The sequence below is a fragment of the Ammospiza nelsoni genome, chromosome 4 (assembly GCF_027579445.1).
Source record: "Ammospiza nelsoni isolate bAmmNel1 chromosome 4, bAmmNel1.pri, whole genome shotgun sequence".
Lineage (NCBI taxonomy): Eukaryota > Metazoa > Chordata > Aves > Passeriformes > Passerellidae > Ammospiza > Ammospiza nelsoni.
In genome coordinates, this window is record NC_080636.1 from 11,634,740 (window position 1) to 11,706,828 (window position 72,089).

The following is a 72,089-nucleotide window of genomic DNA, read 5'->3' on the forward strand; positions in this document are numbered from 1 at the left end:
GAAGAAAAAGACTTCATCATATGGGGAAAGATTAAGTAAGGCCATTTGTTAAAAATTGCATCCAGCTGGGTTAAGGTATGACTGTTAATGTTTAGGGTTTGTTACAGACTGGTTCCAGGACATGATGGATTTTTAGTGGGCTTAATTTTTATGGCTATTATTTTGCAATTTAGGCTGGAACTAATTTTGAAAATAAGGATTAGTATTTACCACTTTAGATGTTAGTGGCCCATGAGGCACACATTGTTAGATCATCTGTCTCACTGCTCATTAGCTTTTTTGTAATCTTAGCTTGTTGAAACTGAAAGCTCTATATAGATAGCAGGAACTAAGCATATAAATTTCCTAATAATTTAGCACATGCTCAGAGTGAGCAGGTAGCACTGGTAGTTCCAGCATGGCTAATCTTAGGCGTGAACATGAATGTTTTACATATTGTAAAACATTGCATTATGTTATTACATTGCTATATATAAAATAATATTTACATATTGTATTAAAGACAGAACTTTTAAAAAAATAGTCTTAAGGAGCTAATGTAATAGGGAATAAGAAGGAGATCATTGTATTAAACACAAATTCAATGAAAAATGTGACAAATTTGTAAAGAAAATACAAGAAAGAATCAGACCTTTGCAAAAGAAGTGCCAGCTGAAAAACTTGCATTGGTTTTTCTTTTCATATTCTAGCACAAGATTAAACAGTATGCTTGAAATTGTGATCTTCTCTGGCTTTAAACAGTTCTTTGGGAAATAGCTACTACTTCCTAAAAACAACTTATATTTAGGAATCTTCTCACAAGATTTAAGACTTGGCATAGATTTTAAGGAATTTAAAATATAAACTGCCTTCACATGCAACATTTTAGCCTTTAGTTTCAGATGTTTCCAAATGCGGAAGGCATTAAACAATGCCACTTTAACCATGAAGACCTGGAAGTTATGAGAACAATGTGTGAACTCTGTGTAACTCATATAAATTAGACATATAATTTAATTTACTTGGGGGTGATGGTTTGCTTTTACACTATTTCTTTGATTTCTATTCAAAGAACATAATGAATACCTGCTCTTGCAGGGTTTCTGTGAGGGGATTAAAGGTGATCATAAGGTCTTAACAGTTGACTGAGGGGCTCAGAATAGCAGCTGGTTGTCTACAATATGTTTCCTTCTACAGAATGGGGCTTGTTTTAAAAAGTGATTTTTTACTCTAGTTAATGTTCTAGTAATACAAAGGCTGCAATCTTTATCTTCCTCTCATTATCTTTCTTCTTCTTTATGAAACTTTACTGAAATTATTCAGACCTTTCTGACCTGCAGATTCAGTCACAGTGGTGTGTTCTATATGGGATAATGTGTAATAACCACTCACAAAATTCAGAAGTGTGTCTGTATGGCTGATAAAGTTTGCTGTCACTGCAATAGTGCTGTTGCCATGCTGTCTTCCTACAGCTCACTTCCCAGAGCAATTCAGTCCTGATTTATATATACTTGAAGTGTTGCAAAGTTTAGCTTCTGTAATTATAGAGAAGCTGCCTCTTTTCTTCACTGCAAAAATTGAGATCAGTTGATGTATTCATCTTCATATTTTTAATTTGAATGATGTGGAAGTCTGACTTTTTAAACATGCTCAGATTATGGGTTCTTGTCTCAAGGATTCTTTCCCTGATGATATGACAGAACATGAGGATAATATCCATTTATTCACATGGGCTTGGTGGGGGAGGATAGAATGAGAGCTTGTCACATTTGCATTTAAGACTCCTGGATGATTTTCTAGGGGTATTACCCATTTTTATATACATACATGAGATTTTGTGATTGCAATACTAATTATAATAAGAATTTAATTTTAATGTTTAAATTTTTTGCAGGATTTTTTAAAATATAATGTTTTGTATATCTATTAAAAATTAGGAGTTACATGTGTTTTTAGAAAGAAAATTATTAAAAAAAAAAAAGTGGCAGCACAAGTGTGTCCATGGCATTGGGAGCATACTTAGGCTCTAATTTAGGGTCCTCTACTAGCCATATCACAAAAGAAATACATACTACACAGGTTTTAGAGCTCTAATACACAACTTTCAGAAGATTTAACCTTTCTTAGCTGTCTGTCTTAACACTCTGCTCAGTGTTATGGCTTCCATTGCAACAGAGGTTTGTGGTTTCCTTCACCATCCCCTGTTAGAGCTTAAGCCAGTGAAGAAGGTGAGTTTTGCCTAAGAAGCTGGACTGGATAGATCTCATGCGCTTTACAGACTCTGTAATCTCTAGAAAGGGGTGAAGCAATTGGCCTCAGGCAATAATAACCTAAACTGCAACACTGTGACTCTAGACTTCTCTGTCAGAAACCTCACACGAGGCAGGTTCCAGGGTCTCTGAATCACAGCTGGTCTGAGACCCATGCTTATCCTTTAAGAGAGAAGGCAATGCACAATCAGGAAAAAAATAGACATGATGTTATTCCCCTAAGCCATTGTTTCAGTTTTAAGTGTTAATGCTCCTTTCAACCCCAACAGCATAATAAATATGCCCATGCCAAATGTAAAGAAATATTCACTGAAAGTTGACTAACAGGGTTTTGATACCAGTGATTTTAAAACTAGGGTAGGATGTAGCATTACAGTCCCTGGGTGGGCAAGGATAGGTTGGAATCAAATCCACACAGGAACCCTCAGCCAATGTCATTCAGCCCAAAATGCAGATTATCACTGGCCAGAGAGCTACATGGTGCTAAGACCTCACTGAATGACATGTGTAAGCCAGGGAAATTGGAGCTCCTCTAAAGGAGCTGTGGGATAAACTCAAGGCTGTTTGTCACAAGGACCATCTGAGTGTGTGTCATCTCTGCCTCCAACCTGCACCTCCCATCATGCTGCAGCAAGAAACTGAGGGTAGAAGACTGGATAGTTAGATGCAAGCTCATACAAATGGGCTCTGTTTCAGTAACCCAAGATTTTTACTTCTATTGATGGACATAAAAGACCTTGGGGGGGAAACAAAAACCTCTTTCTTAACAAATGCATTTGAAAAGGCAGAAAATATGCTTAAATGTGCCCTATTTTACATATTGCTTTCATCCTTTAGGCTTTTGACGTAATGCTTATCACTTTGCCATTATGTCAATTTGTGCTTACCAGTCTTTTTTTCTCTTGTCTCATCTTATATTTAGGCAGTGATCCTGCAAACACTTACCTACATGCTTAGTTTTGCTACTCCTTCCTTGTTAATCCCTTTGAAGTTAAAAGGATTATTTGCATTAGCAAAATAAGGCATGTGTGTGCTTTCAGGAGGAAGTTCTTATGTTGTAAACCCTTTGGGGTGGGACCAGATCAGTTATTATGCAGTCAGATAGCTCAAAGCACAGTTGCATGGAGGATGAGTTGAGAAGTTTGGGAAGCTAACAATTGTTAACAGAGTGAACTGGTTTGTGGGATATGCCTGGGGCATAGCACATAAGTAGTTGTTCACCCCATCTAGCACACAATCTTCTTCCCCTCTTTTCTGCATTTGTTGCTGAGCTGTAGCCTCAGATTCATACCAGCTGAGACATCTGCTTTTTTCTTACCTCCTAAAGAAGAAAATTCCCTGATATTGACCATAGGGTAAGCTAGAGCAAGACCATAAGTATATTTATGCTGGTGTGCACAGGGAGAAGAAATAAAGACCTGAAACAGAGCTGCAGAGTTCTCCATGCTCCTATTGTTGCACCCTTGCAGCCTTCTCAGAACCTCCCAGCACTAGCTCCTCATCCCAACTAATGCATGTAATGCTTTTATATTCTTCCCACTTTCCAGGGAGACCTAGCCACTATTTTTTCCCCTCTTAAATGTGTCCTATTCAAGTACTCTATTTCAATGTACACTTGCTTTTGTTTAAGATAGACATAATTTAAAACTCACTTGGAAAGATATGCAGAAAGTCTTCCCTTACCTGCATTCAGCCAATGCAGCTCTGTGTAGACTACCACAGCATAATAAGTAAGTTTGATATTTAGGATAGAGAGAATTACTCTGTATTGTTTATCCTCTGGAAAACTCTGACATAGATATTCCAATGTTTTTTGTAGTATAACTTTAAAAATTACTTCCAGATTCACAGGAAAAGTTCAAACTCCAGTTTCCAGAAATATTTATTTTGGTTGATAACTCTAAGAAGAAAAATCTTATTTTTATTACACTAACATCTAGAACTCCAGTAGAGCTGTGTGTGCCATTTTGTTATGTTATCTAAAACTAGGGAGAGAAATGTTCTTCTATTAAAGAAAATAACCTACAGATTTGTCTACATTAAATATTTTAATACCTATATTGAAGTAATTCCAACAAATCTTTGGAACTGGAAACTACGGACAAAGCCCCACTTGCTGAGCTGGCTGTACTTGTGGAGCAGGTTACTGCTGCTAGGTGATGTCTCCTGACTATTTTCATGTTTGTGAGTGCACCCTTGCTCCAAGAGCCATGCAGCCGGAGCTTGTGCTCATTGCAGTAGCTGAGCAAAGGGTGTAACCTCGAGCAGGACTGGAGGGATAGGGAGCGAGCACTGTGTGAGGTGCTGGAGCGTGACCAGAGAAGGGCAGAGGGCTTGTGAAAGGTCTGGAAGCCATGTCTTGTGAGGAACGGCCCCGGGAGCTGGGGCTCTTCTGCCCTGAGGAGCCTCAGGGGGAGCCTCATGGCTTCCTACAGGAGGCTGCAGCCAGGGGGGATCTGGTCTCTCCTGCTGGGCCTGCAGCGAGCCGGCCGGAGGTTTTCGACTCAAGCTGAGACGAGGGAGATTCAGATTAGATATTAGAAAAAATCTTTCAGTGTGGGGGTGCTCAGGCACTGGAATAAGCGGCCCAGGGAGGTGGTGGAGTCACCATCCCCGGAGGTGTTCGAGGTGTGTGGATCTGGCACCGGGTGATGTGACTGAGTGGTTACGGTGGTAGTGCTGGGCGGACGCTTGCACTGGATGATCTCAGGGCCCTTTCCCAGCCCGGTGACGCCGTGATCCCCCGACCCTGTGATCCCCCGACCCTGTCCCCCCCCATCTCGTGCCGCGGCGGGAGCGCGCGCGCGCGGCGGGCGGGGCTCGCGCCCAGGAGAGGCTTTGGCCAACGGGCCCGCGCGCCAGCGCCTCGCGCGCTCCCGGCGCTTCCTTCCGGCCGCCATTTTGTCGGCCGTGCCTCGCCGTGCCGCCGCTCGGGGAGGGAGCGCAGCGCGCCCGCCGCACCCGGACGGACCTTGCGCCAGCCAGACCGACCGACCGCCATCGCCATGTCCAAGCGCCACCGCCTCGATCTGGGCGACGATTACAGCTCCAGCAAGAAACGCACCACCGACGGGTGAGGGGCGGCGCGGGCGTCGCGGCCCGCGGCGGGGCGGGTGGGGGGGGATCGCGGCGGCTCCCGCTCCATCCGCGCCCCATCTCTGGCTCCGGCCGCCCTTCCGGGGCTGGAGCTCGCTGGGGCGCGGGGCGACCGCCGTGCGAGGCAGGGAGAGGCCGAGAAGGCCCCGAGGTGTCGCGGCTCCCCGGAGCGCTGGGCCTGGCCCGGCGGGCGGGCCCTCGGGGGGGCGGATGGCGGCGGAGCGGGCGGGAGGGAGGGAGGGAGGGAGAGCCTCGTGCGGCGGCGCCGGGAGGGGGCAGGCAGGGAGGGAGGGAGGGAGGAAGGCGCCGGCCCGGCCGCCGGGGCACGGGGCTGGGCTGGGCTGGGCGCCCGTGGCGGGGGGGGGGAGGCGCGCTGCTGGGCCCGCGGCCCCACGCCACGCTTTGTTTGCGGCGCTTCGCTTTCGTATTTGTGTTCGCCCTTCCCACTCCTTGTCCCCTCTTCCTTTGTATTTGTTTACCTGTTCTTTAGCTTGAAAGGTCTGGCAAACGCGGGCCTAGAGGTGAGCGCGAGGTTGGTGCATCCCGTGCTGTTAGTGCCTGCGCTGGTGGGAGCGTTGTTCCTTTGTTAACGGCTTTCACCCGGTCACCCTCGGTGGTGTGCTTGGCTTGAAGTAAGAGTCGATGGTGAGCTGGGTTTTGAGGTAGAGGGCAAGGGAGTGTTTATTTTTTTCTTAGTCTTACGAAGGTTGAAGTTTTAGGACTGTGGTGCTCACGCTTCAGCTTATTTTTTGTTGAGGTTAATGTAATTACAGGAAGACAGACAATGCACTGATGCTGTCCTTAAATTCAGCGTTACTTTAGAGCTTTCTTTACGCATAATCTTTTCTTCTCTAGTGGCGCAGGAGGGGGAGGAAAGGCAGGCAGCTGTTAAGAGTAAATTTTTGAAGTTTCAAGGAGTACAAAGAAATGCAGTGTTTATTTGGCCTTCTTTATGGAGCGCAGGAGACTTCCGTGAATTAAACAATTGCTTAAGTCCATCAGCGTTGTTTTGGACTATTTATCTAGGAGAAATCCTTCAGTTCTCAAAGGTTAGGATAACTCTAAGTCTAATATAGCAGTTAATATTGACTGACAAACAGCCTTTGCAAAACTTGCCTTTTTAAGGTAAGCTTGTACAGCTTCAGTTTTTAGCCCCTAGAGTTTGATTCATTTTTCTTAGCTAAACAAAACAAGCGTTTATTATTCAACTCTTACTTCCTGTCTGTAGGATCATCATAATCACGTTTTAAAAAATATATCGAGCTATTTGTGTTAGTTAAAGCCTTTTTGTAGGATGTCCCAGAGATTGAAATAATTCTTCTGAGTGTACAGAAATGCTGTACATACACGGTTTTTCTGTACATAGAGGCTTTTGTAAAATTATCAAGTGGTTGTGTCAAAACGGGGCGTTATTTAAATGTGGTACAACTATTCCAGCTGGTTGTAAAGATAATCACAGGTCAGTATTTCCTTGTTTGTGTGTTGGTGGGTTTTATAGTTCTGGTGTGGCTTTGTCGTTGTTTTTACTTATCATGAAAGTTATTCTGCACTCTTAGTCCTACCATATTGTACGTACTGCAGTGAGTTCCCACCGGTGTTAAACTAGAAGACATTGACCTTTATGGCACCTAAAAACTGTGCAAGTGTTGGTTTTGTGCCCCTTCTTTGTTCTCTCCTCTGCTGGTAAAAGCATTAAGTGGTCTAGAACTGAGAAAAACTCACTATAAACATAATTACTGAGCATGGCTTTTTCTTAGATGACCTCCTGTCTTAATTCATGTAGCACAAGTCGTGCTAATGTTACGTGGTTGGTTTATTTTTGAGTAGTTTGGTTTTGCAGCTTATGCAAGGCCGCAAGGAGGATGTGTGGAGTCTTGTTAAAAGCGTGTGTGTACCTGCCTTGTGTGTGCTGAGAGAGCCCTTCTGCAGTTCAGGTGCTTCTGGAGCTGGATTAAACTGGATCAGCTCCTTGCATGGTTCCCACTTCACATTCAGAACTTGCATCCAAGCTGAACTACCTGACAAAATATGAAACTTACTTCAAGTGAACCCAGATTTCTCAGTTCCTCTTTAGTGGAGGCCTGTGTTAGTAGCTCTACATGGCAGCAGTGCCACATGAGCTCTACTTGGCCAACATGTTTGTAATTGTTGGTGTAACCTTAAACATCTGCATGACATCTGCTTTCTTCCAGACTTGAAGTATTGTCTATGAAGTAAAAAACATTTTGGAAAAGTAGAAATTGTATGGAAGATTTTTGGTTACAGTTTCTGTGAATTCCATACATACCATTTTAAAATATGTTAGTTTCTTTTCAAATATATTTGAGTTGTGTAACATCAGAGTTAGTGATCTAGTGGGATGTATAATTCAGACTAATTGAATTTGGTTGACTTGTGTATAGAACAGAAATTCCTTTAGCTGTATTGCCTTTTTTGCATCAAATATTGCTGCGTTTAGTAGTGGGGAAGAATGCTAATGATCTCCTACATGGGCTTAAACTTTCACTGTGATGATCAGTGTTTACCTTGAGTCCTTTTTTTTCTTATATGATTTCTAATCAAAAAAGCATGCTTGTTTAGTGATTGCTGTAGTGCTTCTTTTGTTCATCTGTGCATGTTCATATTCGCTGTTCATATGTGTGTGAATGTAAGGAAGTGAAAGCAAATAGCAGACCAGACTTGCCCTTAGAAGCAGAGCAAAAAATCCCAGCCCCCTTCTGATCATGAAGGCTGTTACAGGTTTCAGGTGTAAGACAAATGTGATTAAATTATTATTTTAGTGTAAATTTTCGTGTTTGAGTTCTGTTTTCTCTGTGCAATAATGAAAAAGCAGCTAAAATGTGGCAGTTTATAAGTAAAGAACTGCCAAGCCACATTTTTTGAAAGTTAAGGATATTAATATGGCAGCATAACTATCATTGTTCTTTTTCCTTGCTGACCAAGGGAGTGTGTCTGCTAAGCTTCAGTAATAATGGAAGACTGGTAAACAGTTCAGGGACAGACAGTGCTGCTGGATAATTGTGTTAGAGAGTGAGTTTGAGGGCATGTTGTATGTTGTGTTGTTTCTGTGGTAGGATCTGGTTGCCCCACTTCTCTTCTGCTTTTTGAAAAAAGAAATAGACTCTCAACTCCCTTAACACATAAATAGTTTTACTTCTGAAGTGTACATAGAGCTTGGTAGGTTTTCCTTCTGTTTGTACAGTATAAAAGCTGTAAGAGCTCAGAGGAGAAACTGAGAAATGGAGGATTAATGGCACTTTCCATGATGGACTGTGTTTGTAGTCCACTTAATTCACTTTTGACCGTGAGGTATTTTTGTTTTAAGCCCATGCTAGTAGCTACCAACACAGAAAATAAGTGCTACAAGGGAGTGTTTAGGAGGCCAGATCAGAGATCCTGGTCTAAGTTAAAATGAATGCAGGTGGGAAGGTTGGCTCTTCACAAGGCTGGTGAAATGCTTGTGCTGACACCTGGGAAGGGTGGGCAGCAGTGGGGATCTGTTCATTTTAGCTCTAGGGCTGCCTCGGGGGGCTGAAGCATGTGGGTAGCTACACTGGATGGTGTGTCATGCAGGAGCTGCTGACATGATACCGTTTAGGTAAATGGTTGTGGAATAGATTTTGTTGGTGTGGTTTATTTGCACTTTAACTGGATACCAGTGAAGGATACGTTTCCTTCAGAAACACACATATACAAAAGAATACTGTAAAAATCCCAACCTGCACATTAGTAGTGTGACTTATTCTGCCTGTAGTGAAGTGTGTTGTTGAATTTTACCCTGGCTTTACCATTCTTGAATTACTTTTACACCTTTATTTCTTTTTCCTGCCGGTGATGTTGCTGTCTGCCCATGCACTTGTATGTCCTGGTACCTGTAGCTGTGTAGAAGGTGAACAGCTCCTCAGCCAAGCCCAGGGCTTTGTTGCTGTCTGATGAATGCTGTTGGGCTCGTAGACCTTTCTGAGCAGCATAATGGAGCCTAGTTCCTAGGGGTAACTTCCTTGTGGAGAATATGAACCTGTTGGCTTCTGCAGTACCTGCCTGGCATTTTACAGCTTGTACAATATTTGACTGTGTTAGAAGTGATATTAAAGCTAGAGTACTGAGAAAAAAAAAAGGCTGCATACATTACATTCATTTATACAAGAAGAGTAGTGGTGGTTGTTTCCAAAGCACAGCACATTTAAATTAAAATTTATAGAATCAGTGCTAATATAATTATGATTACTGCATCTTCTCTATAGCTCAGAATTTAGTATTATTTCAGTAGTTACATTTGAGTGCCAAATGCATGTTCAAAACAAAAAAGCTGTGGAGAGGAGTGTTGGCAAGAGTTTTCTTTGGACATAGTCTCTAGATCTGCCTGAGTGTTGGTGAAGAAGGAGGGCGAGGTTTTGTTTTTTGATTAACATATCCTAGACATGTTTTTGTGTGCACTTACTATAAAGCTGGTGTTAACTTAGTTTGTTTTGCCTTTTTGATGGGATTTCAGTTAATGTACAAAAAGAGACAAAGCTGAGGATGCCTTCCCTTTTGCAGGCAAAGATGCCACTAATCTTTTTAACTTGATGTAGTTTAAAATGAAATTGATTGTTTTTGTGAAGCAGGGCTTGTTTCAAAGTCCTGATTAGGAATTTTTAATAAAAAGCTGTAGTTTTTGGGTCAAACTGAGGATTCTTTTGTAAGTGTGTTTGTAGGAAGAGGGGGATTATGTGCAGGAACAAGTACATGGACTTGCAGAATCAGAAACTCTCAAAAAGACTTAGGTCAGAGTTTGAGAATATTGTTTTTGTTTTGCACATGCAGTGAATTTTTCTACTTAATATTTGGAACAAATGAAAATACATAAGGGCTGTTCAGGTGTGTGGTAGGAGGTGATACTGGAGGAGATACTGTGCAGCTTGATAGTGTTGGGTTAACAATTGAACTCCATGGTCTTAAGGGTCATTTCCAACCTAGATTATTCTGATTCTGTGAACTGTAGTAGCTGGGTTTAAGTCTTAAGTTCCAGACTCAACAACCAAAGTTGATGAAGTCAGAATTTTGTGTAAGACTTGAAACAAAAATAAAGCTGCAGAGTAATTGTGGAACAATGAAATCAAACTTTGCTTCCATTATTGCAGTTATTGCTTATTATCTTTAGTTAGTTTTTTGGATGGGTATAATTCCTTTGGTGGATAGGCAAAAACACTAGTATCTTATTTTTCTGCAGCAGCAAGTAATGATGGGGAGAGGTGAGATAACTACACTGCACAGCTGATTCTTTATAATCATGAGATGAAGGGAGTTAAAACATTCATCTCTCCCTGTGATAGCTTTATTCAGTCTTGCGTGTAGTGAGAGGAGCTGTTGCTGTGTTTGGGTACAATAAGTGTAGCCGTGTCTAATGTTGAGGATGCATCCTGTGTACTGCTGTTACTGCTTGGTGCTTGTCCTCCCAGGTGGCTGCCTACAAGACTTTGAAGATTGGGGTTGGGCACTTTTAGCATTGCTTTGTATTAAAATTCCTCCTCTGCATTGAAATACTCAAGTGTCTCATTTTCTCCTGTGCTCTTGCCCCGTTTTAGGAAAGATCGGGACCGGGACAGGGACCGGGATGACCGTTCCAAGGATCGGGACAGGGACCGCGACAGAGACCGAGATCGTGACAGGGAGAGGGACAAGGAGAAAGATCTGCGACCTGCATCCAACTCCACCTACTATGCATCTGCTGGGTTACCAGCCATAAAGCCAGCAATGATTCCACACAGTATTAACCCTTTCACAAATCTGCCACATACCCCACGATATTATGATATCCTGAAAAAAAGGCTACAGCTTCCTGTCTGGGAATATAAGGAAAGATTTACGGATATTTTGGTTAGGCACCAGTCATTTGTGCTGGTTGGAGAGACTGGGTCTGGTAAAACAACACAGGTGAGTTCATATCTATATGATACTGCATTTTTTTAAAGGTCATGGTTGTGTGTGAGAAATAATTTCTGTAAGAATATCTCACAAACTGTGAGCAAAACTAATGTGACGAATGTTACATTTGCTTAATGAGTGCAAAAGGTGAGGAGAATTTTGCAGCTTCTTCCACTTCAAAAATCCAGTACTGTTTCCAGGCCCCTGCTTCCACTGAGCTTTATAATTGGTAGGTTTCTGTTAGAGGAAGATAGAGCTTTAATGGTGAGACAGAAGTGTACTAATCCACAAACTGAAGTGGTGGTTCCAAATAATTTATTTAGCTGTCTGTGTAGATGGCAGCTACAAAGTATGAACTTGTTCATGTTTTATGAAACCTACTGCTACAGATAAAAGGAATTGAAGTGTCAGATACAGTTCTGACATCTGATTAGCTTTTAGTGGTGCTCAAACTTGAAAGGTGGAGTCTTGTGTTTCTTTGGTGCTGAAACCTCTCAGAGGTTGTAAAGCTTTTTAGTGCTGCAGTTGAAAATCACTTTTTTTCTTTTTTTTTTTTTTTAGTAGACTGATGGTTTTAAAAGTCTTCCTCAGCACCAAAAGCAGTGATAACAGATGTGCAGAGCCTCCTTAAGCCTTAAGAAAAATTTTGAGGACCAGTGAACAGGGAATATCTAATATACAAGGAACACCTGGGTATTTATAGCAGGGCAAACTTGTTCAAAACTGTCCTCTAGTTGTGTTGAAAGTCTGTGTTGAAAACTAACGGAAAAGAGTTTTTTGTTCTGCAATCTGATAAAATCCTTTCACCTAGGCAGAAAATAAAACCAGAATAATATTTTAGACTTAAAAATGGATTATAGCTAGCTTTAAGTCGTAAACTTTTGGTCATACAATTTTGGATGTTGAGAAAATGTGAAGGACATAGTATATTTGATATCTTTTATAGCTGTGCCTAAACTATCTAAAGTTACAGGACCTTGCTGCACATTCTAGGAACCTGTGTTATGTTAGCAGGTAGTATTATGATATTATCTATATTTTTTTAACTGTATAAGCCAGGACCAGGTCTGTATAGAATTCTTCAGAAAAGTTTGATTATGTAGTGATTTAGAAGATGCAGTAGCCCAAATATTATGTTAAAAATGGTGCTTACATTTATGAAAACAATATTACTTGTTGTGATCTGAAAATTTAAAGATCTAAAGGTTGTATCAATGTCATTCCTCAGGCATGAAGCTTTTCCTGCATTATCTTACTACTTCAACCTTAGTTTCTGAAAGGGTTTAAGTAATGTTACACATCTTTCCTAAAAATGGGATTTAAGCTACCAGAAGCATGTAAGCTGTCTTGGAAGCTTCCCTGCTTCCTCTGAATTTGCTCTGTGAAGTTGCAGATACATTTTTAAACAATTGACAATGTCTCTAGGGACATACCACTAAAAATTGTCCTGCTGCCACTTAATGAAAACTTCATTTTGCATATGGTAGTGTCACATCATTTTTGTGGTCAATTGCTGTCTTAAAACCTGTTGGGGGATGATTGTTTTTCTTAAATTCATCAATCTGAGCAAGATTAATACTTTTCTGCTGTTAAGAAATCCTTTAATGCTCGAACTGCAGGTGTACATAAGCTGTTAATGTCACCCTTATACAAATAAAAGCAAGCAATATTTGAAAAATATTATTTCCAAAATTAATATCTTCTTTCATTGTGATAATAGAAGGCTATACAGTAGTAAATATGTTTTTGATATTGAGCTGCTGCCTTTCAAGTCCCTTCCCTGATTATCTGCACCTCTCCTATTTAGACAGATTGAGAGAGTTGGGATTGTTCAGCCTGGAGAAGAGAAGGCTCCAGGGAGGCCTCATTGTGGCCTTTCAGTACCTGAAGAGGACTTAGAAAAACATGGAGAGTGACTTTTTACATGGGCAGATAGGGGTAGGTCAAGGAGAAATGACTTTTAAACTGAGAGAGGGGAGATTTACATTAGGTGTTATTAATTGTTCAGTGTCAGAGTGGTAGAATGGCAGAACAGGTTCCTGGAGAAGTTGGGGAGTGCCTCATCCCTGCAGGTGTTTAAGGCCAGGTTGGATGGGGCTTGTAGCAGGCTGGTCTGGTGGATGGCATCCTTGGCCATTGCAGGATGGTTGAAACCAGATGATCTTTAAGATTCCTTCCACCTGAAACCATTTTGTGATTCTATGATTATGTGCATGTTTTCCCATTAGTTGTGTAGAACACCCAGGCTTGGAAATTCTTGGCTCAGACAATGGAAAAATTGAGACACTTTTCTCACTTGTTTTACATATACTTAAACCCCAAAGCACTGAAGAAGTATATTGGAAGCCAAGGCATTAATTTTCAGTTCTTTAGTGTTTGCAGTACTTTGATTGGTAATTTAAACTTAACCTTTGAAGTTAAGTGGTTTTTCTAAATGCACTGCAAGCAGGTGCAGTGGTGGAATGGGTGTGCCAGATTTCTCTTAGGAAGGGGTAATTCCTTCCTGTAATTGCAGCATTCACTCTTAAATCTGGGATCATATGTGCTTCTGGTATAATTTCACTCTGGTAAAGACAATGGTAAGTGGCATCTCCTTTGTGTACTGGGGTAACATAAGTGATGCCACTTCTTTAGCAGGGCTTTTTGACAAAGTCCAGAAAAAGGGTGATGTGGAATATAGCTTAATCCTTGTCCTTTAGTGTGCAGGAGAACTGGTACAGGTTCTCAAATAATGAAAATTCAGGGAATTCTACCCTGTAACTTTTAACTGAGGAAGTTTTCAAGCTGTTGGAGAGGCTCAAAAAAGCCAGAAAGGGCAGTGCTCTTCTGTCTCTTGCTATGCATTCCTTAGAATGATGAGGTTCCTTTGGCTTTGAAGTAGTTTTTAACTAAGGGTTTTTAACAACCCTTAGTCCATTTATCCTCGATCTTAGAGGCCACTGTGTGTAGTCACTACCTCCTCATGTTTATGGAAGTCATACTTGAAAATCTTACTTGAGAAAGTCCTTGAGGTGAAATGGTGCTAAAGCCATTCCTCCTGCTTTTGATACTAATAAAATGACCTTTTTATGCAGAAAGTCTGGGATTTTGATGATGGTATAGGGTGGGTTTTTTTCTGTCAGTGAGATTAACTTCAGCCTGGGTTTCATAATAACCAAATGAGAGTATATTCCCAGACATGAGTGAAGTAAAAAATGCGGTATGGCATAGTCCTTTTTCCCAGTAATTGTGTGTCTTTGAAAGCTGGACAGGAAAAGTCTTTGGGTGCTTGTCTGTATCAGCTTAGCACAGGGAAGTCTGTGGAGCCCTTTTCTTTCATTTGACACCACTGCTGAAGGTTTTGTTGCTTACTGGAAAATCAATTTTAAATCGGTTTTATTTCATGCTGCAGTGGCCTGGCAGACCTGTTGGTTCAAAATTTATTTCAGGACTTGCTCTGTTTTAAGTCAAAAAGCTTCACCTAATATACTTACATATACTAATACACTTAGTTGAGCTGTTACTAGTGACTTGGGAAGCTGGGGAGGCAAGTATACGTTACAAGATAGGTTTCATGTTGCTGCTGTTAGTGTTCAAGAACTGCTATTAGTTCTAGTTTTGAATAGGATTTTCAGAAATTTGAGTTCTTCACAGCAGTCTAGTAGGCTCCTGTCATATTTTGATTCTGTTTGCTTTTTTCCTGTATTTATAGTGGAAGTATATTCTTCCCTGAAAAATGCTTAAGGCTACACTGATCTGCTTCTGGTTATGTCTTACTGTTTACTTATGTACATTTTGCTATGAGAATGTAATAATGAAGAACTGACATTCTCCTGGTTTAAATTATACTGCTTTCTCTCTTATTCCTCATTGGAATTCCATGTATAAAGGGTATGTTTTCTTTTCCTCTTTGTGCTTTTAAGAATCCTTGGAAAGTAATTACTAAGATCAGGTGGGTTTTTTGGTCTGTAGGCTTGGAACTAGTTTGGCCTGGAGATGTCTCCTCACAAAGTGTCACACTGAGAACATGTGGAGAATAATCTCCCTCAAACTGTTACTGACTATAGGAATTCTGAATAAATCTTATTTTGGATGATTCTTACTGTTTCCAGATTCCTAATAGGAGCAGAAAACTACAGACTGGCAAATAAAAGGAGTGCTAACACAGGAAGGAAAGCATAGGGGTTTTATATCTGGTTGATGAAATTTCCAAAGAACAGTATTAAACTTAATAAACATAATTGTCTGTTCATTTTATTTGTTGCACTTACTGGCTAAGACAATTCTTTATTACTAAAATAATTATTTTTACTTAAACATATTAATAAGCATTACTTTTGCAAGACACAAAATACATTTTACTTACGTAGAACTTTAATTGTGCTACTGATCTCAAATCTTGTGTGTGTTAGGGCTAATTTTGGTTGCTCTGGAGCATGTTGGCTGCTGCCAAGTACCTGTAAAAGGTATTGATCTAACATGGGTAAAATGTACCTTAAACCTATGCGTTTCCTTGATAACTTCACAGATAGATATGTACATACAACAAGAGTATGCCTTATTTAGTGGCACTGAATCCAACTAACTAGCCTATTTCTGGTCCAGTCTCTCCTGCTTTGCCTGGTTTTGCGTGTGCAGTTGACATCTCTGTGGAATTGTAACTGACTTAGAGTTCAGTATGAAGATGGCAGGTTGTGTGTGACCATGTGAAGTGTGTTGATCCCTGAATTTGTTGGTGCAGATCCCTCAGTGGTGCGTTGACTACATGCGCTCGTTGCCGGGCCCCAAGAGGGGAGTGGCGTGTACGCAGCCGCGGCGGGTGGCTGCCATGAGCGTGGCACAGCGCGTGGCCGACGAGATGGACGTCATGCTGGGCCAGGAGGTTGGCTACTCCATTCGCTTTGAGGATTGCAGCAGTGCTAAAACCATCCTGAAGTAAGTGTGACAGCTGTCAGGTAAAGGTGTAACAGCATTCTTGGAGGTAGGGGAACAACAGGGTAGTGAAGGATGAGAGCAAAGTTATGAAAGGACTAATAAGGGAGTGATTCTGTGGATTGGTGCTTTTGTCTGAGTGGGGAAGAGACATGGGAGCTGTAGCATGAGCTGAGAGAAATGAGAGGTGTGAGGCATGAAAAGAGTTGGAAATTACTCATTCCTCCTAAAGAAAGCGCTGCACCCTATAGTAATTAATTTTAAATTATCCATAAAAAAGGAGGTGATCTGAATAAATGTTTTATTCTTAAGGTGCTATTCATAATAAAGCCCTTCAACATGGCAGTTTCTCTTTGTTGTACATTCTGATGGTTTATGTGTGGTGTCTTCTACTCTACTTCTGGTGAAGTTCAGTAACTTATTTCCATAAAGAGAACTTTCCGAAGGTTCACAACTGCCCTATACCTGGCTCTGAGACACACAGGAGTGTTTTACTTGTCAGCTGCTATAGATTCCTGTGCTACCAGGAAACAGGTGCATTTAATACATCATTTGTGGATTACATTCAGAATGCTCTGGTAAAAACATCACAGTGTGGTTCAAGGATCAATGCTTTTCTATCAAGAGGCGACTTCTCTTTGGTCGTACAAGTAGGTAAAGGACTGGGCATAAAGATAATATGGAAAAAAATGTAACAGTACCAGAAAAGCAAGAAGTGAGCAGATGATCTGCAGACAGAAAAGGAGAACAATTGCAGAAACAGTACATCTTGGATTTTAGATGGTGTTTTCCCCTTTATTTGCCTGTTTCTTGAGCTCAGGTGTGGATGTCTGCCAGTAATACTCTACAAACTATTGTAAATGTTACTAAACCTTGTTTCCCTTTCCCCCCCCCCCCCCCCTTTTCTTTGAAGCTTTCCCCCCATAATCCCAGATTCCACTTATACTCTATTTCTATTTGAAAACTTAAAATGGGCATGTTACAGTGCTGGAAGTAGTTTGCTGGTGTTAGTACATTTAAAAAGTTGATTAAAAGCTTAGTTCAAGCAATATGGAAGAGGATTCTGCATCCAGCCTAACAAGCAGAGTGTGAGTTGGAGTGGTTTCTGTTTGTTCAGGTACATGACTGATGGAATGTTGCTTCGGGAAGCAATGAACGATCCTTTGCTGGAGCGCTATGGTGTTATAATCCTTGATGAGGCCCATGAGAGAACACTGGCTACGGATATCTTGATGGGAGTTTTGAAGGAAGTTGTAAGACAAAGATCTGATCTGAAGGTCAGTAATGATGAAGTCCAACAGCATCTCTGTTCTAGTTGCAGTCATACTGGATAAAGTATTTGTGTGCTTACCATTAGCTGATTTTTATTACTGTTTTTTGATCTGTGATAATGTATATTAGAAGGCTAACCCTAGGAAATTCTGAACCTGTTTTGTATTGAGGAAGCTCCTAGAAACAATACAATTGTAGCTTAACCTTATGTATTTGACTTGAAATTTTTTTGAATCTTTATAACAAGGGTGCTGTATTCAGGTAATAAAAGCATTCGTATGTCACAGTCAGCAATTTACTTTCTTAAAATTACACATTGCATGTGTAACATGTCACAAGTTCTAAATGTTGAGTAACTTTTTGTCCTCCAACTCTACAGGTTATAGTTATGAGTGCTACTTTAGATGCTGGCAAGTTTCAGATCTATTTTGATAACTGTCCTCTGCTAACTATCCCGGGTCGCACCCATCCTGTGGAGATATTCTATACTCCAGAACCTGAAAGGGACTACCTTGAGGCTGCCATTCGAACAGTGATACAAATCCACATGTGTGAAGAAGAAGAAGGAGATCTCTTACTCTTTCTTACTGGACAAGAGGTATTTTCTTCTGTTCATTGTTTCATACAGAAACTGCTTCAAGTGACTTGTGTAGACTAAAACAGTTTCCTTTTCTAGTTTATTGTTTGAATAACCTGAGGTTTACCTGCCATACACTTTAGGTCCTTTGACATTGTACATATCTGTAATGTAAATGGTATGCAAGGCATTTCTAAAATCAAAATGCTCATCATCTCAAGTACTTCAAAAACAGAAACCCAGAGAATGAACCCTAGCTTTGTCCTGATGGGAACTCCAAAGATTGGGGTGCCTGAGAGCGTCCTTGGTTTTTATTGAAAAGATAATTCTGCTCACATGTATTGTACAACGTATCTGAAGAATAACCATTTGGTTCTGCTGCTTAGCTTTTAGTAGTAGCTTTAATAAGAGTGTTCAGATTTTGGTTTTTTATCAATAACTTGCAGTGTTAGCCTGGAGACTTTATGTACCTTAAGTTCAGGGAGTTAGGTCTCAGAAATAGACTCCATGCCCTGCAAAGGAGTGTTGTATACAAGCACTTAAGCTAAACTGCATCAGGAAATGGGGATTTTCTGGAAATTTTAAATACTTTACTTGAAATAACCTGGGGTGGTTTTTTTTCTTAGTCCTGGTCTTTCTTTGAAGCTCTTTTTAGTGTCCATATTGGTGAACTGAGATGGAGAAGAGGTTAAAAAACCTGTAGGCATTTTGAAAGGTTGCTGGCCTCAGTCAACCTAAATGTGTTTTTAGTAGGGGAAGTGCAGCTAGCAAAAACATTTTTCAACTCATTCTTCTTTCAGTTAGTACTCTTGAAGAAATACTTTTCAAGGGATGTGGATCATCTCAATGTCTTTCTTACAAACAAACACAACCTTAACTATGCCAAGGGGGGATGTGGTACAAGTAACTTGTGATGCTAAAGGTACCCTGGTTTCTTGAGTAGACTTTCCAACCATAAAGATGTGTTGCCTCTTGCATGAGTTGTAAGACATTTGATTAAAGTGTCTTCTGGCAGGTCAGCTCCCTTAAAAAACCAAAGCAATGACTGTCACTATGAAAGCAAATACTCTTGACTTTTACATTTGTCCTTCTTTGATAGGAGTATTGCTGTAAGTTAAAGTACAGGTAGGAAGAATTACTTTCAGTGATAGTGGCTTAGAAACCTACCTGCTTGGTTTTAGTTTGAAGTTGAGTTCAGACTAGCTGGGTACTTAAATGTGTGAATTAGTGAAACAGCTGTTGCAGAAGGGTGAAAATTGGTGGCAAGAGAAAGGAGCACTGCTGTCCTGCTGTTTCAGCAGATTTTATTTTTCTAGCAAGATGCTGGGTCAGGCTGGTCTTCAGCCTTTCACAGACCACAAATGCGTGGCCTTCTGGTTTATGAATTTTGTGCTTGCTACATCATGTGCTATGTATTACTCTAAATAACTGTTAAAACCATCACTGCAGGGCATGGGATAAGTGTCCTCCTTTGGCAAATGGCTCTAGACTCCAGACCTGCCAGTGCTACAGATGTACTCTGTTCTTTTGTGTGAACAGGTTATTTGATTTTCACGGGGTTCATTTGCAGGACATAATGTATTATAAGCAAATTCTGAATAAAATGCTGCACACCGGACATGCTTGTAAGTGTACATAATTGAGCATAAAAGCATCTGACACTGTATTACTGAATCACTTTAAAACATGCCTTGGTAAGCTAGCACCCTGTGCTCTGCAGTCTGGAGTTGTCCATGTGTCAGTTGATGTACTACCCAGGGGCACTGGAGTTGGCTCTGCCTGGACCTAGTCTTCGTTTGGGTGGTTGGCATGAAATTCAAGTCTGGTTTAGCTTCTGTAGTGAAGTCTAGAACTACTTTAACCCTTTTGATTAATGACATTTTGGGGCCTCTGTTGAGCATCATAATAGAATCTCTGTGTGTATTGCTGTTGAATCTAAAGTGGTGTGACCTGCTGTACTCTTGAGAATAGGAAAGTGTGCGGTAGGTACCATTGCCACTATGTGCTTAAAGTTCATTAGGCTTAGTAGCTAGACTAAAATTGGTGTATGCTAGGCAGAAATACTTTGTAGTTCTTTTAGATGCTTCTAAATTGTATCAATAGAGTGCAAGATTATTTGTTTTTCTTGTCAGAAAGGTGCATATACACAGCTAAATTGAATTATGGCAAAGGAACATGCTTTAGCTGAAATGGTGCAAATGTGACTTGAGAGTTTAAGAGGCTGAAAATTAGATGTAATTGCAGTGGCCTGTGCTAGAATGGGATTCCTTATTGGCTACTGTCTTCTCATCCAAATGATTTTGAAGTAATTTTGTATGGGAATTAAGATGGATAGCAGTTAATTAGTACAGATTAGTTAAGACATAGAGAAGATGATGAAACCTGGAGATAGCGAGGAAGATTCAGTGTTGTCATGCCCAGAAAATTAAAAGAAGCTTAAATGTGTTTAGAAACTAAAGGAATCTTAATTTTATTTGCCTGCTACTGGATGATGATAAAATTGTTGTTAATGGTGTAGAAGTATGTGTTCAGTAAAAATTTCCTTCTTGAATCCTGAAAGGAGCAAAAGTCTATGATTACATTGTATGAACTGCTTTTAAGTTCCTTAGTAACAAAAGAGAACGTTAAAAAGCAAAATACACTACAAGCTTTGTAAGGAGGAAAGCTCATTTTTAAAACAAACACCCCCCCCCTTCCCCCCCGGTATATCGAGAACTTTTCAGAACAGAGTGTTCATGTTTAACTGCCAGTGTTCAAAGAAAGGTATAACCTGGTATATTGGGCTTGCATGGCCAAGCTTTGGTAGCAGGGTGGCTTCTTTGAGAAGCCGCTAGAAGCTTCATCCATGTCCAGCAGAGTCAATCCCTGGCAGCTCCAAAGATGGCTGTGCCACTGATGAAGGCTGAGCCAGTGGTGGTTATCTCTGTGATAACATTTTTAAGAAGGAAGAAAACCCCACAGTCTGTATTGAGCAGTTATAATTGCAGCCAGAGAAGAGTAGGTTGAGAACATGTGAGAGGAACGATTCTGCAGACACCAAGGTCAGTGCAGAAGGAGAGGGAGGAGGTGCTCTGGGCACTAGAGCTGGGATTCTCCTGGAGCTTGTGCAGCCTGTGGTGAAGCAGCTGTGCCCCTGCAGCCCATGGAGATCGAGGATGAGGATGCAGAATCCACCTGACAGGAGGCTGTGACCATGTGAGGGCCTGTGGAGAGCAGAGCCCCTTCTGGAGCATTCTGTCCTTGGTCACTCACCTCATGGAGAGTGACCTGGACCTGTGCTGCAGCAGCTGGCAGAGATCTGTACTCATGAGATGGGCTCGTGTCAGAGAAGTTCATGGAGAGCTGTCTCCCATGGGGGGGTTTCATGTTGGAGCAGAAGGGCTCCTCTTCCTGAGAAGCAAGAGAAATACCTTGTGATGAACTGACCGTAACCCCAATTCCCTGTCTCTCTGTGCTGCTGGGCAGGAGGTACAGCTGGGGGGGGGGCAGGGGGGGAGGTGATTTGAGAGTTTTATTTTACTTCTCATTATCATGCTCTGATTTTGTTAGTAATAAATTCAGTTAATATCTCTAATCTCAGCCTGTTCTGCCTGTGGTGGTATTTGATGAGTAACCTCTCTGTCTTTATCTCAGCTCATGAACCCTTGTATTTTCTCTCCCCGTCCAGCTGCAGAGGGGTGATAGAGAGGCTTGGGTGGGTGTCTGGCTTACAGCCAGCATCAACCCACCACACCTGGACAGCTGTGAGCTAGCTTGCCTGTCATCAGTCACAGGCAAAATTGGAAACTGAGAGGGATTTCAACAAGAGAAAAGCATAATTACATTTCAGTCAACATGTCTTTCTTAGACAATAGGTGTTGTCAAACTTGTTCTCATTCTTTGGGATTACAAGGTTGGTAGTCTAGTTGTGTAGAGACAAATTTGTTAAGCTTGCAGATCAACTGGTTTATTTTCTACTGGAGAGGCAACTGGTTTATTTTCTACTGGAGTTCTCCTAAAACAGTATTAGATTTTACACTCCATTAAGATCAGTAATTCGAGAGTAGGTGTAACATACTTAAACTTGTGGGGTGGGAAAGACAGAAATAGTGACACAGCCACAGTATAGATCTGTCTTACATGTTCTGGTAACATGGGCATTTACAAATACCACTTGTATTCTCTGTCACCCTTTTTTTATAAAGCCAAATGCATTGTTATACATTTATGAGAGAGTATCTAAGCTGCATTTGGAGATGTGAAGTACAGATCAGGAGTGTTCTTGATTGTTGATAAATATACTTAAAATTGTTGCTGTGAAGTTCAGTATTATAGAAGACCTTAAAATGATACTGGTAAAACTAGTGGTTTAGAAAAGAGTTAAAAAACATTTTTGATGTTTTTGATAGAAAGCTTGATAAATGAGGATTTATTTTAAAGGTACAATATTTTCATCACTGTGAAACTGGTTGAACTCTGTAATTGAAAGAAAACAGAGACTTTCTTATATGCTAATTGAAGTAAAAATTGATTATCTTTTGGTGTCAGTTGGTAGTGGTTGGGTGAGGTTAAGAGGAAGTCTCTGTACTAAGAGTGAACACAAGTTGTCCTGTTTAGATTCAGATAGGAAGTATTTGGGGAGTTGGGCAGCATGAACTGAAAGAAGAGCAGTAATACTAATTTTGTTCAAATGCTGAAAGGAGGAAGGTGTTTTGCTCATCCTATGAGATTCTTTGGGGGTACCAAATACAGGATCAACTGAAGAAAGGGGTTCTGCAATAACGTTCCCAAGGACTATGTTTACTAAGTCATTGAACTCTATTTTGCATGCCAAGTGCTCAAATTGTCCCATTGAATGTGCTTAAATGACATCACTACTCACCATCTTTTTGTAGAAAGGGTTTTTGTGAAGATGGGATACAGCTTTGCCCTTATGATTGAATGGAGCCTGGCCAGCAGGTTCAGTGGCTGTTTGCACAGCCCACTCTGGCCTTGAGTTAGAGTGCATGCTGGCAGCGAAATCACTTTGGCTTAGGGTCACTCATGGTCCCTCAGTCAGTAACTGCTGTTTACTGTCACTGGAATTTCACTGTACCTTCTCCATGGCAGCACAGGTGAGTCTAGCACACAAACAGAAGGGCTGGATTTGCAAGAGCAATGGAACTCAGTAACTTGAGGCCACAAATATTTTCAAAGGAGTGGGAAATGCTGAGGGGGCTGGGTTTGTTCAGCCTTAGGAAAAGAAGGCTCATCATGAGCCAGTATTTAAACTATGGCTACAACATACATGGAGGTTCCCTTTTTACACACACCCACATGAGAAGATGGGGGTAATAGATAAAAGTTAATCCTGATGAGATTTTGATTAGACACAAGAGGAAAATTTTTCAGAGTGGGAATAATCAACCATTGGAATAAACTCCCAGGGGAAGTGGTGGGTTCCACAACATTGGACCTGTAGGATTCAGCTGCATAGGGTGTTGGGCCATCTTTCCTAGACCATGTTTTTGACAAGACAGGTTGGATTAGATGATCCTTTAGGTTCCTTCCAACCTCTTGTTCTGTGATTCTGTGAACTGCATTGCTGCTTGTCATTCTGGGTTTCTTTTGATGTTTGTGGGTTTGGGTTTTTTTTTTTTTTTGCCTACCATTGAATGGAGCTAGTAAGAATCACGAATTTTTTTCAGCACAAACTTGCTTCTTAAAGACATGGTGCACTGAGTCAGTAAGATGTGCAACTGCTCCTAGAATATTTTTCTGTTGTTCATGGTCTCCAGTATGAACACCTTACTTTTGACTGCAAAAATGTTATCAGGAAAAGTAATGGAAGGGAATTTCTACTGAGCATTCAGCTTGAACATGTAATAAAGACTTCATTTTCAACAGCAGAAAAAAGTAATGTGCATAATAGGCAAAATCAGTCTCTTGTGTGATTAATTTTATACAGCTCCTTTTAGATGAACTGTTAATAATACATTCAAATCCTTCGTTTTTGATGCAGAGCCAGGGTATGTTAGGTATTGAAGTAGTGAGATGCTACACAGCAGTGGAAATGTGTTATTGGAGGCAGCTGATAAGGTATTGGTTTGTGCTTCAATTACTTCCGAGTTTCTCTTAGCTATGTGTTTTGACACACAGCCTGAGGAGCCAGGAACTGGCAGTCAGTCTTTAAAAGTCATACCTGGAAGATTTTTAGTAATAAGGCTTTTTTAAGTTATATTTTCTTTAGGAAAAAAAGTGAGTATTGCTGAATATTACTTAGTAATACTTCGTTCAGGACATGAACAAAGTCCTGTTTGTGCTTTCAGTCTGGTAAGTATTTACTAGTATGCACCACTAAGATGGTGGTGGGGTGAAGATGTAAGCATTAGTCCTGTAAGTGGTACTCTTGAAGTTAAGCCACAGGAAAACTTATGGTTCTCTGGGTTTCAGTCCTGGCATTCTGAGAGTTCAGGACTCATTTGTGTTGTTAACAGGCTTCACATGCTGTGGTGCACTACTGTTACTAATAAATTGAAGGGAAACTGCACCGTGGTCTTGCCTTGTTTTCTAAACAATACAATGCTAAGTATTGGTTCCCACACAGACTTAGGTCTTGCACAAATGGAAGTTGAAATCCTGAAGCTTTTTGGGGTCTTAGAATTGCTTATTGATACTTAAACTCCTGAATTAAATTCACCTAATTTGACAGATATTCTAAATATTGCCTGTTGCTCATCAGCTATTTGAAAACAAAGCAGCCTGCTTAGGTTTTTGTCTAGACTCAGTCTTTATCACACTGATTTGTTGGAAGGAACACCATTTCAATTATGTTAAATTTGATTTAATAATAATAATCTTGATAAAATTATTTTCCAGATTATGGTTTTGTTTTTTTTTTTTTAAGCTATTTTTACTTAGCTGTAAATTCAAAATGAAAATTGTTTACTGTCACTTGGATGTTGAGGTGACTTTGTTTTTCCTGGTCAAAAAATATTCACCACACAATTATCTTGTTGATCACTAGTACATGTAAAAAGAAATAGATTCTCTTTACTGATTGTAGTTGTTTTGGAAGCTTTTCCAAGGAAAATCACTGAAGTGGCTGATGGTGTGGAAGAATGTTGAGGACTCCATGTTAATGTTCAGTGTAGTACTGAGGGGTTCTTAACTGCTGCTTGATTCTAGTTTCCACAGTGTTGCAGCTTAACTGTATGTATTGCCTGTGCATTGGAAATTTATTTTGAGGGGATCAAGAGGAAGTTTCTGGAAGCTTTGAAGTACTTGAGATGACTGTCTGGGACAAGTCTGATTACTAGGTTCTGTGAAGTACAGATGTGTTGTGACACTTGCAGCTTGAGAAAAATGAGCAAATGCTAGTGTAATCTTTGTTTTTGTGGCTGCTTGTTTTGTACCTTTTGGTAGTCACCTTTTTTTTAGCATGAGTGCATCAGCGAATAAGTTCATTGAATATTATTTTACTGAGAAGTATTTCTCAAATACTAGTACTAAAAAGTCTTGTTTGTGAAGAACTAGGATCAATCTTGTAACTTCAGCATTGCCGAAAGTCTGATGCTTTTTGTATGTCAGGCCTGTTCTCTTCTTTACCTCTGAAGCAGGTCCTTGGTGCTGATGCACTGGGCATCATGGGTCTGTGTGTGGGTCTTTTCATCCTGTGTCTGTTCCTGCTTCCTTTTCCCCCCTTACCCACTATCCCAGGTACTCAGTAGTTCAGGGCTTTGAGGAGTTTTTCAGACATAATCCAAATACAATTCAAGTTCACTCTACCTTCTTGTTGTTCTGCCTGAGAAATGTCTTCTTCTGTGCAGATTGTTGCAATAATCTTTATTCCAGGAAGGGGTTTATAATGAATTTGTTTGGAGTAGATGGTTTGCAAATATTTCAAGGTGTATGGTTTGTTTGTTTTTAAGAAGCCTTTCATACTTGAGTAAAGTGAGATGATTGAATTAGGCTTACTGAATCTTTAAAGGATTAAAGATAGGATTGTGCCTTCAACTATATGTGTCATATTTCTGGATTTAGATATTTTCTTGTGATGCAAACAAATCTCAAACATTCAAAGGTATCCTAAACACTTGGAAACTATTACTGCTACACATAATCCTTTTATCTTGTGAACTTGGGGATACCAGTTTTGGTTATCATCTGTGTGTGGTTCTCCATACAGTTAGAATGATAGAAAATCCTGAATTGGATATGCCAATGCTTATCCAATGCTGAATTGGCTTTTGCCAAGCTTACATTAATTGTATACACTGATTAATACTGAACAAGTATTGCCTGTGCTTCTTTAAAACATACTCCATGCATTTGTGCTGAGAATTTAAATGCCTCTTTAAAAACAAGTGAACAACCCAGATTTGGTGTAGATCTACCTGAATTTATGATTTCTAAAATGGAGATTGCTTGTGCCTTTCAAATCACAGTTTGGAGCAGTCATTTTACAGAGCCTTTAGATTACCAGTTCTGTGCATTTGCTTTAGGGTTTAAAGTATCACTTCGGCTTCAGGCTAGTGAATGTGGTAAGGGAGGTATCTCCTCTTTTCTCAGAGAATGTTGTAGTAAATATTTCTGCCTTTGTCTACTGTTGCTTTTTGTCATGACTTTCTTCTCCCATCTGGTTGAGATGGAGGATCAATAGTTGGTCAGTGTGTCTCTTAGTTGCATTAGTGAAGGCTCTGTTGGGATTTTTAAATTAGAGGTAATGAATGGTGTTACTCATTAACATAAATTTCTGTGCAATCCAACTTTACTTAGATCTTGTCATAACGATTTGGTCACCTAGCTGGCTTCAGTGTAGTTGTTTGAAAATGAAATGAACTTAGAACAATTGGGCTGTGGTGAACTGTTGTCATGATCTGTCCTTACGAACTGCGTTCATGATGGTTCGTGGGATGATCTTGGTGCAAAAAAAAACCGACATGGCACAGGGGATTTGCAGTAATAATCAAAACAAATATACCTTTATTGAATGACCACAGCAAAATGGGATACAGGGATTAAGGAAGAGAAAGAGGAGGGTCTAGCTACCAAACGTAGAGACGAAGTCTTTTGGTCCTGTCCAGTCGAGGATCCGCCTGTTATGTTGGGGAGATCTCCGAGGCACAGTTCATCTGGACCCCAATTACACTCTTTTTCGTTGGGGGAAGGGAGAATAAATTTTGCAACTGAAACAAAGGTCTTCAGGGGGGAAGAATAGAAAGGGGGGTACACAGAGTCCAAGCAAGGCAGCCCACGAGAACCATTGTTTTCTCGGTGCAGTGGTCACAACCTGCAGGCAAACATCTAGGTTTGACCAGCTTGCCTCTCCCCACACACCTCCCTGGGTTAGGGGTTTCAGTCTCAGTCCTTGGAAGGATTAGAGGAGCCTTTTCACATGGAGGTTTCATGTCTCAGTCCTTGATGGAGAGGCTTCTTTCACGATGCCAGTAGAACAGGTGAAGGTCTTCTGTGGGAGACCACCCGAAACTCAGGAGAACTCCAGCCAGGCCAACAGGTGGGACAGCTTCCAAAAGCTGTTGTTGCAAAAAGGGCACAGTGCCCCCTTAGCATACAGCAAACACACCTGTAAAAACAGTAACTTAGGAGCGCTCTCAGATCTCAGGGCCTTGTTGGCATGTGACTTTCTCCTTCAGAGCCAGAGATTCTTGGGGGGGGTGTCTTCTCTTCAGTGGTCCCCAAATGACGATTGTGAGGCAGATGAGGGAAAATTGAGACAGAATCTCACAACTGTTTTGTGTGGAAAGCAGAAAATGGTCTAGAAAATACTGTTGTAGAAAAAAGCCTAAAACATCTTTCATCTTTAAGAGAATTTCAGTGACTTTTCTTAAGCTTAAATGGAATTTCAGTTAATTTTAAAGTAAAATCTGAATCCTAGGATTGAGAGGTTTGGTTTTGAGTATCCATGTTTATACTGTAAAGGTGTTTGTTCTCATTAGGTACAATGAAGCAAATCTTCGATATAATTGCATTAGTGATACGTGACATTAAAGCTTAATTGGCTTATTTTAAATATCTTGCACATCAATTTCCTTCAGATTGTGAAAATTGAAAAGGTCATGAGTGCAGTTTAATATTCCAGGGTGAGAGATTTCAATTTTAGTACAATTTGTAGAGATTTAATTAGGAAACATGACTAAAAGAAAAAGGATGTTGAATGCAAATTGTGCTGTTCATTAGAGTATAGAAGCTGAAACATCTTGAAGTATTGTGGAAATTTGATTGCAGATTCAGTAAGCACCTTGATTGATTTTTTATTTTTAAAGCAGAAGTTATTGTGATTGTTCTGCAGGGTGTATATTTAATCTAATTGTCATAAGCCCTCTAAATATGCTTCCTTTTTCATGGAGTTCTCTTCTAACCAGTATTTTTATTTTGCAGGAAATTGATGAAGCCTGCAAGAGGATAAAACGTGAAATTGATGACTTAGGTCCTGAAGTTGGTGACATAAAAATCATTCCATTGTATTCCACCCTTCCTCCACAGCAACAGCAAAGAATATTTGAACCTCCCCCACCGAAAAAACAAAATGGAGCAATAGGAAGAAAGGTAAATACTAACCTGTGTTAGTGTTCTGTTCTGTAAGTAGCTACTCATAGTTGCATGGGCCATGAAATATGACTTTCAGCTCCTTTGAATGTATTTTAACATCAACAAGTACAAGGGGGTTTTTAATAAAGCCCTGAAAATGCAGTATTTTATCACATTACAGTTTTTAGATAAATTGAAATTTGTCTCTCCATACAAATCAAAGTTCTGTCATCCATGTATATAGGGCCAGGATGTTGTGCTAACAGTGTCATTTGACTGAATGGAAATGGCATTCATTTAAGTTTATGTGAAATATGATTTATGTGGAGGATGGGATTTTTTTTCCATAACTAATTGAGATGTGCTTTTTTTCCCCCTGTTGTTTTGGAGACAATTTGGGCTGTCTCTAAGGAGTAGATTGTCAGGCAGGTTTTATCTGTTGCTTGAGGTTTATGAGAAGGTGCAAGTTATAACAAGTATGTTGAAGTTCAAGGTTTGTATTTTGGTAGTAATAACTGAGGAATTAAGGTTCTTTCATTAGGCAAAATCGATTGAGAAACTGAAAAACTTGAAATGACGCAGTGAGTGTTCTTTGTTAAATTATTATGTCAATGCTCCAATAATCCATAGTAGAAGCTATGTGTTTTTTAGAAAGGAGTCATATTAAAGCTTCCTAAAACTAAACTCCTCTGCAGAACTGGCAGTCACAAAGCTAAGATTTTGAAGGTCAAAGCTGAATCATATGTGCTTTAGGCAGGGTTTGTTCCTTGATTATTTTTGTTTTTGTGCAGTACAATGCATGTGTAATACTAGTGACAACTTTCTAGTGTTCTGGAAGAATAAATCACTTATTAAATTTAGTGAAATTATCTTCCTCTTCCTGGAGAAGTTGATTGCAGAAAGCATTCAGTCTCAAATCATGAAACTAATGCTGCAATAAAATTGTATTTGCAAATGACTTAAATGAATGAATTTGCTTTTAAGTAATAAGTGATAGCTATGTATTTAATTAAATTTTCACTCATGTTTAAAACTATGCCCTTCAGAATAGGCAGGTTTTGGTTTTCTGCATAAGAGGATAACAAGGGCAGAGTGTAGTTTTTGTTCTGTTGAAATGACAGAGCCAGTACCAGTCTCTGAGAGGAGGACACTTGGTGTAGCAGCTGTTTTACTACAAGAAAAGTTGTTATGCTCAAGATCCCTGCTATAGGGAAAAGCAGGCACAGCATGTAGGCAACAGACTTAGACCTATGAAGTTACTTTTCCATGTTTGGCTGAAATATTCTGGCTTCCACATTTTACTTTTTATCCCCATAACAAATGTAACTATGAGTGAAAGTGCATCAGTGTTGTAATTTTTTTTTAATGTTGGTTTAGTTTTAGTTAGTATTAGTGATCAATTAGTGAGCTTTAACTTCATGGAGTGAGAGATGCTGGAAGTAGTGTGCCATTTTGCTGTAGTAGTGATGGCAACAGCTAGTAGTGATGCACCTTGACAACTTTGCACTTTTCTGTCCTCTTTGAGCTAAGAAAGCAGCTATTATTGTGAGAAGGCTTTAGATTACAGACAAATATTCTGATTAACTAGTGAGAATGTTTTTTTAATTGAGGAAGACAAAGATGTCTTAATGTTTCTATTGTCCTGTGATAAAGGCTCCTTGCCATCCTATCCCTTCTTGTCAAACTGCATTCTAGTTTCTGTTTCAGCAGCCTTAAGCATTGCTAGTTAATACATATGCAGTACAGAAACATTTTTAGATATAGATACTATGTATGTTTTAATATTCAAAACAAAGTTTTACAATTAATCTCAGAAACTGCAAAAGTGTACCTAAGGTTAATTATAAATCATTATTTTATATAGTTAAGTGCTAATTTGAATTGTTTGATGTTCAAGTAGCTTTGTACTTTGATGTAAACTTGAAAGATATTATTTCTTCAGGCTTTTAAAAAGTTTCTTCTTTCTTTACAGTCATTGTAATTTTTTAAGCAATGTGACATTAACAAATGATATGTGTATGTGCAATAGAATCCACTGTATAAATAACTTTTTTCCTTCTACCTTAGGAAAGTTCTGTATACATTAAATGAATTCAGGTACAAATTAAATTGTTGTACTGCTGTGGACTAAGCACATGAACTGTATTGAGTTCCTGATATTGAAGTGTCCTAATAGAAATCAGTGGTTAAAAGCGGGATAAAAACCTTTTGTCTCTGCTCTGTAATTAGTATTTGAAAAATCTGGGTGTGGATGGTTCTGTACATTAGCAGAAACAGAAAAACACAAAAATTAAATGAGGTATACGCTATAGCAGCAAGCTAAATGTGGATTGACTAGACTTCTAATGTGAGAGTATGAGTTTAATTTGTATATTTAGTGTCTTACAATTTTTTAATGAAGATGTATTGAGATTTTGCACTGACTTGCACTGATATTTGTAGCTGTTATCTCCTCACTAATTTGTGCAGGTCACCTGTGAATGATATGCACAGTGTTTTCTGTTTGCTGGAGGAATTCTAAGTAGCACATCATTTTAGGGTGAAACACCGTAATTCCAAAATAATTGTCAGTGTTTTTCCTAAAATACTGCTTTCAATATGTTGTAGTATTTAGGCAAGCTTAGACCTTAAGAAGAGACAACTGAGTGTGATAAGTACCTGACTGGCAAAGTGATCAGCAAGCAGGAAGGGAAATCAGCAGTCACAGGCCTCATTGTAATTCTGAACTAAGTATTAGGGGTCTCTCCAGTTCTAATTGATAAAGCACTAATGACAGAATGCTCTGAGTTAGGAAGTGAAGGGTAAGCACTTTTGATGAAGTCCTGAGCAGGTTTTGGATCTTTTCTGAGATAATAATGTGTAATAACCCAATTCAGTGTGTTCGTTGTTGGGATGAGAGCTAATGGTATCCACAGCTTGTTACACTGCGTCTCTGGACATAAAAATTTAAATGGTGGCAAATCAAGCCTTGGAACTCTGATAGTCACCTTTGCTTTAATTTTTGTATGTGACTCAACCTTCTGAAAGGCTAAGAATATAACATTAAAGATATGTAAAGGTGTTTGAATATCTGGTGATAGAAAAAGACAGTAGGAATTAAATACATATTTTCACAATTGTAGGTGGAATGTGTTGGTAACAGCTTTATTTCAAACCAAATTTAAAAAATCCTTTTCTGGTTAAAACATTCCATTTAATATTATTTAACCAGTTTACTGTGTTCAGGCTTTCAGGAAAAGGTAAAAAGCTGGAATTAATACATGATGTTAAAGGGCTCCAGTACAACTTGTTATGTACCAACGATGTGAGAAAAGAAATTCAGTGGTTTCATAAGTTAAATTTTTGCTCTTCTTTTTCTCAGCTAACATTTGTTATGTTAGATAGACCCATAGGGGAGCAAAAAACAGTGGATGAAAACTGCTTTCTTTTCACTAGGAGTTCCTCTGGTTGATTTTAGATCATCCTGTGAAAGTGTTGGAGAGGAGCTCTGGTAGCGATTGATTAAGTGATGGAAAGTTTACTGAAAGTTATTTGTGCAGAGGCAGAATTGGAGCCCTTCATCTTTAGGATGAAGTGGTTTCATTTAATTGTTTGGGGTTTTGTTGTTTTTTTTGTTTTTTTGACAGGTTGTGGTGTCCACTAACATTGCTGAGACCTCATTGACAATAGATGGCGTGGTGTTTGTGATTGATCCTGGCTTTGCAAAACAGAAGGTAAGTACCATTTTTTTCTCTTTATAGTAGGAAAGGTGGTGGAATCTGGTTTGCTCAGGCTTCTCTTCCCTTTGCAAACACTTGACAGGCCTTTTTACAGTTGAAATCTTGAATTTGGTTGGTTTGGAATTTGTTTTGTTTTTAACTTACAATTTTTACGGTTTGCACTTAGTCCGCGAACTTTAGCTAAAAATATTCTTTTTACAAAAAGAAAGAAATGTGAGAATTTGGTTTTTGACCTGGAATATAGTTTTTTCTAGATACTTTAGGAAGGGCAGTTTTGTGCTGTTAGTCTGTGCCTGAGGATGTTCAAGTAATACAAATTGTATGAAAGTAAATAAAATGGTTCTAGAAGCCTTCTCTTCTTTTAAGTCACTGTAGAAAACTCCAGCACTAAAATGAGAAGAAATGATCCCTGCTGTTTCATGTCACTATTTGTCATGTACTGTTGCAGCCCTGAAGATTGTAATCAAGCTTTTATTGTGGTTCTTGGAACATCATAGGGTGTTCAGAGGAACTGAAGTAGCTTTCCTACAGTCAACTCAATAGCTACATAAAATAAAATATGATTGTCACTGGCTTAATTTGGTTTTTTCACTAAATGTAGCTCTCTTTATAAGTTTGTTTCTTAGTCTTTTCCTTTAATAGTAGTACACATTTTCAGCCTTTTTAACTTTTGCAAAATGAGACAGACACACAGCAGAACGTGAGTACAGCCAGTGTATTTTTATGCACAAATTCCAGTCACCATTAAGGCTGAACTTTTTTCATAAATAGTTCTTTTTGCATTCTTCCAGTATAAGAACTAAGGTTTCTGTACATATTTTATAGTGAGTCATACCAGAAAGGTCTTAAAACATGGACTGAAAATGTCTTCAGCTGACACTGCTGTTTGACTACTGCCTTTGTTTTCAATGTATTCCTTTCCCGAGCCCTATTGAGTTGGCAGTGCTGCTGTTTAGATACAGCTGCAGTGGAAGTTTTACAGTAAATACCAGCAGATATTTTGTATTGTCATAGTCTACATGTACCCTTGAAATACAGTTTTGTCATCAGTCTGATCTTTACAGTTGCATGAAACCTTAATGTTAGCTTTTTCTGATCTTGAATATGATTATTCAATCTTGTAGCCTTGAGAGGCTACCTAGAACAGAGGCTAGGCAGAGTTAAAGGAATAAAGTAGGGATTTATTAAAAAGCCTGCAAAGGATACCCAAGATGGATGCCTGGTCTGAGTTTTCACACTTGTATAAGTTTTGGTTGATTTACATATTGGGGTTAATTGTCCAATTCAGGTTATGAAGTCCCATCCTCCCAAATTCGCTGTTGTTGACGCTTTTGGGGCCCGAAGCTGTAATGTGTAATGGTGTCCTTGGTTCTCAGGCTGGAAAAGGATTGTTTTGTCAGACTGACCTGTGAAGAGAACTTGCTAACTCTTTATATGAAGTTCAGAGTTACACTCTAAGGCAGTACAGAATCTGAAAAATATGAAAGCTAAAACTTAAGACATCAGTAGTTATATCAAGACAACATTTTTATGGGATTTTTTAAGCACCACGAGTGCTTGGCACTATGTAGAACAAATTGGACACATTCCATTTGCCATGAAAATCCTATCTAAAAATACATTTAAGGATAGGGAGCCTGGTAGGAGTTGCTGTTAACAGATGAATAAAAAATGCTGTTCTCTAGGCAGTTGTATCTGAAGCTCTCCAGAGTCTTTTGTAGCCAGTTTTTTTTTTTCGTTTTCAGATACATACAACTTGTGCAGAAGCTGTGTTTAAAAATAAGTTTAAAGCAGTTTGGGTAGTTGTCCTATCCATGAACATTGTTTATTCTTTAACATTCCATCCTGCTCTGCCTCCACTTTGAAATAGGTGTACAATCCTCGGATCAGAGTGGAGTCTCTGCTGGTGACTGCCATCAGTAAAGCGTCTGCCCAGCAGCGAGCTGGCCGTGCTGGTCGTACTCGGCCAGGCAAGTGCTTCAGGCTTTATACAGAGAAAGCCTACAAAACTGAAATGCAGGTAAGATGTGCTTTTTACATGGTGTTTATAAGAACGTCTATAAGGTTTTTGAGTGTTGTGGTATTAAACAAAACGAGAATTTGAATACTTATGTAGTAGAAAGTGTCTGAAGAAGTGTTACAAATTTTCTTTTTTTTTTCCCCCTCACCCCCCCAGGACAACACATACCCTGAAATTTTGAGGTCTAACTTAGGATCTGTAGTATTACAGCTCAAGAAGCTTGGTATAGATGATTTGGTGCACTTTGATTTTATGGATCCTCCAGGTATCTCTTTCCATCTTTACAATCTTTTATTTCTGTGACTACTTTATATAATGACAACATGGAATAAATTCTCTCATTGTTTTTTTGTTTTTTTAAATTGTAATGTCTAAGGAATTGTCTTTTGTTTATCCTGAAATTTAGTGCTCTGTGTCATATCCAAGCAAGCTTTTTCTTTCTGTGTAAGAGGTTTTAGTGGGACCAAGGAAGCTACTGAAAGCCCCTTGCCTTCAGAGAATAAGAGCAAATTCTTGGCATTACAAAGTCTGTTATTTAAGGTTTTTATTTATCACCTTGATTGCACATTCCAATTGTGCAATCAGGTAACAACTGTTTGTAAATAAAATGGGCTGGTGTTTTTAAAGCTGAATAATACATGATTTGGTTCTAACTAGTTTTTATGCGTCTTTCTTCTAAGTTTTAAGTGTTCATATATGCTTCAGAAATAAGTGGGTGATATTACTAATCATAAAAGTAAATCAGTCATATATAAATAGGTGAATTAGTATTTTTTCCCCTTAAATAAAAATCTGACCTAATATGTAAGTTTTAAAATAGTTCTACAGAACAGTTAAAGTCTTTGTTCTGTGTAACATGCATGACAGCTTAGCAGAAAGACTTTTAGATTTCATTTTATTTTTCTTTGTGGGTTACTACTGGCTATGTGAGGAGTGCGAGATAAAGAGAACATTCTTAGTGGCTTTCTGAAAGGCTGTAGGTATCTAGGGTTAATGGCCGAAATTTTGGGACTATTGATTTATTTAGTATGGAACAAGGGAAGAAGTATCTGCAGGAAGAAGTGGTATTACTGGTACTGAATATTTCACAATGCCACTGTTTTTTGAATTTTGAAGAGCAGTAATCTTCAAACATTCAAAGCTTGTGATTAATTTTAAAGCTTTTCTAAGTGTTCCCTCCCTGCCGCCCCCATTCATTCATGTTTGGGCGTGTATTGCTGGATTTGGCAACAGTTTTGCATTTGGACGCCAGTGAATGGAGAACCAGAAAAAAAAAAAGGATACCTAGTAACAGTCTGTGCTTCCTTGGTTTTTGCTGATTCAGAGCGTTTGGGTAATATGTGAATTTACATATTTTTTTTTTTCTTTCAGCTCCTGAAACTCTGATGAGAGCCTTAGAGCTTTTAAATTATCTGGCTGCTTTAAATGATGATGGAGACTTGACTGAGTTGGGATCCATGATGGCTGAATTTCCATTGGATCCACAGCTGGCTAAAATGGTTATTGCAAGCTGTGACTACAACTGTTCTAATGAGGTCCTATCTATTACTGCCATGTTGTCAGGTAATAGCAGGAAAAGAGAAGCTAAACAAATTGCATATCGTCAGTTTGGGGAAAATTTAATTTTCCTACATCAGAAAAATAACACAAATATATTTTTAATAAAATTAGATTTACTTTTTGAAACGTCATATATGGGTTCAGTTATTATGGATTTATATAGAGACCTTGAAACTAGTGAGTAGTAATGTTGAAAACTACTGCATAAAATGATCTAAGTGTTTGCTCCTAATATCAGTTAAAAAAATATATATATAAATGGTTGGGGATGGGAAACCAGGCTAGTGAAGAGAAATTTCCATTTAGGTTCATAGTGAGGCCCAGAAATGTCATCTCGACCACTAATTTTTCAGGCAGTAAAATCTCTTTTGTATTGTGCATTCTTCTGCACTTTGATAAGTCACAGTCTTCCCAAAGGGGTTGGAGTATAATTTCTATTAAATCATAAGCTTGTACATGATACATTTTTCGGTTACTAAATGGCAAAACTGGAAAACAGTCAGTACTTTGAAAGGGAAAAAAGAAGCTTAGAAAGAAGCTGTATCTTTATAAAAATTAACTGAGGTTTACAGTTGTACTTTGCTGCTGTTACATGAATAGCTCTGTGTCGGAGCAGAGCTGCTTGCTGAGAGAGCTAAATGAGAGGAAAATGTTACCAGCAAACCTTGTATTTAATTTCCCCATTGTGTAGAAGTGACTCTGTTTTATGACTGGAGGTCACGGGACAAGCAGCAGGTTTTAATCTGTTATGAAAATGGGGGTGCTCATACTCATAAGAACACTTTAATCTTTGGGATGTGATAACTTACCGGGCTCTCCACAGTGCAGGTGGACTGCTGACATGCTTTACTTGGGTAGAGAAAAAAAAAAGTTTTGACTAAGTGTAAAATCTGTTGCTTCAGTTTAGTTTTACAGTATATTTATATGAACATTTTTAAGAACAAGTTAAAATGTCTGTTTCAGAGTTATTATTGTTCAGACTCAGAGCAGATGGGCAGGGCAGAATCATAATATTTTTCTTTAATTAAATGGTAGCATTAATTGCGGAGGTGGTGGTAGGTTGGTGCCTGTCTTTCTCTTCTCTTCCCCCTTCTCCCCCCAGTATCTACTGTAGAACAAGTATTTTTGTTTAGTATTTTTGTCTGTGGCCTTCAATTGATTTGCCTTACTGCTTTTCCAATTTACCTTTCCCCAGGCCATGATATTTTCTTTGGTTTACACCATAATTAACATAATGATAAATGAGTTTTGGGGAAAAAAATTAGAAATTGATTAAAGCTGGTTAATGTATGGGTCATAACCAAAACATTGCTCTTAAAAAACCCATAGTCCTGATCTTTGTGAGGGCTGTTTCCCAAAGTAAGCACTTGTAACCAGCAGCATAATAAATAGTGTATTTTGGTGCATTAAGTGCACATAAAGTTTGTCAGGTTGTTGATCGGAATCCATGTATTTAGTTTGGACTGAATGGGAAACTAGGTGACAGAAAAGAGCAAAAATAGCATTAAAAATGAGCAGATTAAATGATTATACTACATTTTATAAGAGCCATGGTGTCATGCTGTAGTATGGAAAGTACTATTACTTTTCAAAACACTGATTTAAGACAGTGATAGAATAATCTGGATTTTGCTTTTATTAGTATGAATTAGAAAATAAAATACACTTGATGTTATCTCTTTTTTTCAAATGCAGGACCCATTATACAGGGTGTTTATTTCATGCCTGCATTTCCATTTTCTTTAATGCGTTGGTCTTTGTTGATTTGTTACGATGATTCACTGCTACAGTGTAAATGTTTTTACTCAAGTTGCATCTCTGGTATCCAGCTCACAATATCTCATGCTTTGGGGCTTCTATGCAAATCTAAGACTAAAGAAAAACTACATAACACTGCATAAAAAAGCCCTCATTTGGGAGGGATATATCATATGCAGAGGTGTTCTCATGTGATTGCAGGGCTTCAGTTAATGAGAAAACTAATGTAGTCCCAAGCAGCTGGAAAACGATAAAAGATTTTTAGTATTTAATCATAAATGTTATTGAAATTTAACCTCTTAAAAAATTACACTTAAAACCAAACTGATTTATTTTCTGGTGTGGAGCTCTATAAAGTATATCACAAAATGGGTAAGGTTGGAAGGAATCACAGTGGGTGACCTGGCTCCCTGCTCCAGCAGATCTCTTTATAACTACTTTCAAGATCTTGTGGATTGATATCAATCTTACAATTTACTAGAATGTTGACAGACCATGAATTAAGTAGGCTGCAATACTGTTTATGGTCTTTGCTAGTTTGTGGCTGGAAAAGAGATGGTAACATATGATTTTTGGATGGAAGTGAGAACAGTCAGATGTATGTAAGAGAATATAATGATGAAGTTCATGTTGCATTTTTTGATCTATATTTTTTATTTGAAGTAGTGCCAAAGGACGGTTTAACCTTCCACCACTACCGCTACCATCACAGCCTTTAGACTTATTAATACCTTCATTCACATGTTTCTGTATACCAGTGCTGATAGCAATACCATGTGGGAAGAGACTTAAATGGTGTGTTCTGTCTAGTAACAGACTTGTCATAATCAAACCTCAAGTTGGTTTAGACTGTGCTAGTACACTACAGTTTCAGAAATATTTACATTGCAGGGGCTTTCTGAAAAAGCAGATTTGTAATTAAAGTGTTTAATTCCATGGGGTACTAGCTCCTGGTAGAGCTATCAGCACTGGATTTGAACTAAGATTTGTTTAGCCTTCCAGTCTGTGTAGGTAACCTTGATGGCCTTCAGACTAGAGATTTTGATGCATACATATAATTCTATTTAAATAATCAGGTACTCTGTAGCTTTGAAACCCTCTTGTCTTACAGATGTGGTTAGGTGTTGATGTACCAAATCAAGGTAGTAAACAGTCCAAGATGCAGTTGGAGGCCATCCTGCCCTGCCCTATGCTCTGTGCACTGACCTAGCTAGGCCTTGTTCCTCTATCTGTGAATGCGTGACTCATCGATATGGGCGTTTGTGTTGGGCCCATACCAACCTTGTTTAGTCCCACAGTGTTTTGTTCGCCCCACGGAAGCAAAGAAAGCAGCAGATGAAGCCAAGATGAGGTTTGCCCACATAGATGGAGATCATTTGACGTTGCTGAATGTCTACCATGCTTTCAAGCAAAGTAAGTCTGTGTCTGTTTTAGTAAAACTATTTATGCTTTGTGCTGCCAACTTCCATTTCTGGGTTCCAAGGACACTTGAAGGGCTTGGTTTTTGTTATTTAAGTGCTGCTTTCCTTTGGGGGTCAAACAAAACCAAAACACTACCCAAGCAATCTTGTAATAAACTGATGAGCATGCAAACAAGCCAGGCTTTTAAATCAATGCTGGGTAACCTTGGACAGAAGGAAGCAAATGTTCCTGTAATTAGGAAATATTGGAAGTTTATTTAACATGAATTATAAAAAATAGGCATAATTGCTTAGCGATTTTTTTCAGGGAGAGCAGTGCAGAAAAAAACGTGAATTTGGAGAAGGATATGGCCTTAGAAAAAAAATCTTTTTAATTCTGATTTCTTAATGTGGTTTAGGAAGTCTGTAATAAGGCTTTGGAATAGATTGAGAGGCAAAGGCATGATGCATCAACAAGAAGTAACATAGAACTGTATGATACCTATGTTTCAATTATGTAATCTTTGTGGATGGAATTTAGAGATAATATATGATCCTCTTCAACATAGCCAAAGTGTATTTTAGCAGCTTAAAGAAGATAAGAATGAAGAGATGAAGCTAGTTCTCTTCAACAATGAGAAAGTGACCCACTTTTTAAAGTGACTTATATTGGTGGCAGATAAAAAGATGGCTATAAACTGCCAGCCGTGTGGACTTAGGTGCTCCAGTTACACTTTCCTGTTAGCAAACAAAAAGCAAGCAGTCTTTTTACCCTGAGTTAAAAGAAATGCAGCTTAATGTCCCTTTCTGTTACAGGTTTGATGTAGAAATTCTGTATTGAAACCTTCTAACACTGTCATTATATGACAATCTAAAATAAGTGCCAAAGTCAACAAATACATTCAGTTTACAATACAAACAATAGCTGAGAAAGTTTTATGAAATATCTGTAAATAAAAACGTGTGTTGCTTTTTTTTTCCTGTTAGCTTTTTCACTAATAGGATGCAGAATATCTGGCAGATAATTTGTGCATGTTTCTGGAAACCACTGCTTTAATACTCAGGTTACTGAGGGGATGGAGCTATTTCAGGAATCATCTTGTAAAATTGTGAATGGTCTTCTGGAATCAGAAGACAAAATGCTTCTACTGTTTGTATACAAATAGTATAGAACAATATAAAACATTTATGGGTTATCCATGATGCATAGTTCAGTTGGCTCAGCAAGTAGTATGCTATGGTACTGTACAGTAGAATCATAACTGTGCAACAGCTTTATTCATACTTCATTTAAAATATATTCTGTAAGGTAAAGTGCAAGAAAGAACTTGGACTTACCTCGACTTCCATAACCTTCATTCTTTTCAGTGCAAATTAAGAAGAGTCTCTTCTTTCCAAGAGTTACCTTAAGTTTTAATTCTTAAAACTGGCTTTGTTGGATTATTAAACTGACAAAGATTAGAAGAGCATTACTTGAAAAGTCAGAGAGTAGCTTGGGAGAACTAGGTTTTTTTGATGTGAAACATGCAGGTATTGATACTGACAGAATGGCTGAGGCTTGCCGTTCCATCAGATTTCTCAGAGCTACCAGCAGTAGGAACAGCTGGAGTACAGAGTTCAGTTACAGTGGCTGTATTTTACCAGTCACATTTATTTAAACTACTGTGAGGTGTGTCACACTTTGAGAACAGACTGTATAGATCTTAGCTTTTACTTGAATGTTTAGTAGGGTTTCATCTCTCAGATACAGCGTAGTTATGTACAGTTATCTTGTCTGTTCATTGCATGCTGCAGTCAAAGGCTGTGCAGTGCTCCTGACATCATGTTACATTTTACACTTCAAGTTTGGAAGATGTTTTTCTAGTTGCAGGGTGGGATTTTTGAAGTGTCCAATATTTAATGGTATGGTATTTCAGTAAAACAGCAGTGATTGTGTTTGTTATATTGGTGAGGAGGGGAAAACCCCTGCTTTTCTTCTGTCCTGACCACGTGCTTCCTGGATAGAAAAGTTTTGGCAAGTTACCTAGTGCAGGAAATCAACTGAATAAACCAAGAGCTGTTACCATTTATAAAAGTTTATGGATATTTTTTTCTGGTTCATCTGACTGATGAATTGGTTAGTTGCTATTTCATTTACTTGTTCTAGTTTTGATTCATGTTTTCTGATGTTGCAGATCATGAGTCGGTTCAGTGGTGTTACGACAACTTCATTAACTACAGGTCCCTGATGTCTGCAGACAATGTACGCCAGCAGCTGTCACGAATCATGGATAGATTTAATTTGCCTCGTAGAAGCACAGATTTTACCAGTCGAGACTATTACATCAACATAAGAAAGGCATTAGTTACTGGGTATTTCATGCAGGTATGTGTGAATTCTCATAGAGAAAGTAGTTCAGTGTTTATGTGGTTCATAATGTTAGTATTTTTGTTATAGTTTGCTAAAGCTTAATAAATGTTACTTAAATTACATGTGGCTGACTATAGTACCATGTAGTCTTTGTCAAGTTGCTAGGTGATGACTCAAGTAGCACGTTCTTTAGTCAAATGAAAGAAAAATTGAAGGCAGTCTTACCAGTGTATCAAAATCTCCTTTCTGCTATGAGCATTCATGAAGTAACTACATAAAACATTTCAAAGTAACTGCAGAATATGTAGTTCTAAAGTTATTTGTAATCTGATACCAAAAGGGGAAGTATAGAGATATGTAAATATGAAAAAAACATGATACTTACAGAAAGACAGTATTTTCATTTGTATATTTTTCCATATTTATATTTCAATTTTCAATTACATGAGTCAGATACTGGAGCCCTTCTGTAATCTCAAGATGTATACTGTTTGAAATGCATTTGCCAGTTTGAGCCAGGATGCTGTGAAAGCCAGTCTCCACTGCTGCCACCTGCATGCTTTGCATTTCAGGTTAAGCAGTGCCCCAAGCTAGAATGCAGACTGCTTGGGTTTTTGTCTATTTTTTTGTTTGGTTTGGTTTGGTTTTTTTGTTTTTTCCCCCCCTTAGTCCCATCCTGCTGTGTTTTTTCTCTTCAACATTCATCCTTGAAATTGCTAGAGTCTCTTTGCTGGCTCTTGCTGATACAAACTGTGAATCTCCATGTTCATTGTTTTTGCACTGTTGTGATAATGCTTTTCATAGCAAAAAAGCATTGGACACGTCTCTGCAGCATCTCTGCTAGAGCCTAAAACCTCACTTCTGGAGAGTACAATCTTGTTATCTTTAGGAGGCTGACCAGTGCCCATTACATTTCCTGATTTTTCCCTTGGACTGCACTCTGGTGGTGTTCAAACACAAACACTGCCAGCTGGTCAGTGCCGTGCAGGTGAGGATGGCGTGGGCCTGACAAGCACTGCACTCACACACCCAGCTGGGGCACAGACTTGGGCACCCCTTCCTTAAACTGCCCCTGCCAAGTGTTGTCTCCAGAGCTCAGCCAGCCAGTCTGCAGCAAAAACGTCTTCTGGATTTTCAGAATACAGAAATATCAATGTCAGCAGCTGCATTTCACTGTAATGCAAGTGTGAGATTAAGGCTGTTGGCTGCTTTTAAATAATTAAATGGTTCTAAAGCCTTACTTGTTGTAACCTTTCAGGCAAGTAGACTGTAACTGTGTTCAGTCTTTGAATTTGGGACATGTTTTCTGCATATTTCTTGGCAAATGCTTCAGAATACATTCCCACCTACACCTTTACTTCTGTAAATGTTTTGAAAGACAAAGAACAGTTCTGCCCAGCATTCCATTTTGGGCCCCAGGCAGGTCTGAGTGTCACAGCTGCACTTCGGTTTGGCACTATACCCCTTGCCTTCTTTCACTTAGTTGGACCTGTGGAGGGGCCATGTACTTGGAAGTTGGTGTGCTCTCTGTTTGTTTTATGTTACTTGGAGCAAAATGTCCTCTAATTGGTGTTTTCCTATTAGAAAACACCTATTCCCGTGCATGGGGAGCTGCCCCAGTGTTGGTGCAAGTAGATTTTTGGTCTCTTGTGTTGTAGGATTTAACGATCTGACTTAGTATTTTTGCTGTGAATACAGTAGTAAGTAGACTCATGCAGATGAAAATTAAAGCAGATGAAAATTAAAGAAGTCTGCTTGGGCTTCCATGGTCGGTAGGTTCTTTACTGCCTCCCTCACACAAAATGCCTAGGAGAATTTTTGGGGTGTATCAGGATATAGGTAGAGCTGACCTGTTGGAGCTATTTGGAGTGGAAGCCATTTCAGCTGTTGCTCTTCTGCTTCAAAGTGTTGGTCTATTTTAGTTTGAGTTTCTTCAGCTCTTTAAACCTTCATGATAGTGTGGTATGTATTTGACCTTGACTCTGAACTTTTTATGGTGAATTCCATGTTGCTTTAAGAAACCTTCAGTAGAAAAATTTTTAAAACTCAGATGTTATTTACCAGCAGCTGAAGTACTTACAGTTGTAGTCTGTATACACATTACACCCTCTCTAAGCTAATATTCAGGCTGTAGCATTTGGGGGCTCTTGTTCAGAAAACCTTAGTAATGAAATGCATACATCATCCTTTGTCCTCTTAGTAGAGAACATGTGTGGAATTCCAGGTGTGGGCACTTGTGAAATGTGTGCATGTACTGTAGATAGCTTCTGCATGTAAAGTACTGAGGTGTGTGGACAACACATGGCAGAAGTTGATCTTCAAACTTTCTAAATTTAAAAAGGCCGTGTGAAGTGGAAAAAGCAGTAGTAACCATTGTCTTGAAATACTTCTCATTTGCTGCATGGTTTAGACTTTGGTAATTGCCTACTGTCCTAAAACCAGTCATAAAAATTCACTGTAGAATTTTCTGTACTAATCAAGGTATGTAGTTTATGTCAGACAGTATGGGCTTGTACTGACTATTGTAATTGTACTGGTTATGTAATCAGTACCAAGAACTGTATACCTGCCTTCAGTTGTGTGTCAGAGACAGATAAATGTGGAATTCCTGCTGGTGATGAATCATCTCTTTACCCTTCATATTTAAATGCAAATTTGAATTCCAGTAAATCTACCATAGACAAGCAAAGTGAATAGTAAAATAATTTAAAACTGTCAACAGTTCTGTGTATAGTAAAACTTATGGAAAGATAGATATTGACAAGTTAAATGTCTTTTAAAATATTTGTGCTGTGTCTCAGATTTCTTCTAGTTCTTACAATGCAAAACTTTTAAAAATAACTTTCTTTATCACACATCAGAATATGCAAAGGATATGTAAAATACAGCAAGGGTGGTCTTTGCAAAAAGAGAAGCACTGATTTCTCAATTACTTTGTACCAGACATAGTCTGTCTTACAAAGGGAGAGGAATTGGCATGTTGTACTGTGTAGTATATTTGTAATTTGGTAATAAATTTACAGAACTATGTATAGATTATTTCTCCTACTTCTGTTAAGTAACTAAGCATACTTTATGGAAAAGTCTAAATAGGATAAATACTTTAGCTTACTGTTAGGTGGGGATCAAAGTAAGTCACAGGAATAGGTAACCCCTTAATGGAGGCTTATCTCTGATACCCATTCAAAGCTAAGCTTAGAACCTTTAAAGGGTTAATAGTAGCTGAAGTCACAGTGGTTAAAACTAAGCAAAAAATAGTTACACCACAGAAAGTAAGATAAGGCAACGATTTGGAAAAGGCAAATAAATGACTTCAGGAAGGGTCATTTTCCTCTTAGTGATTTTGTTTTCTATCAGTTGTCAAAAGCAACCTAGGTTTTCATCATTGTATTTTCAATCTAAGAACAGAACTGATAGTTGATAGTTTAAATCAGAATTTAAAGGTGGAAGCAAGTTCTGGAATATCTCCCATGAGAGAAGCTGCAAACTCTCTGGGCAGTCTCTTCCAGTGCTCTGCTACTGCAGAGTAAAGAAGTTCTTCTTCATGTTCACATGGAACTTCAATTCATTTCTGTTTGTTTCTTTTTGTCCTGTTGCTTGGCACCACAGAAGAGAGCCTGGCTCCTTCCTCCTGCCACCCTCTCTGCAGATACTGATTAGACACTGATGGGGTCCCTCTTCTCGAGGCTGAACAGGCCCAGCTTCCTCAGCCTTTCCTTGTAACAGAGATGCTCCAGTCCTTTCATCTTTATAGCCCTTCTGTGGACCTGTTCCAGGAGCTCCATGTCTCTCTGGTACTGAGGAGCCCAGAACTGGGCACTGTTCCAGATGAGCTTCACTAGGGCTGAGTAGAGGGGCAGGATCACCTCCCTCCTGCTGCAGGCAGTGCTCTTCCTGATGCACCCCAGGATGCCATTGGCCCTCTTGGCTAGAAAGGTGTACAGATCAAGCTGGGGATCTTTCCTGGGAGATGTGACAGTCAAACACAGGCTATATATATCATGGTCACTACAGAGGATAAACGACCAATCCTGTACAGGAAGTTAGATGGCAGATGATTTGCCTTCTAATTAAAATCTCATTCCTGATGCTACTCAGTCTTTGGTGCTTATTTCTTGTATGGAATTATGTATATTTTGAAGTCTTTACATAATCAGGCTCCTACAATAATAGAATGGTAATAAAATAAACTTACGACACAAAGGTGGTCAGTGGTGCATTTAATAGTATTCATTTTGCTCTTTAGGAATGCAGAAGAGTGGTGTAAAACTTTTTAAATAGATTCAGAAACACTCTTGTGTGTGCTCCAAGCAGAAATTTTGGAAATCCAGGCAACTGCCAGGGTTCCTTTGGTGCATGCTAGCATTGGTTTATCAGAAAGAACAAAGACCAATCCTTTCTCTAAACTGTCTGTCAAGAGTACTGAGTCACAATGTGTAACCTTAAATCTGAAAGGGCTGGATCTTGTGATACTGTTCCTGCTTTTGACCTTCCAAGTGCATTTGCATTTAGTGTTAGTGTTTGATTGAAGACCCCTGACTTCACCCTCTAGATTCCATGACATGATAGCTAAGAAATAAGCACAAGTATACTTAAAATTTCAGAGGAGGATGTGTAATTCTTAACAAAATTGTGCTGAGAATTTGAAGTGAAACTTTTTTTTCCTCTCGTGGCATGTGCCACTGTTTCCATTTGGGTTTGTCACGTTCATAGAAAGATTATAATTGTCTCTAAATCATCAGCCTTGTGGGCTTTTCAGGGGCTGCAAAGTAATCTGTTGCAGATACATGGGCTGGCTTGACACTTAGCCATTCTTTCAGAGTCATGTTCAAATAGCCTAATTCTGTGGGGATCTCAGGGTTCAGGTATGTTCTGTAGTCTCTTGCTTACTACCACTACTCATCAGAAATGAACCCATTTCCTTGACATACTCTCTATGATCCTGTGATTTCTGTGGAAGCTCATGCTCTTTATACTCTGACAAACATCACAGAATGGGGTGAAAAGGCCCTCTGGAGGACACTTGGTCCAACCACCCCTGTACCTACAGGCACTGATGATGCTTGCAAGCCAGACTTTCAGAGGAGAAATAGAAGCTGCCTCCCATTTGTCCTTGTTTGCTTTCTTATGTCAGCCTTGGTACCTGCCTGAGCCCATTCTGCATTCTTTCAGCTCAGTGACCTGGCAGGCCACTTACAAAGTGGAAGCAAGAATGGGCTCGGTCTTCTGTGCTGGAACAGTGCAGGCCAGGAATGAGCAGGAAAATGCAGCAGCTGGCAGATCACTGTGGCTTGCTCTGGAGCCACAGCTTCACTGTGTATTTCCCCACAGAGTTCCATCACTGACCCTGAAATTCTTTACCAAGGTGTGTGCCAGCAAGCACACTCTGTAGAAACAGCTAAAGAGGATAAATAGTGCAGCTCACTGTTACCTCAGGATTGATGCCAGTCACAATAGTATATATATATATATATAACCACCTAAAGGTCCTTGTCCCAGATATCAATGGTCTAAGGAAACGTTTTCTTTGTAATTTGGGGTTATTTTAATTCTTGTCCTTCCCTGGAAATTAAGAGCTAATTAAGAGATACATTTCTGTAGCATTAATTTTTCTTTGAGTATGCTTCAGAATTATGCAAAGTCAATAAGAAACATAACTCTAGCATTACAAATGACATGTAAAAGAAAATTGTATTTGGGAAAGGTAGAGTGTAAGACTTCACTGTTTTAATACATATGAGTGAGACTGAGGCACTAAAGGTAAATTGTATTGAATTTAACAGCACGCTTTTCTAGAATAAAACCTAAATAATGCATTGTTCTGTCCTTTTCTAGAAAGAAATAGAACAGGTAAAATAGATACTTCTGTATGCATGTGTACTTCTGATCTGAAAAATGAAATTGATTTTTAAACAAAACTTCCTTTGAAAAAAATTGTAATCCTACAGCAAGGTGTGCTGTATTTGTGCTAGGCCTGTGACACATGACTGTCTAGTCTGGTTTGCACCTCTACTGCTATTTAATGTTACAGATGTTATATTGAGCTAAATAAAATTAGGCCTAAATCATTACAGACAGTGTGCTGTTAATCTCCATTTAAAGGAATGTCTTCTGGTTTCCCAGACTTGAAATAAACTGTTATCTCTCAAATCTTGTGTGACAAAATTTGCAAATTATTGAAATATTTTGTTCTACTCCTAAAACATGTTCTGGATATTAATGTCATAACTTTTTAAAGTAACTCAAAGTAAGTAATTTCTTAGTAAAGAGATATTCTGGCTTAAAACTTTAGGTAGCTATTGTTTTAAAAGGCCTGGGGTTTTAATCTAATAGGTGGAATTTGCTCTTGACTTGGCAAAAAAAAAAAAAAAGGTGAAATATACCTAGGAATTCAAGAAACCAAGGAAGTATACAGTCTATATTAAAGGAGAACAGCTAATGATCTTATTATAAATGTCTTTTTTGACGTCTTTCAGCCATTGCCAACCTTTTTAATCTTTTTACTCTCTGTGTGTGTGTGTGTATATACATAATGAGAGGAGGTTATTTTCAGCTACTGGTATCAAAGAGTTAATTTTAGTTACTTGTTCTGTTAGATTAGCTGTTGGTACAGAGGATATCATTCAAAGGATAACTGTTTGCTTTACCAAATCTTAATGAGCTGGGTATCGGAGCATCTTGGCAAGGCAGGCATTATTCCCTTTCATAGAGCAAGAAGCTTAGTCAGAGGGAGGTTAATTGATTTTCACCAAGGTCACAGCACAGGTGTGTTGCTGAACCTACATTTTCCAGCTCTGAAGCTCATGCTGTAGTGAGACCTCTCTCATAAAAGGATAATGTTGTGGCTTACTGGCCCTACAGTGGCTACTGCAGATGAAATGCCTGAAGCAGATGTCTGTTGTAGAGCACAGCTGACTTTGTGTGATGTTGCAAACCTGTCCAGTGTGTGTTCCCTTCCTTTGTGCTTGCATTGCTGCTGTTGCAATAATGATTATTCTCTTTGGGTGATAATTATTTTTGTATGTTGCTTGAATTGTGTATTAGAGTATACATGTACCACGGTAGATAGCACAAACATCTGGCATCTTGATTGTGTCTATAAAAAACCTTGAATACTTGAAGTGGTCAAGTGCCAAGTTTAGATGAGGTTTCAAAGTTGGGTTTGTTTGTTTTGTATAAAACACTTAACAAGCAGCTTGAAATTGCTTCATTTAAAAATTGCCTGTGTTAATGGGAAAATGTCTTTTTATTTAGGTGGCACATTTGGAGCGAACAGGGCATTACTTAACAGTGAAAGATAACCAGGTGGTGCAGTTGCATCCCTCCACTGTTCTTGATCACAAACCAGAATGGGTGCTGTATAATGAGTTTGTCCTTACAACGAAGAATTACATCCGGACATGTACAGACATCAAGCCAGAATGGTAAGCCAAAGTATTGCAACAATTATGATTACTGTAGAGTTCTTGGGGTGTTCTTTTTTTCCTTTTTTTAAGTTGAGGTAATTCTTTTCACTTTTCCTGAAGCTAGTTTTACAGAAATGGTTTGAAGAATGGCAATGGTATGGACTGAGATCTTGTAGATGACTGAAGGTTTTCTTTATGGGTACTTGTGCCTTTTTGTGGGTTTTGTGTTAGGCCTCTGATGCCTGGACTCTGTGTACAGCTTGACTTAAAACTAGTTACTTCAGTAAGCCTGGAGGTGCTTGGAGTTGTGAGGTTTGGGGGTATGTCCTAGCACCCACTTGCATACCTGAGTTAGTTAGGAGATACCTCAGTATCAGTGCTTCTGTTCTCAAGATCTAAGACTTCTTCTGTCTGACTTTTTCAGAAGGCTCTGAACAGTATTTCATGCTTTCTTAAAATTCTAAGGAAAGAGGTGATAATAGTGATACAGCTTCCCATGTTATGATACTTATTAATCAGCTAAATATATCAAGTCAGAAGCCTGAATCTCTGCACACAAGCAGAGATCTGAAGCATCTTGCCTGTCTTTAAGGTTGTACTTTATTTACCAGGTTGTAGTAAGCTCTGGGGACACAGGAAGTTCTTCAGTTGCTGTAATTTTACTGTTGTGCAGGAAGAGTTTAAAGATTCATAAGCTGGAAAACACAACATATATATTGTCTAGTAGTATCTTAATGGAAAATGTGTTTGAATCCCTGCTTAGAAATCTTGGTTCAACAAACACTGACCTAAAGCAGGATCCTATGGCCTTGGTTGTACTTGTAAGTTTAAAACAGCTGAGGCAGAGCTGTACTCTGACACAGGTGGTTGTTTGTGTACACTTCTGTGGCTCAGGGACTGACATTAAGCAGAGGCTCTGGCTGTGTGTGTTGCCATGGCAGGTACTGAAGCAGCAGCAGGAGTCTGTAAGGGGCACATGGCCAGACAGGAGCATCTCGTGAGACTCGTGTGCATTTTGCTTTCAACTTGGACACTTGCTCAGGATGGCACTGCCATTTTAAATGTGTGCATCTGTGTACATTTCAGTTAGTCTTAGAATTGCAGAATAAGCTGAAAACAATGGATAACTTTTGTGTCCTTCCTTTACAGTTGTAAAATTTCTGTAAAATGCATTTTAAAGTTTGAGTATTAGTAACAAGCTTCTCCTTTTTTGACAGGCTGGTGAAAATTGCCCCTCAATATTATGACATGAGCAATTTTCCACAGTGCGAAGCAAAGAGACAGTTGGATCGCATCATTGCCAAACTTCAGTCCAAGGAATACTCACAGTACTGAATTTATGCTTTGAACTGAAGTTATTCAGAGGACAGCTTTAAGAGATGAAAGGATTCAAAGTTCAAGTTGTGCTCTTCACTTTGGTTCAATAATGGCCTTTATTTGAAAGCTTTTTAATTTTTCTTTACAGTAAATATTCCATTCTGATTTCATAAATTAAACATTTATGCCTCCCTTTTGTGTTGACACTGTAGCTCATACTGGAAAAGCTAATCAATGTTTTGCAGTTTATTGAAAGTAGTTCTATATATAACAATGTTATAAGCATTTCTTTAGAAATGGTTGAAAATGCTTCTAAAAATGTGATTATCGACCATGGTATGCATGATCGTTGTAATTGTTGACATTCCTTTTAGAAGTTGTGAAATGTTACAACTTGTGCTTCTGTAGACACAATCTTTGGCTTCAGTACAAGGGTACTGACTTCAATAAAGTCTATTTATACTAATTTTGTGCCACAGTATGTCAGTATTTCTATTGTTTTGATTGTAATATGAGAAGCCCATTTAGTCTCCCATTAAACTGCTGTTTGATTGACATGGCAGTAGTTTAATGTTTTAATACTAAAAGTACAGATGTTTAAGCAGCACAATGATGATATAATATGATGCATACAATGTTCATCCCTTGCAAACTTGTTAAAATTATTTAAGAAAACTCAGAATGCATGCAGATGTGTTAGGAGAATGCTTTCTTCCAACATAGCCCTAAATATTTCTCAGACAGAACTGTAGTAGCGTGTCCTATAAAGTGAAGTGTGTGTGGCCAGGTAGAAATTGCTCTGCTGGGCAGTGTTCAGGTACTGTTTAGGATCAACACAAGCAATAGCATAAGTGACACTGTAGATCAAATCACACTGCACCATTGTAATTTTGTAGTGATTTTTGGTGAAATATGATTTGACAGCATAATCCCATGAGGAATTTATAGTAAAATTTGATCACAGGGCTGGAGCACCTCTCTTAGGAGGACAGGCTGGGAAAGTTGGTGTTGTTCAGCATGGAGAAAAGGAGGAGGGGACCTTATTGTGACCTTTAAAATACCTCCGGAGGTTTTAGAAGAATGAGTGAGGATTTTTACGAGGGCCTGTGGTAAAAACTTTTTACCAGTGACAGGGCAAGGGCAAGAATTTTACTCTGTTTGAATCTCAGATTGAGATTGGACATAAGGAAGAAATTGGTCACTTTGAAGGTGGTGAGGCATTGCAACAGATTGTCCAGGGAAGTTGTGGGTGCTCAGTCCCTAGAGTGTTCCAGGTCAAGTGGGATGGGGCTTTGAGCAGCCTGGTCTAGTGGAAGGTGTCCTTGCCCATGGCAGGAGGGTTGGAGCTAGATGATCTTTAAGGTCTGGTTGAACCCAAGCCATTCTGTGGTTTAATGTATTTGATCAGATTTCTGTTTTTCCCTCCCCATGGAATACACTGAGCTTTGGTCCTTCTGGCAAAGAGCAGCTGGATCAGCTCTTGCTGAAACTGGTTCCCTTAGGGGAGAGAGCTGTGCCTCTGTAAGGCTGAAGCAAAAATAGGTTACATTTGCAGAGCTGATAACTAACCTCAGACTAATTTTAAGCACTGATGTTTGGGGTATCCTGTCCTATTTAAATCAGCAGTGGGCTATAAAATTACTTTGAATACTTGGAGGATTTTCTTCCAGTCACAACTTTTTTTTTAATTGCCATTTATATGATGGTAGGAAGTTTTGAAAACTTTGCTAGGACCTAAAATAGTAATAGTGAAGATAAAGATGTCAGAAGATTAAAATTTGAGTGGATTTATAATATGCGGTGGGACTTAGAAGTCTTTCTTGGGTTTGCTAAGTGAGAGGAAATGTTAGATTAGTCTGGACTTTGTTACCATACCAAACCATTTTCAGTAGGAAGGAAGGAAAGAGCTTCACTCTACATAAATTTTCAAATTGGGTTGTGTTTTCTGACTGCAGTTAGAAGAGGTTTTAATTTAAACAGGGATTCTGAACTCCTTAAGCAGCTTTTCAAACTAATATTCCTGAACATGCAAATGTTGGTTTTGCAAATTGCTGCTCTAGTAGGATGACTTGGGCTGGATATGTGGGGCTGCCTGGTGACTTGCTTATCCTCGGTGTGGTGAGCAGAGGGGGCTGCTTTGTGCAGTGCTGAAAACTGGCTGCTCCCCAGGTAAGAGTTGCTCTAGTGTTTGTGTGCAGCCTTCAGCTGACGGTGTAGAACCACCTTCTGCATGACACTGCCTAGGTCTGGCAAGGGCCACAGACAGTTCTCTGCTTGAAACGCCTCAGGGACCCCAGAACCAGCTGGCATCACCTGCTCTAGCTTAGGTCCTTGGGGATGGGGGAGCAGATGGCTATGGCTGTGAGTGGAACTTGACACAGGAAAGACTTTGGCTTGTTTTTGGTGATTTTCTTTTTCCTTAAATTGTCATACCCACAAGCTCAGCTTGGGCTGTGACAGCTGACCTGGGCTCTCACTGTGCTGCTAGGAATGCAAATACTACTGGCCAAACTCACGTCCTCTGACAGCTCTGCAACCCTGCCACCTTCCAATTAAGCTGGTGACACCTGGGCTTAATTGGAAGGCTGGTGGTGTCCCAGCTGTCACTGGGGACAGAGCAGGCCGGGTGCCCCCACCCCTCCTGCAAGCAACGGGAGGCAGCTTTCCTGCTGGGATGCTGATGGAATCTGGGGGATAGTGCTTCAGCAAGACATGGAAGCCTTGGCACCTGGGGAACCTATTGCATTTGATACTTGTGTATTCCTGAAAAACACACCCCTGTATTGAAGAACTCATAAAGCACTTGCAATACTTGAGTTTAGGGCTAAAGTATTTTCTTACAGGGGACTGTGTGCTGTGTATGGAGTCTTTTGCTAAGAATTGAGTAGTGGAGAACAGCCCCAGGGTTGGAGTGGCTTTGTGCAGTCTGTTCTCTGCCCAGTACTGATCTCAGCTGAGGCCATTCAGGGGTTCAGGGCAGAAACAGAGACTCACTTAAATCACTGTGGAAATCTTAGAGTTACTGCAAATCTCACTTTGATGTAATTTTAGAGCCATATAGCAGTGGGAGGGGAGCCAGATGTCTAAGGAGTCACTACCTGTCTCTGAAGGAGTAATGACAGGGACAGCAGGGCTTCTTGAAGTAAGATGTTTCCTGAGTCCTACAGGGAAACTATCAGGAGCAACCTCTTTAGCTACTGCTGTCTCAGGGGTACAGATGCATGCTGAGAAACTTGGGTTTGAGAGTAGCTCTGGGTTTTTTTAAAGTTCAGTGTTGAAAGACAAAACCTTGTTCCCTTTTTTCTGATGGGAAAAATGTCAAAAAAGGTTGCCCAGAGAAACAAAAGGAGACCAAGAAGGAGGCATAGAAATTAGACTGCTTTATCTATGAGTGTAGGGAGGTTACTGCCTCCCTTTTAAACGTTAAAAATACTCAGAGCTCTGCCCGTCATCAGCTCTGGCTGCTTATACTTACTTGCACAGCATGCAGTCAGTAAATAAGGGGAAAAGTTAGAAGTCAAGTTTGCTGGTGTCAAATAGAAATTCAGCTTCTGTTCTGTGAAAAGCCACATCTGACTGCGTGACACTGGGGCTCTTTTTGCTGGTCTGTGGAGTGAGGGTTCCCAAATAAACTGCAGAGCTGCCCCCAGCAGCTTCAACATTTTCTGTTCTGCTGTGCTCCCTGCCTTACTGCCACCACTCCAGAGTGTTCAGACTGCTAGTCAAGGGTGTACATGTGTTTTGGAGTAGAGATGAACTGCTCCTTAGGATTAACTGGTTATCTGCTTTGGAACAATCTAAAAGGAAAAGTGATGTGTTGTTTACTTAGTGATCTTTTTGTCAGAGATATTCTGATGTTTTTTGAAAATATTTGGTTTGTATATAATAAACTGTTTATAATGTGGGACTTTTGGAAATACAGAATATGGATTTGATGACAGGAAAACAATACTAAGTGAAAGGAGTATATTTTTTGAAAAGAGGAAGTCTTCAGTCTTAATTGTGCTGCTGTGTAATACCTCAGAGCAGTAAAGGGCTAGTGTCAGTGTGAGACAATAACTGTGTTTAGGTTTGTTAGACACAGGTGGTTACTAATGGCTAAGTACATGTGGATAGGTACATACCTTCATTATGGAGATACAAAGAAGTGACCAGTTAATACTGTGTTTAGATTAGCACTTAGAATTTTTGACAGGGAGTAGAATAAATGGTGAGTCCATGCTTTGCTGTGTTCTGATGCCATAAAAGCCCCTGAACTCTTACTTTTGGGAGATCTTTATGTACTGCAGTACTAAGACAGATGCTGACGTTCCTTTGGGATTTATGGGAATGTCTTCATCCTTTGTACCTCTGCCCATTGATGGAAGGTAGAGAGCAGCTGGCATGGCCCAGCCTGGGTTGATATGTTCTGTATCACTGTGGTCAGTTTTGTCTGATCACCCCCTCCCTTTTTGGATCAGGGCTTGTGACACAGCATTGGTTTGTGACGTGTAACTTACATTCTGCACTGCTACATGGTTCATACTGAAAACTGCTCATTATTTGCCATAAGAAATGCAGTTTAAAGCAAAAATGCTGACATTAGCTTTCACCATTTGGTTTCATTTGAAAAGATACCATAGCAGAAGTCAAAAGGCAAAGAGTTTTCCTACCATCCAGTCCAGCTACAATTATTAATTTGTAATCAGATTGCTTTAGTTCATTGCTGAAAATGTATAGCAATAAAAAGCCATAGCACACCATAACAGTAGAAAGCAGAGAGTTATATTGTAAAGTACACAAATTTATTCACTTACTGTAGTTCGTGAAGATTAGACATTTATCTTGGTTTTAGAACAGCTGAGGGTTTTAATAATAAACATATTTTACTATTAGAAGTATAATCTTACTCTGGTAGTTTGTTGACCTTTCAAAATTATTTAACTTACACTGGTAGTTTATTGACCTAAATTTATTTAACCTTATGACTATGTATGTGACATTAGATTTATGTGAAGCAGAGGGAAAAATGGTCAGCCTAGTTCGTTTTTCTACTGGTACCTCTGACACTGGTGGCTTTGTTTTGGGGTATGTATGCTTCCTGAAACTGTTCCTAGAATTCAGCATTGATTCCCAGTAATACAAGTGTCTCTTGTTTTTAAGCTTCAAACAGGCAGCTTTAAAACCAGAATGAAACCATTATGAGAGCATTTGCCCCTCTCTTTTCCTTTCACAAATGACAAGCTTGGGCTGCCTCTTAATTGGAACTGATGTGTTTGAGATAAGTGGTTGGCATCAAGGAGATCCAGGCTTCCACTATCAAGGGATTAAAGTAAATATGGTAATGGCAGTAAAATAACATTCCTGTAGATAACAAGACTAGTTCTGCTGATTGTAGGTGTTTGATCTTGCAGTTTCAACTCGAATATAGTGGTTTCTCAGGAACACTGAATGTATGTTGGACAGATGATAAAATAATTTCATTTGTGTACATCTCAGCTCTGAGTGGTTCTTCCAGCTGTGAAAGCTATGCAGTAGTTTTGTTGTATAGAAAAATAAAACATAGCACAAATTAATGCTGATAATAAATACTTCTTGTGGCTTTAAACATGTGTTACTTTGGGTTGGTCTTATTCCTTTAGCTAAAGTAGTCCTCTTCCCTTCCATTTGAATTCAGTGTTTATTTTGAGCCTATTCCATTAATGTTCCCAGCCTCATTGCTTCCAGCAGCATAAACAATAAACACTTGGAGCATCAGCTCCTACCAGGCTCCATCGAGTGGAGGGTACTGGTGGATGTATTTCCTGAATGCTTTGTCTATTAAATATTCAGCTGTGCAGTCAAACCACTTCTTTTATTAGTAACCGGTTTTAACCTCAAAAATATCAACCTTTTCAGCTTTATGTAGATGCTAGTGTTTGCTTTAAAGACTCACAGACTTAATTTGACCTTTCAAACCTTAGGATGGTATCTTTGAGTTATTTCAATTTGCATGTTGAATAACAAGTAACTGATAAGCCTTTACTGTGACAGGGATGGTATCATTCTTTTAAAGAAATAAATGCCATTTGAACTCTTCCTGAAAGGCTTACAATTTGTACAGAAAGGTTTACAATTTGTGCAGCAGCAGCAGCAGCAGGTTTGAAGCAGTGTGAGTCACAACATGTTTATCTAAGCAGCTGTCCAAGAGGGCATTGACAGCTTTGTTCCAATGTGTTACTGGTTATACAATAAAGTGGAAGTAAACTCAAATTACTGCTACTTCTACATACTTTAAACACGTAATTTGATTAAGAGCAGAAGTCAAATAAAAGAGTTGGCAAGAATTTAAAATTCCAGTCTTGATGTTCACAATATGTACCCTGTTTGTTGAAAACTGACATTTAATATTCTGTAAATTTATGGACAATGAGCAGTTTCTCCTTGTAAGCAAGCCAGTGTTAAAGTGGTTTTGCTCTCAAGCTCCTTGCTGGACTTGCTGCTATGTAAATCCAAACACTATTCAAATGTCTGTTCTCTACATTCTCAAGCATTGTCAAGTACAAAGTTGAACAGTAATGTGGAGGTTCTGACTCTTCTGCAGCCTACAGAAATCCTGCTTGTTTCTGAGGAGACTTATGGAAGAAAAAATGAACAGGAAAATCCCCCTTTGGGATCTCATTCATAATCACATTTGTTCTTCACAAAATAATTGCCTCTAATGGATATTATTTTTGCAAGTAATGTTTAAGCTTCCAAATGTTTGTAGTCTAATGGCTTGACATGAAACTAAAGTTTAGATCTCTCATTAGGTACAGTGAGGTCTCAGAAATTAATTTGCTTTTATTTTTAGCAAACTAATTTGATCATAAAAACAACTCTGTAAATGCTGGGTTTTCTAGACTCGGAGTAGAACTTCCTAAATGAGGAACAAAGTCAACAGCAAATATTTGTTCTTATAACTTAAAAAACTTCAACATTAAAAAACCTGCTTTAAAAAAAACAGTTTATTCTTTCCCTTGATTTTGGCCAATATGTAAAGAAAAGGACATGGGCATACAAGCTGCAAAACCATTTCTGGTATAAATGTGTTCCTAGGTTTTCTCCTAACAAGGTTTATTTTTCTTAATGGGCTCAAATGTGATGTCACTGAAGAAATTGAAACTTAGTGTTCTGTCAAAACCCTTTGAAACATCTATCAATTATTTCTGAGGCTTTGCTGCCTCTTTGTGGTATTTCTTGTGTAAAAATGGAATTCTTTATTGATCAAAGATTTTCTTGGGTTTGTGCAAAAGCCAGTTAAATGCAATTTCCCCAAGTTTTACTATGTGTGGCTGGGAGTCTGTTTTCCTCCCCCCTCCACGTTCCTTCCCATGTGACACAGCATGTAGTCCAAAGGAGTAGCTAAATATTGTTTGAGTCTGTAAAACAGTTTGTGCTGGGAAGGCGCTGCTGCTGTATCAATGAACTTTGAATAATGTGCTGAATTAGGTGTAGCCTAATTAGGTGTAGCCTTCTGCCTCCTGTAGCACTGAGGAGATCTCCTCACACCTTTCACTACATCCATCCTTAGACAACATCTTTACTGTGACCAATCAAATAATGCTGAGTCCACTCCTTTTTCATCACTCAGTACTTTGCTAATGAGCCAAATGTGCCCAGAAGCTGGCAGAATAGCTGGGGGGTGGTTCTCAGATGTAAAGATACTTACACTAGAGGCCGGGACTCATGACAAGCTAACCATCTTGATTCCTGCTAATTTGGGTTATTCTAGGGTTCTCCCCCCAGCTCTGATTAGTTACTTCATAACTATAATCATGCAAACATAATCACAGGAATGTTATTTTGGGGAAATTATAATCTGATAGGGCTTTAGCAATTTATTTACATTGTTAATTGGTGATGAGGCTATAAAAGTTATGAACTACCTCATAAGTTCATGCCTGCTGACATTTGAATGGCATGTATTCACTGGTTGTTATTTATAATTTTGGGGGTATTGAACTGATGGAGATTACTCATGTTGAAAAGCTGCTGGAAGGCCTGAACTAGGAATTAAATTATCATAGTGGCTTCATTTTGTTAACAGTCTCATTGAAAATATCTTGCTTGCAGGACAATCAAACTCATCAGTGTTCTGCTCTTCCACTTCAGTAGACAAAGTTTTAATCAGTGGCACACTTGATCTTGCAAAATTCAGGGAAAATAATTTCCTGCATTTTTGAGATGAGCAAAATTCATGTAATCTAGCTTTAAAACTCCTGTCACTTTTTTTCTTTTTTTTTTTTTTTTTTTGAATAATCAGCTTTACTTCACTCAGTTGCCTTTTTCATGTAACTTCAATTATCATGATGACCCAATGCTTAGATGGAATTAGCTCATGGATGAAGAGCAAGCAACTGAATCTGAACTCAGGCAAAGTGAATAATAGAGTGATGGTGAGATCAAAACATTTTGAGAAATGCACCGTTTTCTTGGCAGTGGAGCATTTTCAATTGGTCTTTGCATTTAGATGGCTTTAGAGAACCTTGTTACTCATTTCTGATGGTCTTATGTAGCAGCACTGAAAAAAAGTAGTTTTTTACTGTCCTTTTTTTTCCTTGGAGCTGCTGTCCTATCTTAGCAATCATCTAGCTTCAATTATTTTTTTAGCTTTTGGATGAAGCACAACAGTTTATGCAATCTTCACCATCTAGCAAACTTTAAAAAATGAGTTGCATTCCAGGCCTTGATTTTCTTCTTCAAAAGTTAAGGCCTGAACTCAGCTCTGGTACTGGAAACCAGGAGTACCAAAGCCAGTGCCAGTGACTTCTTTGGTGTAACTGAACTTTCTGAAATAAGGGTATCACTTGTCTTGTGCAATAACCACAAGTATCTCTGTAATGGTATTGTGTAGCTGAAGTTTGGGAGTGGTGTCCTAGGATACTTTAGAAAAGCTGTATTTTGAATAATCTTGAGCTGTTATCCTAATATTGGAAACTCTGCACCCATGGCCCTTGTGGCTGAGGCTGCTGAATCCAATGTGCAGAAGCTGTTCTGGGAACTCCAGGTCTCACAGACAGCTTGGAACTGGGCTGTGTAGGCCATGTTAAGGTGAAAAAAGCTATTTGGATTTTACCTAGAATGCTGTAAAAAGCTAGTGGAAAAAAAGAACACTGAAAAGATATTTTAGAGGTGACCACGGTTGCTGTGTTCTCATCCACTTGCAGTTTGATTCTCAATTATGTCTAATCTTACATTTCTGTATTACAGACACAAGTTATCTTTAAAGTTAAATAGACACCTAAGCACTCTGAAATCTCCACTTATTTCAGCTTTAAGTAGGCTTTTACTCCTCTGGGGCTAATTGCTTGTATAAACATTGTCTAACAATGTTGCTTGACTTTTCCAAGGGTCTGGTACTTACACTGGTGATCTCCTCAAATATTAAAAAGATGTAATACCTAGCTCCAGAGGTGTTCAAAAAGCCAAATAAAGTGGTTTGTTGGAAAGTGCTAAGGAAGCTTTAAGGTATTAGCCTAATAGAAAACCTATCAGTGGACTTCTAAAGCCTTTCCTCTTCAATTTTTATGGACTGTCTTAATTGACTTTTTATGAACTTATGAATAGGCTATGAAGAAAGTAGTTTCTTTTTTCCCTTTTTCTTTTACCTGCAAATAAGATAGATGGACAGCTTCTAACTTTATTTCAGAATATCTGATATTATAGACTTCCCCTCTGAGAAGAGATTTTCAACTAACGAAGTCAGGTAAAGTTAACACAGCTGCTAACACAAGTGACAGCAGTGAATAAAATAATAATACTCAAAAACATATTGAGGTGTTTGTGATCACAAGCTTTAAAAATATGGGGAACAGAGCAGTCAGCTTGGATTGCTACACTGATTACTGGAGGGACACTGAGTTACCTAAACAAAATGTACAGCCATGGAGTTACAGAACCTTCTGTTACAGAATCTTCTGTTACAGAATCTTACTTTAGAGGCTACAGCTGAGTTGAACCCCGATTCCTTGGGATTGTTCTAATAATCTGTCTTCTTACATGGAACATATAAATTGCACAGGAATGGCTTTTCTATCTCAAATTCTCCATATGCTTCTCAAACCAAAAGACCTCTAGAAGCCTCCCTTGCTCTTCAAGAACTTTCTAAAGAGATCACTCTGCATAAAGAAAAGGAAGAATCTCTGGCTTTTGCCTGTAACAATGAGATACCAGTTTCCTCTTTGGGAGGTCTCTGGCACTTGGTGATACCAAGATAAGATCTATTTCTTGTCTCAAACAGTTCTTGGCCCAGTGTGGTCTCACTGTGTTTCATGGTCTAGCCCCAGCCAGCCCCAAAGGCCCACACGGCCACTTGCTCCTTCCCACCTCCAGTGGGATGGGGGAGAGAATCAAAAAAGTGAGAAAACTCATGTGCTAAGATACAGACAGTTTAACAGAGAAAGCAAAAGCCATGTGTACAGACCAAGCAAAACAAGGAATTAATTCACCCCCTCCCACGGGCAGGCAGGTCTCCAGCCATCCCCAGGAGGGCAGGGCTCCATCACACAGAAGGGTGACTTGGGAAGACAAACACCATCACTCAAAACATCTCCTCTTTTTTCTTCCCCCAGCTGTGTGTGCTGAGCATGATGCCACAGGGTGTGGAATATCCCCTGGGTCAGTTGGGGTCAGTGAGCTGGCTGTGTCCCCCCCAGCTCACTCTGCACCCCCAGACTCCTCACTGGTGGGGTGGGATGAAGAGCAGAAGGGAAACCTTGATGCCATGTCAGCCCTGCTCAACAGGGCAGCAATAACAAAAACATCCCTGTGTTATCAACAGTTTTCAGCACAAATCCAAAATACAGCCCCACACCAGCTACTGCAAAGAAAATTAACTGTATCCCAGCCAAACCCAACACAGTGCATCAGCCTCTTGCTGTCTGGGAGAAGGCAAGACCAGTCTAATTTAAACGTTTCATCCTGATTCTCTTTTTTTTATCTGCAAAATCTGTTTTGGGAATAAATTCCACCCCTCTCCTACTCCTCCAAGAAAAGTTTCTATCTTATTAGGCTTTGAAAATCTTTAAGGTGAAAACATGGAAGCAAAGAGCAAAGCAAATAAAATTCTAGATTGTATTTAATAAGATGCTTTTCTAGTGCTTTGACAGTCTTTATCTAGTACCCTGGTACATTGTAACTGCACAGTATTATGCATCTCTGAAGATATTTGAGTGATTTTTCTCAGTTCCATCTGCCCCATGCCTTTTTTTTTTTTCCCAGCACCAATGGAATATTAATGGTTATCCTGAGATTACTTTTGTTATTCAAATATTTAATGGCTTTTGCTACTGCCTCCACCCCTCACTAATCCATTTCCCCAAATTCTTTACAAGCATTTATCTCCACTTTACTTCTTCCTGTCTACAGAACTGAATACACTTTTAGCATCTTTTCCATGGACCTGTTAGTGCACTGGGATGGGAAAATAGACAAGAGCTATTTGTGGATTTTATGTTTGGTTACACGTTTCTAGTAACAGAAGTAGCATACAGTTCTTTTACTTCACCACCATCACGGTGACCATGATGTTAGTGAGCTAACTCACACAACAGACAAAGAGATTATTGGCCATTTCAGGAATGGCTGGTTGACAGAAAACACCACAAATGCTCTGCAGGAGCAACACTTAAGGCTGTCAGTTTTCAGGTGTGGTTTTGCTGCCAGCAGAAGGGCACTTTAAGAGATTGGGGGATAGTTCACAGCTACCAGCAAAGACTACAACAGGATCTCCACTGGTAAGTGATCACTGTGCAATTAAGCTTAACCTCCTACCAGTGATGGTCCCCAGAGGAACTCTCTGAAATTCAAATGGAGAGATTTTGAGCTAGACCAAATGGTTACCAGCAGGGTGAGGAACAATGTTTGAAGGAAAACGATAGCCAGAATAGAATGCACTAAGACTTATTATGAAGATGAAATATGCAAAGTGAAATTGCTTAAAATTTTGGAAGTGAGATGCTTTGAACACTGACCCCTCAGACAACGGGAAATTCAAGAATGATGAAGTGGCAAGGAATTTTATGCCTTAATTGTTGCTGTCTGAAAAGCTGAAATAAATTCTTAAGCCGTGTGAGTTTTGTGGGTCACTGATGAGCAGCTTAAATAGGATGAAGTCTCTGAAAGCAAATACTGGAGCAATCTGAGAAACATGTTGTGAGCATAGGGAACACCTTGTTTCTGATCTGCTTTCTACATTTTGTTACTGGGACTCTTCATGCTGTACTTGTAACTGGTTTAGGGCAGGATGAAAGGCTCTTTGACCTCATTTGGGACAGAGCTGGCTGTCACAAGTATTCCTCTGGACTATGAATTCTTGGCTAGCCTTTTTTTGGACAAAGTCAACTCATGTGAAAAAGGTGAGTTTCTACTGTGCTCGAGTGTGTTTCACAGGATTCCATACTTACCATACTCATGCCACAGTTGTTTTCTCAACAAATGGAATGACCAAAGGATTCCATGGGTGTTACTAAATGCTGTTTTCTTCTTAGGAGTGTCAGGTGAGGGGAAGTGCGGACTTTCAGTGGACTTTTGACCAGTTGTGTCACAAAAATGTGTCTAGTCTTTTCTACTGATGGCTCTGGGCTGTTATGACTACTGGGTGATGCTCACCAAACTCCCCTCTCTCCCAGCTAAGCTTTGGAAGCAAACGCAGTATTTTTTAGAAGTTAAAACCATTTATTTTTATATGAAACAAAACAGTTATTCTGAAAAAAACGTACCATCTATATTATTTGCTTTACATTCACAATTAGCTGAGTTTTGTGATATCAGTGTTAGCTGATGAGGACAGTGTTCCCCTTGTTAGAGGTACTTGCTCGAGGTATTGGGTCTGCAAGCAGGATAAGGCCATACTCAAGGAGCGAAGTCAATCTATTTCCACTAATTTCCTGGAAAACACTTTAGGATCATGATATTTTGCGTGACCTCGCCGTGCCCGACGAGCAATTTAGCGACGGCTTACGGGCCGTCAGTGTTGTCCTTCCTCAGGGCGGGAGGGTCCCCCGTGCCCCGGGGCTGGCAGGGGCTGAGGCAAACACCCCCGAAAGGAGCAATCGGCCGAAATCCCACCTGCCAGGACGGCTCTGGAGAAGTTTCCCGTCGGTTTTCCCGCCCCCTCCTTCTCGGCCGCCAGCGGCCGGGCTGCGGCGCCGGTGTCGAGCCCGTGCCCTCACGGCTGCGGACGGAGCCACAACTTTGGCGGCGCGGGGCTGCGCGCACGGCTCGGCTCCGCACGGCTCCGCACGGCTCGGCACAGCGCGGCTCGGCTCGGCACGGCTCAGCTTAGCTCGGCGCGGCTCGGCTCGGCTCGGCGGGGCCGGGCGCGGGGCGGGGCGGGGAGGCCGGGCCGCGGCCGGGAGGGCGGGCCCGCCCGCGGCGGCGCTGCCCCGGCGCGGCGGGGGAGGACGCGCGTCGCCACTTGCCCGCTCCTTCCCCGCCGCGGTGCGGCCGCAGGTTCCGCAGGCGCCCCCTCGTTGCCGTGCGCAGGGGCCGCGCTGGCGAGCGGGGCCGGGCGGGGATGGCGAGGGCGCCCGGCGCTGGTGATCCGGTGCCGGGCTCTGTAGCGCGGCCCGTCCCCGGCGGCGGCGGCGGCGGCGGAGTGAGCGCGCGCACGTGACCGGCCCCGGCCCCTCGGTGCCGCCGCGAACGGCCGCGCTCACACGCTCCGACACACGCGGTACCCGCGCCTCCATCCCTCCGCCCAGCCAGCCATCCATCCATCCGGCCGGCCGGCCGGCCCCGCTCCCCCGCACGCACCGCGCCGGCCGCCGCCAGCGCGAAGCTGTCGGCACCACTCCGCGGGGGCAGCGCCGGCGGCGGCAGCGACCGCGCAAGAGGCAAGAGTTTGCGAGGGCTGCTCGTGCCTTCCCGAAGAGGTTTTGCGCCCGTAGGATGGCTGGCTGCGGGCTGTCGGAAGACGCTTGCTTCTCCTCCTTCTTTTACAACTACACCTCCTCCTGGGAGACCTCCTACAACCAGGTAAGAGGTGGCCGGTGCTGCGCGCTCGCCGCCGCTGCGCCCGCCCGGCTTCTCGGGGGAAAACGAAGGTGGTGCCAGTGTGTGCAGGAAGGGTCTGGAAGTGTTTCTGTTCAGCATGTGTGTTGCAGGTGGGAGGGTTAAATCAGCCGAAGAAAGAAATGAGAGAAAAGATCCTCTTCCCGTGTGCCTTTCAGCCCGCTTGCCTCTGCCCCCTCCCTCCCGTGAGGAAGAGGAGCGTGAGGAGCTCTAAGGAGCGAGAGCCGTAGCCCGCGGAGGGCTGTGTGTTGCCCGGGAGCAACTCGGGCCTCAGGCGGGCAACTCGATCGGAGTGCCCCGAGCCTGCCCTCGGCTGCACGGAGGGACCGCGCCGAGGCGGCCGGGCGAGTTTGCCGGGCGGGGGGAGCAGGGTGCGAGTGACAGGCTGCGTGCGAGAGGGACCCCCCGCACCCGCTTCCTCCTCCCGCAGAAATGGCTGCAGACGCATCCAGATCCGTAATTTCGGATCCTGCCTAGGTGGAAATAGTTCGGCTCGCCCATCTCTCTCTGTGATTCACCCCCGATCCCCCCTTCACGCACTTAACTTTGATGACTGTGCAATGCGGAGCGCGCAGCCGGGTAGCGCCGGCCGGCTCCGTCCCTCCCGCCCGCGCCGGGGCTCGGGCAGCGGGGGGCGGCTGGCGAGGCGGTGGGGGAGAGCGGGGGGAAACCAGAAATCGCGCCTCAGAGGTAGAGAGCTATTCTGGGAGCCTCCGAAGCGCCTTTAATTAAATAACTGTTGTAGTCTGCTGCCCCCGCTGCTTGTCTGGTGAAAGTCTACAGGCAACTGTCATTTATAAACTACACCGGTGTGTGTGCGTGCGTGCGTGGGGAAGGGGTTTTCTGGCGCTGGCGTGACAGGAAAAGTTGGGCAGCGGATGGAAGCGGGCGCGGAGCGGGCGAGAGGCGCCCCGGGCTGTGCGGGCGGTAGTGCCCGCGGGGGGACCAGGGGGTCACCTCCCCGCTTCCCCCGCGGGGGACAGAACCGGCGAGCTCAGGGGAAAACGTGCAGCCCTATGACCCCAATTTCCAGGCGACTGAGACCCCCAAACTGTCAGTGAACAGTCTGAGGTTACACCTCACGGCGAGGCAGGGAGACGCCGCGCGCACTTCCCTGCTCCAGGAGTTGCAAGCGGCGAGGAGCGGGGCCGCCCTTGGGCAGCGGCCGGCCGGGGAGCCCGGGCGCGGCGGGGCTCGAAGCCCTGACAGCCCGCTCCTCCGAGGCAGCCGAATCAATACAGACGTGTCGCTGTGTCCCGGTGCGAGCGGACCCCGCCGGGCCCATCGCGGCAGCGCCCGCTCGTGCCTGGGCAGCCGCCTGCCGGGTGTGCCGCCCCGGCCGGGAGAGCCTTCCCGGCGGGGAGCAAGTCAGGCTGGCGTGCGCCGGGGAGAGGGGGCTCCTGTGGGGACCAGACGCGCATCAAGCATAGAGCCGGCGCTGAAGCGCCGTCTCCGGGCGCGCCGGAGCCGCTCTGGCTCGGCGGAGCCCCCGGGCAGCCCCGCGGCCGGCGGGGACAGCAGCGGCGCTTGGCCGGTGCGTGCGGGGCCCGGAGGGCGCGGCCTCAGCCGGCGCTCGCAAGCGCGGCGGGGCTGCCCGGACTCCGGGCCCGGCGCTCGGCGGGGCCGGGGCCGCCTCGGCGGGAGTTGGCGCCGGGCGCGGCGCTCGCAGGGGCTCGGGGTGGCCGCGGCTCCCGAGCCGCTCGGGCGGGGGCTCCTCTGCACCTCCCGAGGGCACAACCGGTGCCCGTGCGCCTGTGTGAGCACGGAACGCGCGTTACTGCCCTGCTAAATGCGAGCCCGTGCAAGTCGCTGGGATTTAAGAAGGGCTTATGCCTGGTATAAAAGGCAGGCAGTTACAGCGAAGACTCCTTTGAAACCATCAGAGGGGGAAAATGCTTAGGAACGCAGACAATAAAATCAGGTTTAAACCAGCTCCTTTATCTAAAGTTAGTTTCATTCTGTAGCGAAACAGTTCGGTGAAAGAATGTCATTGTGAAATGATAGGTTCCCTTACATCCCCTTTCAGGAGAGCAAGCCGTATCACAATGGAAGCAGGAAGAATTGCTGGCAAATCCAGAGTTGATCTGTTCTAAATACCAGTGTTGAACTGTATCTCAGGGAAAACGCGGGAGATAATTCAGAATGCAGAAGGTCTATTTATAGCAGGACTATATAAACTGTAGGATATATACACAAAGTTGAATTAAATATGCATGATTAGGAAAGGTGTTTCGAAGGAGAAGGTGTAATCATTACATAGCATTACAACGGACGAACAGATGAGCTTGCAAGAGCTTCCAGGGTGAAGATGAGAGGAATTTTTAAGACATATTCTTTTCTGATGCTCAAGGCTCCTTTCTATTTTCATCTTTTGCGTATTATGTTACCATTTATATCAGTCAAATTCATCAACTGAGGATTAGCGGTAGATGTTAGTCTGAATATGAAATCAAAATGAATATGGGATTTTGCTGCAAATACATTTTTCTTACAAGTTTTAGCACTTGAAAAGGCAGACTTGGCTCAGACTTGACTGTCAGCCATATTCGTGTTTGTTTGTTTTTACCTGAATTGAGTTAAAAAAAAAAAAAAAGCTTTCAAACCTTCTTGCTAAATTTAGCAACATAGCCGAAATAGAATTTGTTTTGTTTTAAACAAAACAGCAAACAGAAAAACTTTAAAAAAAAGTGCTGATATGAGAGGATGGGTTGACTACTGGAAAAATAGCTTTTTATTCCAAATCAATATGATGCACTCCAACATCTTATACGAGGTAAAAGGATCCCTTGTATAATATCAATAGCGGCTCAGCCATAGCTTTCTCAGAGGATCTTTTCCTGGCATCTCAAGGCTGTAATGAGAGTACAAGTAATCAAAATACAACTCAACAATGGAACCAGTCAGGTTAAACAGAACAGTGACTTCTAGAAGCTTAATATACTGTCTGGCAGCTGTGAGAAGGGAGCTATGATGTTTGCTTTATAATTCAGGGAGTTTGAGAGATGTGTTTCAACCTTTATATTTTGGTGCATTATTGCAGTTCGTTTTTAAGCACAAGCTTATATGCGTGATTTGTTGGTAATATTCTTGGAAGGAGCTTTTCGATTGCATATTAAATTTCAAAGTGCATCGCAAAAATGCTTGTAATGGAGAAATCATGTCTAGAAACTTTATGAAGTCTGTTTTGAATCAATTTCTTAGATAGTCTTCCAGAATATAAGGCTCCATATTAGTTACAAATAAGACTTCACATTATTGAGGATAACTTCAAAAAGATTGAGTGTTCTCCTGAAGCTTGCTGTCTTTTTTTATAGTTATTGTGGTACAGGGACTTAACCATTATGCTAAATTCCAGAGCAGTCAAACTTGTAGACTTAAATCCTGAGAACTTTGAACTGTGGTTGCATAAACTTACCTATATTGTCTTGCCAGTGTGTATAAAACTGAGATGAAGGAATATCCATCAGATTTCCTGTTGATTTATTCTGTATTCTTTGTTTTTGGACTGTCGCTTCTGGTTCTTTATTTTTGCCAGAACCTTTCTGAATGTGTCTTCTGGAAATTTTCTTTACATCTATTTCTTAATTAGTAGTCATGAGTAAATAACAGCTATTTCTAAGTGCTGCAAGGGGTGCTCAGCCTTGCAAGAGCAGTAATATTTCTCGGTATAACCTGTCTATGCTGAACTAGCAGCATTATTTGTATTAATTATTTTTCATTCTCCAGTTAAGGATTGGATACGTTGTTGTGTTACTAATCTATGTGGTTGGGAAGTGCTTGAAAATAATTTGAAATGTAGTTTTTGTGAATGAAATTCTATGACTAACACATAAATCTGGATACTTAATTTAATTTGACGTCAAAATCCTTGCAGTATGGAAGTAAAATGAGGAGTGTGCTGCCAGATTGATGCCATTATTTCACTATTTTCCCTGCAACTCTCAGCCGTGGACTTAGTAACTGGCACCATTTTCTTTGTCCTGCGTTTTCAAACATAGCAGTGCACTGTACAACATACTTGGGCAAATTCTGTGGAAATTAGTAAGTCAGTGAAAGATGAGCTAAGAGCCAGCCTTGTGGGTCGCCTCTTTGTCTTTACATGAGCAGGGACAGAAGTGCCCTGGTGTAGCTTTGTGCCAGTATTTTTACTCTAAGTAAAATTCTTTTACTTAGAGTATGACCAGTGGCCACTTCTCAGGGGCAATCGACCAAAACAGACCTTTTGACTTATTTTTGTTTCCATATCTTCTGTTTGTTTGTTTTTTTTTTCTTTAATGTTATTTGAGTAGTAGAACACGAAATCTACGCAGGTTTGGCAACGTGCTAGATTAATTTGTGTTAATGCCCTGCACATGTAGATCATATACTGGGTATGTCTGTGTATGAGAGATACCAGTCTGTACAAGATTGGACAGTGCACTTTATGGTTTTTGAAGATGTTTTTATTAAATGGAAAAAGACTCAGTCAATAGTTGTACATTATTTGATGGTGAAAACCAATGGAATAGTACAATCATTCAACTGAAGTTACATTTTAACAGAGCCTGGAACATCTCTGCAAATTAAAAGAAGGCTGTCAAAACTAAATTAGTTAAGAAAAAAATGCAATCCTGGTTTAGTATTAACGGACAATACTATGTAATTTTAAAAAAGACTGAATCCTGGATTTGAAGTTTTCCTGACTCGAAGGGGTGTTTGTGCACAAAGCTGAAAACATAGCAGTAGAAATGAAAGTGAAACTGAAGACACCTATTTTCTTGACATCCCAACAAATGATAAATGATAGGATAATGAGAAAGATGTAGTTTATTAAAAACAGGTAACAGGTAAAACAGGACTTTATTAAAAATGTTGTTAAACATGATTCCCTTTCTTGCAGTGATTAATGCCTAAATTGCTCCTTCCACATGGTAGCTTTGAAAAGTGTATTCTGATGGCAGGTTCATCTCACAAAAAAAGCACAGTTTGAACTCAGAATGAACCATTTCCTCATGCCCCAGAGAACAGCAACCGAATAGTTACACAGTAGAGCACAATAGCACAGTTTTAAAGCACATGCAGAAAATGGGCAAGATATTATTGTTGCATCTAATTTTAGAGGAAAAATTCATGTGCAGATTGTGAGTTACAGTTATGGCTGCGATGAACTAATGCTGTTCAGTGCTTTATACATGAGATAGGATTTTCAACAAATACAGTTTTGTTCAGGAGAGAATGTCAGTAGTTCTAGCAATGTGTTCTGAAGGAAGAGGGCAGGGAGTTCTTAGCTGGTCAAATGTTCATGTGGTCTAAGCAGAAATGTAAAAGTGCAGGGTTTGCATTGGAATGAGAATGGGGTCATCCACCCTTTGTACTCATCATCAGGGAAGCAGAACCTTCTTCCAGAGAGACCATAGGAAATCAATGTGTACACTTTGCTAGTGTAGAGATAAATGGGTACTGCAGAAGGGTATTAAATATAAAAGGGCAGCAGTAAAATGATTTACTACATGAAGAAGTGGAACTTTCTTTTGGTCACCTAAAAGGCAATTTTCATTTTTTGATAACATAATTATATTTTTTTAATACTAATAACAGAAAAGGCTGGCAAATCAGCTAGTTTACATGGATTTGAGCTATACAATATAAGCTAGGAAAGCCTTGATAACAAATAGCAGCTTATTTATAAACATTTACATGTTTTTTTAACATATTATCTGACACTTATAATTTAGATTTTAATGATCTGATCTGACTCACCAAAAGTTAATGGGTTTTTGAATGTTTTTTCCTGAGGCTGTGTGGATGCTTGTGATCCAGTTTGTCTCGCCATGACCAGAAGGTATCACTGAGGGATACCAGCACAACGGATGCACGGAGGAGAGAACCTGACGTACATTTAGGTGTGGAGGCTTAATGAAATGTGGAAGAGCAGGTGCACAGTCTTAATGTGTTGGTGGTTTTTTAATTTCCTATGATGTGTCTGTCTGCTGTGTGAGCAAAACTCCTTGTACATTTAAAACTTATAGGGCTGTAAAACTGCTAGAAAGGACAGAAGCCAAATAATTCTACGGTATTTTTTGTCTCTGTGTTCTCTACAAGTGGCAGTTAAGATTCTCCTTCTGCTACATCACTGTGTGTTACTGTCTCCTCTCCAAAGGTAAAATTAAGGTGAAGACAGATTAATAGGAGAGCGACCCTTGCTCTGGGTATAGCACTTGTGACACTGGTGCTAATTTTGGAAGGAGAAATTGGGTATTTGCGGTTCCACGTGAACTCACTGTGACCCAAAATGATGAGAGGTGTGTCTATGCTAGCACTTTTCCTGAGGGCAGGAGCGTGCTGTGCTCATCCCAATGCTGCTGTGCTCTGGTTAGTGTTGTAGGCTGGTCTCGTTGCTATTGATCAGAATCCCTTCTGGACAAAGCTGGACTGACAGGTGTGTTCCAGGAGTACCCCAGGCACATTTGAGCTACAAATTTATATTCAGCTAAGGAGGTGAGATCAGATCTAGGGTGGAGTTAAATAATCAAACCGTACCTTGAAGTGTGTGGTGCAGAGCATGGAGCGAGGACATCGGGTCCTCCACCAGCTCTGACTCTTCCAGTTTTGCAGTTCTACAGTGCTTGCTTGTGCAGACAGTGCTTGCATCCAGCTGAGTTTGTCTAGCAGAGAGTGCATGCAAGCCCATATTTGGGAGGCTGGTTGGAGGCTTGTGGATAGAGCAGGTCACCTGGCATGCACCCTTATGCTGCAATCATAAGGCCATTATTCCTCCCCTCAAAAAGGGGCAGTTTGTGCTGGCATGAAGAGGAAAGGTTCGTTTCATCACTTGTAATATAACAGGAGTGAATAAGAGGCACTGGTACTTTGGCTTGCTAAAGCTCTCCACATTTTTAACCCATTTTATTATTTGCAAGAGCAATTTAGTTCCTAATGTTAACAATGAGTGATTATGATTCTGTACTTCCGTTTACAGCACAAATTAGCATTTTGTTTTCCATTACAGATTTTGAATGAGGAATTTAATGTATAATTTGCTGCAAATAGATGTTATCATCTCTTTGGATGTGAACAACCACATAAACTTGAGCAAATGATAAAAATGGAATCAATTACTTCTCAAATGGAAGTAGTTTACAAACCTTCACAAACAAAATGGCAATAGTTGGTAGTTATTGTAACAAATAATTAGTTTTTTTTTAAACAACGTTTATTGAATTCTATTGACAATTTACTAATTGCTTATAGAATATTTAATCATCCCCCTCACAAAATACATGCCAGAAAATATATGGATTTTTTAAACTCTAGATTCCCTCTGTTGTCCTTGTATGAAGCTTTTCTCATACTTTTATGGTTATATTCACCTGTACAAATGTTTCAGAAGGGTAGCACTGAACCACAAATCATGCTGCTGCTGCTGCTGATTAGAGAGTTTCACAATACTCTGGAATTAGTAGATTAGGATTGAAATTGTGGAGGAGGGAAGAATTAAGAGTAAGTGTTGTAGGCTGTATGCAAAGCCTGCTGAAGGTGATGTAAATTTTTCTGCCACTTTTGACCTCATGATCTATGTTCTGGTTATTAGAAGGATAAAGAAGAGAAGAGACATTATTGCAGTTGATAGAATGAGTGAATGCTGTCTGTCTCTACTGTAGGGGGAGGTAATATCTTGAACTTTAATGAGTTTCCTAGTGTGAATTTCACAAAGAAAGTTTTCCACTGTCAGTTGCTGTGAGCTGTTTCTGTATTATACAGAGTTATTAATGCCTGGAAAAATACCAATCCACAGACAAAATCAGTGTGAGAAAGAGTCCAGAATCACACTCAGTCTCTTCCCGTTGCAGAGACCTTCTTCATGTCACTAAAGGATGTAATCCAAGCATCATTTTCAACCCCTTCCTTTCAAAGAGGCTATTTCTAAATTCTGATGATTTTCTACATACTGGCTTGCATATTTGTTTATTTCTGATCCCCTAAAGCTCTGACCCTAAAGTCACCACCTACATGATTTTCTGTCACTGTGAATTAATCAGCCTTTTT

General features: G+C 40.4%; 1 protein-coding gene across 1 annotated transcript; it reads left to right on the forward strand.

Moving 5' to 3' along the window:
- Window positions 1–5,151: 5,151 nt before the first annotated feature.
- Window positions 5,152–50,517, forward strand: DHX15 (DEAH-box helicase 15). The gene is made up of 14 exons (XM_059471357.1): window positions 5,152–5,322; window positions 10,913–11,261; window positions 15,973–16,166; window positions 17,281–17,440; window positions 17,815–18,033; window positions 28,372–28,539; window positions 32,148–32,234; window positions 34,111–34,260; window positions 34,417–34,525; window positions 35,632–35,823; window positions 38,869–38,991; window positions 41,153–41,343; window positions 48,583–48,752; window positions 49,952–50,517. The coding sequence occupies exons 1-14, from the start codon at window positions 5,255–5,257 to the stop codon at window positions 50,067–50,069; spliced, it is 2,298 nt and encodes a 765-aa protein (XP_059327340.1). The 5' UTR covers window positions 5,152–5,254; the 3' UTR covers window positions 50,070–50,517.
- The last annotated feature ends 21,572 nt before the right edge of the window (window positions 50,518–72,089 follow it).

Coding starts and splice junctions, on each gene's coding strand:
- DHX15 (XM_059471357.1), top strand. CDS start 5,255: ATGTCCAAGCGCCACCGCCTCGATCTGGGCGACGATTACAGCTCCAGC. Junction 5,323..10,912: donor AAGAAACGCACCACCGACGG/GTGAGGGGCGGC, acceptor GCCCCGTTTTAG/GAAAGATCGGGACCGGGACA. Junction 16,167..17,280: donor AGTGCTAAAACCATCCTGAA/GTAAGTGTGACA, acceptor CTGTTTGTTCAG/GTACATGACTGATGGAATGT.